At 39.2% G+C, this 60277-nt stretch overlaps 1 protein-coding gene across 1 annotated transcript; it reads right to left on the minus strand.

Moving 5' to 3' along the window:
- Positions 1-7116: 7116 nt before the first annotated feature.
- Positions 7117-46618, minus strand: LOC139120435 (alcohol dehydrogenase [acceptor]-like). The gene is made up of 15 exons (XM_070684838.1): positions 46312-46618; positions 45963-46028; positions 32809-32954; positions 32381-32481; positions 31775-31824; positions 31301-31429; positions 30996-31112; positions 30511-30603; positions 30265-30318; positions 11089-11139; positions 9820-9914; positions 9308-9497; positions 9139-9191; positions 8672-8839; positions 7117-8423 (listed from the first exon to the last, which is right to left on the minus strand). The coding sequence occupies exons 1-15, from the start codon at positions 46513-46515 to the stop codon at positions 8294-8296; spliced, it is 1647 nt and encodes a 548-aa protein (XP_070540939.1). The 5' UTR covers positions 46516-46618; the 3' UTR covers positions 7117-8293.
- Positions 46619-60277: the final 13659 nt, after the last annotated feature.

Raw genomic sequence — 60277 nt, forward strand, 5'->3', positions numbered from 1 at the left:
CTTTGAATGAAGCTATAGGGTGACATGGATCTTTGCGTAGGAATTGGAATGTATCTGTTGTTTTGCATGTGTTCTGGTGTCAAGAATTTGTTTGCTTTATATTTCTGGCTTGAAATTGACGAGATCAAGATATGTAACCTATTGTGTCGAACTTTCATATGAAAATTCCAATGTCGGGTGTAGTTTCAAGTATTGATTTTGGCAATGAATTCGACTAGTTCATGTTGTGTTCCATAAAAGATCATTAAAATATCGTCTTTGATTCTGTACCAGAGAGCTACTTGTGTCTCTTACTGTTGGGTGATTTTCATTTAAATTTAATGTCGGTTACTTCACGGGGTGATCGGGAGCCCATTTAGCATCCGCAGATTGGTGATAGAATTTTTTGTCGAATTCGAATGTGTTCTCTCTTAGTATGAGTGTCAGCAAAGTTAACATATATTTCTTGGATGGCTTTTTGAATTGTAAACGTTTTGTGTTTCATGTAAGACTTTACCGACTAGTTTGATTTTTTCATCATGCATAGTGTTCGTGTACATAGAAACAAGTGTGACGAGCATTGTGTTGTTTGGAACTCGGAAAGTTTCCATTTCCGTATAAAGTCCGTTGAATCTCGTAGGTATGTTTTTTGTTTGGCGATGATCGGTGTAATGCAGTAGTCTATGAATTCAGAGATTTTGTGTGTAGGACTTGAACAACCGCTTAGGATTGGCCTTCCTACATATGTTGCACCGGGCGGAGGAGTTTAGTGTACTTTAGGTAATAGATATACCACTTTTGGGCTCATGTAGTTTTGTTTTTGGGAAAATAAAGGGAAACTGGCTACACATATCAACTACTTGATTGTGCTTTATATAGTCTGTGTTTTGTTTGTTATTGAGTGTTTGGCACGTACGTTTTCTGCATATGTGCCATTTTACATGTTGATTTTTCGCTTGTTTGTGTTATATTTATATAGTGTTTTGGCAGTTAATGTAAGGAATGTGCCGTGGCAAGACGAAGCCGGATCAGTTATGTTTTAGAAAACGTGATCCTTTGACGCTTTCGTTTCGTACCCTGACATGTTCCTTCATCAGTCGCTTGGGTTAATGTGTTTTGTGGTTCGTGTTTGACTGTTATACATTTCTAACAGTTTTGTTAGAATGTCTTTGTTTCAAATTGTTGTTGCTTGTGTTAAAGACGCTGTCATTGCGTCCTTGGTGCTCGTTTGTTTGTTTGTTTGTTTGTTTGTTTGTTTGTTTGTGAAGTCTTGCCTTCACTAATGTATCTTTTATGTTGTTTTTTCTTCTCATTGATTAAGTTTTGTAATCGTAGAATTCGTGTTTTTCATCAAGATATGTTGACCATCAGTCGCCTTACTTATGTGGTCTTAATGTGGTCGTACGCTCATGTAATATTGTTGAGCTCTTCTAACATTGTTGCTACAATGTTCAAAATGTCTTGAAGACGCTGTCACTGCGTCATTGGTGTTGTTTGTGGTTCAGCCTTGTGTGGAAGACGCTGTTATATTGTTAAGCGTCGTTTCCGTTCGGTTGTTTGTCAAGTATTGCCCTCACGAATGTATTTGGGTTTTTTTTGTTTCTTGGTGATATTGGTAAATTCTAGTCGGTTGGAAACCGTATGATTAGAACAGCCAATCGTTTGCTCAGACTATCAAAAGGTGCCAAGCGCATCTTCAATGAAGGCAGTACAGTAAACTGCATAACTAATAAATTGGTTGCAGAACGTCGTTTCAGGCCAGATCGACGGTTTGCAACCCGTAAAGTTCTGTGTGGGCGCAGGGCTGTCATGCCTGGAGCCATTGCCCAAACATGCAAATATCAATTCCATTTAGTTAGCACAAAGACAAGATGCTATAACGTAGAGCTATGACTATATGTACCTTTGCTTCCCAGTCACATGTTGTACATGCTACATTAGTTTGATTTCAATGCAGTTAATCAAAATATCTAAATACGAGCGAGGACTGTGTCATTTACAGTGACTTGTTATCATTATTTGGACTGTGATATTGCTAGATAATTAAAATTTATACTAATTTCCTCGTGTATATTGGTCTTAGCACCGGTTTTGAAAAAAATGTATCTGTTTCCCCTTCATTGTGTCATGACTTTGTCTCATATATATATATATATATATATATATATATATATATATATATATATATATATATATATATATATATATATATATATATATATATATATATATATATATATATATATACATATATTTCGAAGTATACAGATGTCCTCCTATGAAATTACAGTGATCGATGCGGAAAGCAGAGTGTTCTAAACCATGGTTATATAATATATTATATATATATATATATATATATATATATATATATATATATATATATATATATTCTTTTAGTATATTTCAGCGTGTCATTACTTGTTCTTGACTTTGTTCCTCCTACTTCATCAAGAGAAACTTTCGTTGCACAATATATAATATTCTTGTGAAGGATTTTCGGAAAACTGAACCTTTCATTGGAAAGGTTGCAAATTAATGGCAGGTTTGTAAATGTCTTGGTTTCCAATCTTACTGTGTTCCGTGGATATTCTGTTCAACAGTAAGGATGAAAGTCTATTTTACAGGGTAAAAAACTCTGAATTTACTTGTTAAAGAACTCAAAGCATTATAATGGTTTGATGCCCCCGCAATAATCGATAATTTGACTGGAAAATTCATGAAGTCATAATTGTGTCTCCAATGCCCTGCATACTAGTTGCTGCAGTATGGATTGCCTTTGGCAGAGAGAGACTCTATCAAAACACGGGTGCTCATGAAATAACTGCTAAGGCTCTAAAAAGGCAAAAGCATTTCCGATATTTCATGCCATGATCGGTTGTGATGTGATATCATTATTCTATGGGAAAGGAAAATGTCAGCCTGTGATACCTTTCTGGGCTTAACTGATGTATCCCTAATAATAGCAGAGGCTCAAACATTTGTTCAAGGTAAGGGAGTATTCGTTTTTTACTGGGAGGAGGTCGGGTCGGTGGACATTAAGCTACAAATGAAATGCAACAATCTACCCTTAAAATTACATATCTAAATTACCCCATTCATCGATCGTGGAATGTAAACACCCCATCCCCCAATTATTAATCTGATTACATTAATTTACCCTTTGCACCCCAAGCCCTTGGGTGGTGTTAACATTTGGATGTTGCACATGGCATGACGTCTGACTTCTGAAAAAATCAAAGACTGTTCTCAATACCCATACATTTTTTGAATCACCATAAAATACTTATCAAAAAATTATGCCAATTATGGTCATGCGATCTCCTTAAATATTTAAAATGGCCGCCACCATAACAAAATTTATTTTGCCACATGTTTGTAAATTTTCATAAGAGATCATCATTTTTCATTACAATACTACTGATTTCTGACAAATTTGCATAGCCTGACATAAAATTGTAAATGAAAATTGTGAAGATACACTGATGTATATTTGTTTTGACTTATGAAGTGTAATATAAACACAGGCCCTATTTGTGGCATGTACATAAGTATAAACAAAAGTTGGTGTCTTAGAACATAACACGGTCAATATTGATGATGTCGTTGTCTTTTGTCATCGTCAGAGGTAAACAAGTCGTCCCCATACCTTTCTTTTTCCATTTAATAAGTTTCTCTGAAGAAAATAAAACAGAAATGCCTGCAATACATTGGGTTTTATTAAGTACTGTACATAAAATCCGTTTATTTCGGCATATTTTGTTTTCTCGATAGCAAATCACATTAAATAAAGCTCATTCTGTCTTAACGTGCGTTTCTCATTATCAAACAAGTTACTCTGAATAAAAAAAAACAAAAATGTGGGCAGGATATTGTTTCAGGGTATTTTTTGTGAAGCACATATCTTATCTGATACTGATACGCATTCACCAGCAAACCATTGTCCTCCAAATGATGCATTTATAGTTGACAGAAAATAGACTGGCTTAGGCTGCGTTCATAAATAACAATGTGGGGGGGGGGGGGGCTGGAGGAATCGCGATTGAAGTCTTATTTTTTTCAGAGCGCCCCTCAATGCCCTAAAAAAACTTCAAATGCCCCTCTATATGATCAAAATATTTGAAGTCCCCCCAACTATCACAAGCCCGTATATCAGTAAAGGATGTGCGCATAGAAAAAATAAACACGTATCGCGCCGTTTCGCTCGCAGATGTTCAACACTACCTGTTATTAGCAGCTTGTGAAGTCATATTCCTAAGATAAGTTCTTAAATTGATTCATTTTTAAAGGCATCAGTGTGCTTTTTGGATATATCAGTCTATGCCAACTTGAGTCAATCCAACTCTAGCCAGGTCAATTGCTCCTGCCAAATAGCACACAAAATGACGATCATGAGAGAGTGGGCAAATCGTGAATTCTGGCTAATTGTAATATTGTAAAAAAAAACTGAGCACAGTGACCTACCAAAAATTTGTTTCAAAAGGGCAAGACATTATGAATTAGATGCTACTCAAAATTGAAATTACTGAAAGGTTAAAGTATTCCATCAAATTAATGTTTTAATCTCTGAAATTTTGGGTGTATTATTGGCAAAGTGGTTAAAAATAAATAATTCCATTTAGTCACATATTTTTTCAATTAGTCTTTACTCTTCAAAGTTTCCCTTGTATTATTTTATGATGAGAATGTGAAAATTTAGAAAATCAAGTATGGGGGCTTTTTTTTCTTTAATATTTGATTATTCTCATATGCCAGAATTCAAAAATCTCCGATAACTTTTCTAGTCTCCTGGTCTACCACGTGTTACTCTCAGGGTACAAGTCTGTTTCACTGTCATGAGCATCATTTGACCAAAACTCTTCAACTACCATGTAAATCAGAGTCAGAGCTATCTCTATCACAGCTCAGGTATGCAGTGACAGTGACACGTCTGCAGTGCCAGGACGGTACCTGATAGTGACACTGCCCGCAGAGAGTAGCTGTCTTAACTTTGATAATGTTGACAATATTTTTGTTCAGTTTATACATCTGTGTTCTTGTTCTATTTCCTGCAACATGATGAACTGTCCAGTATACAGCTTGCTAACACAGCCTGTGTATGTGTGCTATGCATTTCTATCACTGACAACTGACTGTCAGTCTGGACTCTTATCTAATTAAATTATCACCTAATACATATTTGTATACACAGGCTTTGTCGACAAACTGAATATTGTGTGTTTGAGGATGCTGTAGGGAAACAGCAAGAAACTGTAGTTGATATATTGCACAGAAACACTGCAAAACTCATCAACAGCTGCAGCTTCTGCCCTGCTACTAGGCTAAAGTTTGTCTATTTTACGACAAATCACATGTTTAGATTTTTTCAAGATGTGACAAAATGGTTCTCGATTTTGTTGAACTATTACAAACATTACAACAATTGGATGACATAAAAATAGTAAACATTTTTCACTGAATTACTTACAAAAACGTCGAATTGAAAAATGTAAAAACATAAAAGGAAACCAAAACTTTTTCAAGTCCCCACTACAGGCAGAGAAAAATTTTCAAGTATCCCTCTTCTATCCAAAAAAATTTAGAACCCCTTGAATTCCTCCAGCACTGCTAACCATTTTTTTTATTAACGCAGCCTTACTAACCATCAGTAATAGTGACTCGTCAGAGCCAAGTAGTCAGAAGATGCAGTTTACCTCAGTGAACTAGACAGTCATTTAAAGTGACTCGTCAGAATAAAATATTTAAAAACACTCGTCCCATTGGTGTTCTTATTCATAATTGTTAATTCTTGTTGTTTAAACGTTTGTAATTACAAAGTCCAAGATGTTTGCAAACACTTCACATGACAATATATTTTCAAAAATTGGCGCTATTTTTCCCCAGTATTCAAGGTATTATAAAAGTTACATCGAGAACATTGCCATGACATATTTCTCTTTCACAACTTGAAAATTTTATTTTTCTGAACAAATGTGCTCTTTTCTGCCCGTTATCACCTGTTCATGTAGAATACAGCAATGTTCGTATTCTGTTTTATATACTTTTTGGTCAATTCTGTTGTGTTTTTGCCATAAATTCACACAGATCTTTTTAAAAATGGCACCCAACAACATTGATTGTAAAAATTATATCCTAAAAAATGGTTTTTATAAAAGTCGATCACCGTAAAAAACGAAAGCCCTCTATCTGCATGTCGCCAATTCAGCACTTAGGGGTTCTTTGATATCATAAAAACAGTTGATTGCATAGTGTGTGTATTAAACAAAACCAAGCAGAAAGTAAAGAGCTCTGAAAAATATTCCATCCACAGAAGCCGCTCTAAAACAACTACTGCGATTTTCTTGTTAAGTAGGGCATGTGTGGGGGTAGGTGCGCCAGAAACATTCAAAATTATCTGATCCAATGGATTGGGGTAGATAAATAGAGATGGGTCTAATTGCAAGCCAAAATGGACATCTCTTGGTCAATCTGATACATTGCAACTGCAAAAAAAGAATGCAAAGGTTTATGCAAATGCTACAGGGCAAGTGTTCTGCTCTTCGATACTGTTGGGGAAACTGTCCCTAGGATTGATTTACAACAGCACCTTGTGGCCAATATACATCACTTTCTATGAGATTATGAAACATTTGCATATACAAATGTATCAGAGACAGTCTTCATGGACACACGTATTGTTTGTACAATGACGGTAAATACAACTCATGAAACTTTTGTTCGTAAGTAACATTTAATAATCATGTTGAGCATAAGGTTAAGTTGCATTAGAGTCAATTATACCGTATCTAATGAAAATATAGCAATCAATAGTGCACTTCGCGTGTTACTGAAACTTGATAGAAACGCTCGTTCCTGGTCACCAGAGGGCGCTTCTGATTTCGATCTACATAAAAAAAAATGTAAAGATCTATTCAAACTAGTAATGTGCCAAGTTTCATTATTATAACCCAAAGTGTAGAATTCTTATACAATCAAAAACGTTGAGGCGTTGTATCAGCGATTTCACAACATTAACAGCTGGGCTGGATGTAATCTTGATTACATTTAATCAGCTACATGCTCTCAGTTACACGCCACACCACGGCCACTCCACACACGTCAGACAGAGAAACATAAACAGATCATCACACTGTGCAATGTCAATGCCATGTGCTTCTTCTTTATTTCCGATTAGTTACATTAGCTAGTGTTAGACGTAATAGAGTACTTAGTTAACTATTCATAAAACGTCAATTATTAAATATAAGCAATTACTCAATAAAATATTTCCTGACGTCACATCATTATAATGGAAACACAACCCTAACATGTGACCGTGACCGTTCATTACTAGGGTTCATACTAGTCCATTTTTAGGGTTGTGTTTCCATTATAATATTGTGACTGTCAAGAAAGAATCATATAACCATGACCGGTGGAAAATAGCCAGTAACTCAAAGTCATCAATGATTCAATTCATTTGACCGTTAAAGTTACAATACGTCTTCTTAACCGAAATATACGCATATAGGCATGGATGTGTTCGCTAATCTATTTTGACCCTTCAAAAAGTGAGTTGTTTGGCTACATAGAATACTTAGTTAAATACTCATACAGCGTTAATTATTAAATGTTAGCAATTACTCAATAAATATTTCCTGACAGTCACATCATTATAATAGAAACACAACCCTAACATGTGACCGTGACAGTTCAATACTAGCGTTCATACTAGATAGTAACGGTTGTGTTTCCATTATAATATTGTGACTTACAAGAAAGAATCATATAACCATGACCGATGGAAAATAGCCAGTAACTCAAAGTCATCAATGATTCAATTCATTTGACCGTTAAAGTTACAATACGTCTTCTTAACTGAAATATACGCATATAGGCATGGGTGTGTTCGCTAATCTATTTTGACCCTTCAAAAAGTGAGTTGTTTGGCTACATAGAATACTTAGTTAAATACTCATACAGCGTTAATTATTAAATGTTAGCAATTACTCAATAAAATATTTCCTGACAGTCACATCATTATAATAGAAACACAACCCTAACATGTGACCGTGACAGTTCAATACTAGCGTTCATACTAGATAGTAACGTTTGAGTTTCCATTATAATATTATGACTGACAAGAAAGAATCATATAATCATGACCGGTGGAAAATAGCCAGGAACTCAAAGTCATCAATGATTCAATTCATTTGACCGTTAAAGTTACAAGACGTCTTCTTAACTGAAATATACGCATATAGGCATGGGTGTGTTTGCTAGCCTATTTTGACTCTTCAAAAAGTGGGAATTCCTCGTTTGCAGACCTACAACTTCACATGCCTTGTTTAATCATGTCTGCGGCTTTTTCAGCAATCATGATGGTAGGTGCGTTCGTATTACCGGAAGTGAGATGAGGCATGACAGAGGCGTCAACCACACGAACGTTGTCCAGTCCTCGAACCCTAAAACAAACGATAAGAATGTAGAGCACAAATTAATTATTAAATATGTGACCAATTTCCATACAATTAATTTAATCACTATTCCTTCAAATTTGGTAAATTGTTTAGTAAAGATCGCGATTCAACGATCTATCGATTGAGATATTTATCAGCTACCCGAACAGTTCTGTAGGGCAATTTTTGCTTCATATACAAGGATGTGCAATACTTTAGAACAAAAGTGAAGCGTACTGAAAGAGATACATTACCGTAGGGCCGGGTCAACCACCGCCGTTGGGTCGTCCTTTGCTCCCATCTTACAAGTTCCCACCGGATGATAAATGGTGAGAGTCACGTGACGGATGACGTATTCCCAGTATTCATCCGAGTCCATTTCATGGGGACAGTTTTTGAACCGAAAGAAGGCCGGTGTAATCCTATACGAGTAGAATTTTATTGTAAGGGATTCTTTACTTGGCAATCTCATCAATTAAACTTCATGTCTGCCTCCTATCTCCCTTCTCTCCTAAATCTAGACTTGCCGTTATTACTTTTTAATCCCCCTTAAACAAGATTCGTTTGTTGCCGTACATGTGCTTCTTGTCCCGAAAATTTCAACTTCACCTGCGCTGTAGTCTTACGTAATCGAATTGCATGAGATGATATTACGTTATGTGAACAGCTGAGGGAAATGACCATCTTCCTACGTTATCAAAATTATAAAGAATATACTTACCCAAACTTCTTCATGGCGTCAGAACTCGTCAACTTCTGGACAACACGTACACCCTTGAGAACAAAATGAACATATAAAGTTTACTTTATTTCCCCCTTTTAAAAAATTGTCAAATGCAATAACCGAAGTTGTCATGTTATATTTGGGAAAAAAGCGAAATAATACCAACCCTTATCATTGTTTTTACATCATCCGGGTTTTCCAGGTAGTGAGGATCTATGATTGGATAATCCACGGGATCGCGGCTGTGCAGTCTCAGGTTCCCGACACTTTTTGGATGAAGCAGTCCCACTAAGAAAAGACACCCTTCTCTGGCTTCTATTTCAGCATAGCTGAGGTGTTCAAGGGTTTCACTAAATCTAATAACATGCGATAACAAAGAGGAATGTCAAAGGGATGCAATAGACTGTTTTCGTGACCTCTACATGGCGTGTCGACTTTGAAGTTGTGGTAAGGAGTATTCAAAATTCAACATGTAATGCGAACCTGTACAATAAAAAGACACAGTCAAGTTAAGTGCGGAATTATGTGTATTTGGTTAGCTATTATTTTCCAATGTCACGCAACAAACTTACTAATATAGCCCTGACCCCTCCTCCGGACATATCATCTGTAGACTTTCAAAAGTTTCAAATACATATAATATGTTTTAAGCAATGATCATAGTCAAGAGATACTCACTCGTCGGCAAAGTTACATGCTCTCTTTTCAAAAGGCGTGAAGAAATAATAAAATGGGCTGCACAAGATCTGGATATCTGGCCATGAAAGTCCTTCCTGTGTTTGAATTCATTCAGTAAGAAAATACGATTTATTTTGAGTAGCCATTCCAGATATATAGTAACTTATTGTCCCACTAACAACAATCACACAAATAGAAGAATATTTTGCTGACATAATAAATATCACTAATATAAACAATGTACCTACACATTTCTGCCGAAATGGACATCATGAAAAGTAATCAGAATACAATGCAAGCACCAGTGCTGATGCAAGCAGTAGACCATTTCACGTTAAATTTACAAAGCCTTCATTATCATTGTATGTCAAACTCGCATAATTTCCGTAAAACAGAGTCTCTTCAACAGTGGCGTGAATGACACTATTGTAACATATAATTATGCTCTTCTACACTGCTGGGAAAATCCCCAAGCTTATCATTTATTACATCATAATTTTTTCATCGGATACCTAGACCACTATCAACAGTTCTCATTGGTTTTATGTCTGTTTGTTCGGTAAACGAAAATTTAGATCCCATAATTAAGCCGGCGTCTATAGGGTTCCGTTTATAATAAATAATATCCTGATACTTAACAAACCCAAGCCTCGCTCCAAAGAGAGAGACGGCGAAGGGTTTTGGTGCACCATTGTATTTGCTGCATTGTTAGATATTCTGTGGATTGATATTGATTCGGATAACTAAATCGAGCTGAAACTAAAATGGATCATTTACCATTAAACAAACTTACAGACGTTCGACATTCACTTAACACTTCCTTAATTATGATGAAAAATGTTTCAATAAAATTCGCATTGCAAGAACACACAATTTGCCCATTTCAATATTTCGATTCTATAAGTGAGTTGAAACAAAATCGAGCGACCAACGGTTCAACGTCTCGTCCGTTATTTGTTCCCTGTTTTTTTCCGCAAACAAATGAGCACATTTCAAGGCGACAAAAAGTCAGAGATCACTAACCAAGTAAGTTTAAAATGTCATGCCATATCAGCACTTTATGGCTAACTTGTGGAGATTTTTGCTCCATCCCACTACACATGAATAGCAACAGACATTACTACAAAACATTACTACATCACAGACATTATTACAACCAACATCAAAAATGTATCACTCCAAGTTAATAAAACGTTGTTCTATCATAGATTAATTTCAAGGGGATTACATAGTAGAAAATATACTTTGCATGCTTATTTAAAGCCTTACCTCTGTCTTGAGAAATCCATCTAGGTCAAATCCATTTGTACCCGTAACATCCTGTGTATACACGACCAATAATAATGAAATAATTAACTTATTCTGGCTTTCTATTTGACGATTATAGTTTTTTTCTCGCTACAATTTTACTCTAGCGTAACGGTTACATAATTTCTGAAATTGGGTTTCTCTCGATTTACTTACACATAGTGAGTTGCCTTTGATTTATAAAAAAGCCAATAGGCGAAGACTTCAATGTTAAAGAGACACCATAAACTGGCTTATGCGACAGAAAATACTGATGTATACCTATGCCAGTGTGTATGGAAGGATGAGAAGAGACTGAGCATATTAAAAAGAAATAAAACTAACAACTATTCAAAGTAAGTGATAAAAAAGGATAGAAAAATTACACAAAGGGAAGCAAAAAACAAGTTTGTAGCCCTGTGATCGCCGTTTGTTCAATAAATGCCTTAGATGTCTACGTTACTGATGATATTTATCGCAATACACGAATATTTTATATTTTCTACTCCTTTACTTGTTCAGTTACAAATTTGTATTATATGCAAACGCTGTGATGCGTTTGTAAACAGCTATGCGCAGAGGCCATGTTGTTGCTTAATACCTCCGTACCATACTGTTAATGATCATAAATTAGATCATTTTGTGGAAATAAATTTATTACTTTATCACGTTCGACGGCATCCCTTCCCTTATTGTCTCTTGTCTCTTCTGAATTAGTTGATTGCATTCTATATTTCTCTATCGTTTCTTTTGATCTGTCGTTAGCGAGCTTGTTTTTATGCTTAATTAATTCAGTCTATTTAGTTCATGTATGTATGTATGTATGTATGTATGTATGTATGTATTATATGTGTGATTTCACTCATTTTTATTTAATAGAGAAAAAGTAACTTCCATATGTTGTCAGACAGTTTCTACATGTATGATTGAGTGAATGTGTTTTGTGCACTCAGTACACTTACACGATAATTATAGAATTGTTCAGAGGATACGCGATGTTATATTGCTGGAGATATAGACTCTATGAATCTGCGTACATCTGGATTGAGATGATGAGTTCAACAACTTATTGCTGGGCTTGCGGTAGCCAGCAAACAGAACACTAGCCTAGAAAGTTTGAGCGGCTAAGCGCCAATGATTGGCGGGCTATGACGTACATGTCACATGTCTGGTGACGTAAGAAGAAGCAGCTCGAGGACGGCATGGCATGGGGCCGGACGCGACTTGTGTACAGTCGAATTTCAAACTTTCTGTTCCGACGTTGTGAACGTCGGAACTGACTCAACCATCACACCGTCTAGTACGGGTGAGACTCAGGAACATTTAGAGAACATTCATATGTGGTAAGAGAGACAATTTCTGACAGAACGATCCATCGAGCCCGACCACGTGTGGGCGAGTGACGTAGCTACGAGTGAAAGGACAGACCGGAAGCTTCGGCGCGAGTGGGAACTCACCAGCCTGTAAATGGAACTTCTATGCACCTTCAACGCTACGCCGCGCTACCGGACCGGACGCCAGGAACAGTAACGATCAGGTTTAGTAGATATACACGCATGTAGGACAACAAACTTTTTCTCGTCCTTCGAACCGTGTAAACTTTGCCTACAAATCCGAACTTTCGGCAGAATCGAAATCGTGCTTTAATAATCTCACACACACGAGTGTAAGTCGATTTTGTATGAGTGATTCTTTGCCGCTTGGAGGGACGTTTATAGTTTGGATCGTGGGTGAAATTGGTTCGAAAAGCGGGCGATTGTTATTTCCCTACAAGAAGGCTTAGAATAGTATGAGTGTTTGTACAAGTTGTCTGACACTGAAATACTGTTGTATTAGTTTGATAGAACTACACTTTAGTTTGATAGAACTACAACTAAGTTCAGGTTGACGTTTAGTGTTACTGAATTTTACTGAACTGTTGCATTGTTCGAGTATCAGTTTAGAGTTAAAGCCTCACTGCTATAGGCTACTTTTATTTTCTGTACACTTGTAAAATTACTACAGTGTGTTCAAACTTTGAGATAACTTTTATTTGTCATAGTGACCGGAAATACTGTAGAGTTGTCACTATTAGACTGCTGAGTTTGTTTTGAGTGCACACCATATGAACAGAGAACTGGTGTATTTCTATGTGTTGTGAGTACAGCCAGTTCAAAGACATTAAGGCTTACTAGCACATAGCTATCATGTTTTCAGTGTTATTCAAGTAAATTGTGACGTCACGGAAACAATTTCTTTGATGTGTTACTGTCAATCTTTGCTATACTTGTTAGCGAGTTGTCAATCATTGTACAATACGGGGGTATCTGCGAATACCCGCTGTTGTTGTTGATTTATTCTTGGGTAATAAATATTGTTGTTGGCGGAACTGTTGTGCCAACTGATATGATTGTGAGATCGCTTTGTATTGTACATTTAGAAGTAAATACCACCTATCTGAGCGAACTATCGCGACCAGGTTAAGAGGTCTCAGTGGAACGAAAGTGAGGAACATTTTAATTGTCAGTTTAGGCACAGACTTTCATGCCGTTTGACAATATACTTTTCTTATAGTCACGCCTAGCACAACTCAAACAAATTTTTGTCAACTCTCAGGTGTGACATATAAATGGCGCCCAACGTGGGGCATTAACTAACAAAAAGGTTGTGCCCAGTACCCAGATCAGGTGGTAAACAGTTGATAAAAGAATTATTTAACCAGCTTTGTCTGATGTTAAGGATATTAACATTTCATAGCCTTATCAAGTGTATAGTGTTACATAAGTTTCAAAGTGATTTACTGTAAGTTGCGTGCTCTGTATGTCGCTGTGTGTGTGGCTTGTATTCGCAACTGTGATTTGCACGACGACTAGAATGGCATCGGATGAAACAACTGCTCTTTCGTTGGGCATGGCTGGCCGGGGAGTGAGACGTTTGCGAGGAGTGTCATCAGCAGACTCAGCAGTTGGTAGGAGAGCTGGTGAGCCACAAGACTTTACCCAAACAAATATAGAGAGAGAGATTTCACTCAGGCTAGAGCAAGAGAAACAAAGATGGAGAGCTGAAGAGAGTGAACGGTTAAACCAAGCAAAGGAGCAATGGTTGTCGGATGAAAGACAAGCAAGAGAGGCTTGGAAGACAGCCATACAGGGAGAAGTAGAAGAGAGGTATAGAAAACAGGAAATTGAACGGCGTGATTGGGAGCATAGAGAACAGTACAGGTGTGCGAAGGAAACGGGGATGCTGATGATGGAGTCGGTGGTGCGGTAGGAGGAGCTAGTGAGGCACAGAGTACGCCTGCGCGACCAGACCGATCCAGATCACCCAATTTCACGCCTGCTACAGGGGAGACTCTGCGCTCCAGATCAACAAGGCCGAGTACAGGAGAGTACTACATACCCACCTCTTCACGTCAAGACTTGTTTGAAGACGAAATCGCTCGTCTGGACAGTGCATTAGAGAAAGAAAATACGACCACGGGCCTGTATGGTAAAAAGTGGCAAACTTCTGATGCTACACCTACGACTTACAGAGACAGTGATGGTAATTATACAGCAGTGTACTTGGGAGACAAACACAAGTTAAGTACATTTTCTGGTGATGTAAACCGCAAGTCTGATGTAGACTTCCAGACATGGGAGGGGGAAGTCATGACGTACATACTGTTATGTAGGTCATTTCCCCCACACTCATCATGACCTGAGTTCAATTAGTCTAGAACATTCTCAAGGTCACTGCCCTTAATGACCTCACAACCTTGAATTCAATAGTCATGTTTGGAATGTTCTGGAAAGTTGATTAGTTGTGTAAGAGAGATAATTTTAGAACAGTAATTAGCATGTCAATAAAAGTTCTAGATTGTTCTTATATGCCTTTATAAAAGGGACGTGCTCAGCTTCCAGTCGGACTTTTGGGATCGTGTCTCTTGTGTGTTACTAAACTCCAGCAGTAGTCATTCTCAAGACTTTTCAAGACCTTCACTGCCAACGCTGGATTTATACTGTGGACTTTGTGCAGCTTCAAGCCCGCAAGGACTGTTCATTCATCCAACTGACTGTTACAACTCTGAGACTGGAGCTTTGCCGTCCCAGCTGAGATAAGTAGTCTGTACACTTTTAAAGCTTGTACTCTATCCCTAACTTAGCAATTAGTTTTATTTTTGTAATAAATTTTGTTTAAACGTTAACTGCTGAGTTCACCCTTTTGTTCGTTTTCTCTGCACGTAACAAATTGGGGGCTTGTCCGGGATACGAATATTTTGAGCCGTTTGACACATTTTGACAGCCTTTTCAAACTACTTTACATTGTGAACTCAGCGAAATTTAATCATGGCGGAATTCAAGCCAGACGAATTTATGGAGGACCTTGATCAGGACACATTTAATTCCCTCAGAAAAGACAACCTCATAGCACTGGCAAATTTCCTTAATGTAGAAGTCAAAAGATCTATGCGCAAGCGAGAGATACAGTTCAAGATTGCAAAACATTTAGTTAATTCAGGCCATTTTGAGGAGTCTGCCCTAAAGATTATGAACCTGAGTCTTCCTTTGAACTCAGAAAATTAGAGTTAGAAATACAGGCAGATTTGGCACGTGAAAAGTTAGCAATGGAAGAAAGACAGAAAGAAAAGAATTACAAATGAAAGAAAAAGAATTACAAATGAAAGAAAAAGAAAGGCAGGAAAGATTAGAAATGGAAGAAGACAGAGAGAAAAAGAATTGCGATTAGAAGAACAACGATTGCAGGTAGAAATAAAACGTTTAGAGCTTGGACAGTCAGGAAAATTCTTCCCTTCAGACAAGTTTGACATCACTAAGCATTTCAGGTTAGTTCCCCCTTTCCAAGAAAAGGATGTTGATAAATATTTCCTTCATTTTGAGAAAATTGCTCAGAGTCTGAATTGGCCTAAGGAGTCCTGGTCTATGCTTTTGCAGAGTGCTTTGGTGGGTAAAGCCAGAGAAATTTACATTCAGTTGTCAGTAGAGCAGGCTTCAGATTATGATTCTGTGAAGGAATTAATTCTCAAGGGTTATGAGTTGGTGCCTGAAGCGTACCGTCAGAAATTTAGGGATTGTGAGAAGGCGAAAGATCAAACTTATGTTGAATTTGCTCGAACAAAAGAACAACTGTTTGATCGTTGGTGTTCTTCTGAAAAGGTCAGTCAGAATTATGACAAATTACGACAGCTTGTTTTGATTGAGGAATTTAAAAGGTGCATTCGGAGTGACATCAAGACGTTTATCAATGAACAAAAGGCAGATACATTGGAGGTTGCTGCACGTTTGGCCGATGATTACTCATTGACTCACAAATCTTCATTTCTCAGCAAACCATCCCAGTCCTTTTCCTACAGAAACAATGCAGGTAAATTTAACTCCTCCTTTTCATCCAAGAATTTCGCAAAGGACAGTAGAAAATCAAATGACAACAGTTCACAAAATTCAAGTAACACTCCCACATCATCAGATCCCAAGTCTCAATCTCCTTCTGACAAACAGTTTGGTACACTTTCTTGTAATTATTGTAAGAAAGACGGCCATTTAATGTCAGAGTGTTTCAAATTGAAAAGAAAACGTGAAGGTCAAAGTGGTCAAAGTGGATCTAAGCCCACCGGCTTTATTTCTTCATCAACTCAATTAGAGTCTAATAATGTGTGCAACACATTTTCTGAGGTTAAACCCCTCTTATCCCCAATTAATGAGGTCAAGGTCAATTCTTCTCAAGATAGCATTATGGGTATTTTCGAGCCATTTATTCATAATGGTTTTATATCACTTTCTAGTGATTTCTCTTCCGCTACCCCTGTCAAAATTTTAAGAGATACCGGGGCTTCCCAGTCTCTTTTGTTGGCAGATACCCTGCCGTTTTCTGAAAAGTCATTTTCAGGTTCTAAAGTTCTTATTAAGGGGGTAGATTGTAATGACTACATTCCTGTTCCTCTCCATAATGTCTATTTGTCTTCGGACTTTGTTTCTGGACCTGTGACTTTAGGTATTAGGCCTTTTTTGCCTTTCGAAGGGATTCACCTTCTTCTTGGAAACGACCTTGCTGGGGACAAGGTCATTACTAATCCACTTGTGACTGATAATCCTAGTTTAGATCAAAATCCAGAGCCAATAGAGGAAGACATTCCCGCCTTTTCTCCATCATGTGCCATTACTCGAGCCATGTCAAGAAAACTTCCGAGAATCAAAATACTCTCAAAAATAATGTCACAGATGTTGACTTAATGACACCTTTCTCAGTCAGGTGTTTGACACGGATCATTCCGTTATCCCTCGTGGATTTGAAACTTCCAGTAAAACTTCTGCTGACCAAAGTCAGACATTTTCTAGATCAAATCTCATTGCAGAACAACACAAAGACCCAGATATTTTGTCTTTGTTTGACAGGGTAGATGATGAAGGTAAAACTTCAGATAGCTCTGTTTCCTATTATACAAAATCTGGTATTCTCATGCGTAAATGGAGACCTCCAGATGTTTTGGTTGATGACGATTGGGCTATAAAACATCAAATTGTGGTTCCAAAGCCCTATCGTGCTGAAATATTGCGCCTGGCCCATGAAACCCCCTGGGCTGGTCACTTAGGAGTCAGGAAAACTTATCATAAAATTCTCAGTCACTTTTATTGGCCTAATCTCAGGCAGGAGTAGCACATTTCTGTAAAACTTGTCACACATGTCAAATGGTAGGAAAGCCAAATCAGACCATTCCAAAGGCCCCTTTACAGCCAATTCCTGCATTTCAAGAACCATTTAGTAGGATACTAATAGACTGTGTTGGGCCCCTACCAAAAACAAGATCAGGAAATGAGTACATGCTGACAATAATGTGTACATCAACTCGGTTCCCCGAAGCCATACCACTGAGAAATATAAAGACAAAGACTATAGTGAGAGCTTTAGTCAAATTTTTCACTTTATTTGGCCTCCCTAAATGTGTCCAGTCCGATCAAGGCTCCAACTTTATGTCTGGTATTTTTCAACAAGTAATGGATCAGCTAGGCATTAAACAGTATAGGTCATCCGCCTATCATCCAGAAAGTCAGGGTGCTCTTGAGCGATTTCATCAAACTTTGAAAACATGATTAGGACCTACTGTTTTGACACAGAGAAGCAGTGGGATGAAGGAATTCATTTTCTGCTCTTTGCTGTTAGAGAGTCAATTCAGGAGTCTCTTGGTTTTAGCCCATTTGAGCTTGTATTTGGACATACAGTCCGTGGCCCACTTAAGCTCGTTAAAGAGAAATTCCTATCAGACGATGATGATTGTCTGAATATTTTGCAATATGTGTCAGATTTTCGTACAAAACTCTCTAAAGCATGTGAATTAGCCAGAGAAAATCTTGAGTCATCTCAGCAGTCAATGAAAACCAAATATGATAAAACACCTCAAAACGGAAGTTTGAACCAGGTCAAAAAGTTCTTGTTCTACTTCCGGTTCCTTCCTGGCAAACCACTCCATGCTCGTTACTTTGGGCCATACCTAATTGATAAGAAATTGAGTGATTTAAATTACATCATAATAACACCTGACAGGCGAAAACAAAAACAGCTATGTCACATAAATATGCTTAAGCCATATTGGATAGGGATAATCCTACTATAACTCAGCCTGTCAGTGCAGTCAGTTCAAACCATTATGAAGATAGTGATACTGAAACTGACTTGAGTGAAAATACTCTAAACTCAAAGCTGGGCTCGGTCAAGCTTCAGAACTCAGAAATCCTGGAGAAGCTGGAGTCTACAAAGTTGGCACACCTCCAGCCAGAACAACAACAACAGGTGAAAGAACTGCTCCACGAATATAAACACCTATTTCAAGATGTTCCAACGAGGACAAACGTCATCTATCACGACGTTGATGTTGGGGACAGTAAGCCTGTAAAACAACATCCATACAGACTGAATCCAACAAAAGCGAAATATCTCCAGGAAGAAGTCAAATACCTGCTGGACAATGACTTTATTGAACCCAGTAAAAGTAACTGGAGTTCGCCGTGCATACTTGTTCCCAAATCAGATCACAGTTATCGTATGTGCACGGACTTTAGGAAGGTCAACACTTTAACAAAGACAGACACTTTCCCAATCCCGAGGATTGATGACTGCATCGACCGAGTGGGAAAAGCCAAGTATGTGACAAAATTTGACCTACTGAAGGGATTTTGGCAAGTCCCTCTGACGGATCGTGCTCGTGAAATATCCGCCTTTGTTACACCAGACGGATTGTTCCAGTACAAGGTGATGCCATTCGGAATGAAGAACTCTCCGGCAACGTTCCAACGGATGATCAACGACGTCATATCCGGGCTAGACGGGTGTGCAGCCTACGTTGACGACGTCGTCCTGTATAGTGACACCTGGGAGGAACACATCAAGCTCATGCGGAAGTTCTTTGAGAGACTGAGCAAAGCAATGTTGACTGTCAACCTTGCCAAATCTGAGTTTGGTTGGGCAAGGGTAACTTACCTCGGACATACTGTAGGACAGGGTGAGGTAAAACCTGTTGATGCCAAAATCAGTGCCATTTCAAGTTTTCCCATACCAAACTGCAAACGACAACTGATGCGCTTTCTCGGTATGGCTGGTTACTACAGAAATTCTGTCCAAATTTCTCCACAATTACTGAGCCTTTGACTAACTTACTTAAAAAGAAAGTAAAGTTTGTTTGGTCAGAGCAATGCCAACAGGCATTTGATACACTTAAAGCCATACTGCAAAGTGCTCCAGTGTTGTCTGCACCAGATTTCACTTTGCCATTCAAATTAGCTGTGGATGCTAGTGATACGGCTGCTGGTGCTGTTTTATTGCAAGAGGATAGTCATGGGGTAGATCATCCTGTTTGCTATTTTTCACGCAAATTTAACAAATCCCAGAGAAACTACTCTACAATTGAAAAAGAGTGTTTATCTTTGATATTAGCTTTACAGCATTTTGAAGTTTATGTTACTTCTTCAAATCAGCCAATAGTGGTTTATATTGATCACAACCCTCTTGTTTTTCTGCAGAAATTTAAAGGCAAAAATCAGAGATTGCTAAGATGGAGTTTAATGTTACAGGAGTTTAATCTTGACATTAGACATATCCAAGGCAGAGACAATTTAATTGCAGACTGTCTCTCTCGTATTTAGAGTTTATTGTTGTTCACTTTCAAGAAGTTTTACTTTAGAGTAAGAAAAAAAAATTGAGTACTTAAATCTTTTTCAAGATTACATTTGCAAAAGAAAGATTTTTCTTTGAAAAATTTTCTTTTTTTGAAGAGGGGGTGTGTTATGTAGGTCATTTCCCCCACACTCATCATGACCTGAGTTCAATTAGTCTAGAACATTCTCAAGGTCACTGCCCTTGATGACCTCACAACCTTGAATTCAATTAGTCATGTTTGGAATGTTCTGGAAAGTTGATTAGTTGTGTAAGAGAGATAATTTTAGAACAGTAATTAGCATGTCAATAAAAGTTCTAGATTGTTCTTATATGCCTTTATAAAAGGGACGTGCTCAGCTTCCAGTCGGACTTTTGGGATCGTGTCTCTTGTGTGTTACTAAACTCCAGCAGTAGTCATTCTCAAGACTTTTCAAGACCTTCACTGCCAACGCTGGATTTATACTGTGGACTTTGTGCAGCTTCAAGCCCGCAAGGACTGTTCATTCATCCAACTGACTGTTACAACTCTGAGACTGGAGCTTTGCCGTCCCAGCTGAGATAAGTAGTCTGTACACTTTTAAAGCTTGTACTCTATCCCTAACTTAGCAATTAGTTTTATTTTTGTAATAAATTTTGTTTAAACGTTAACTGCTGAGTTCACCCTTTTGTTCGTTTTCTCTGCACGTAACAATACATGGAAATAAAGAGTCTGCCATGTCGATGCTACGAACTATTAGGGCGTCGTTGAAAGGCGGTGCGGTCCGACTAGTTGATGGAATGGGACCGGCAGTCACGTTTGACCAAATGTTGAGGAAATTACGCAAACGCTATGGTAATGTGCAATCAGCAGAAACCCTGCTGGCGAACTTTTATAGTAAGGGTCTTCAAAGAGACAATGAGTGTATAGCTGTTTTCGCTAACCGCTTGGAGGAGGAATTGAATAAAGTACAGCGAAAGGGTGGTATACCCAAGTCAGCGATGGATGAACGGCTGAGAAGCACATTCTGGAGAGGTTTACGAGACGAAGGTGTTAGAGACAGTATTCGTCATCGCGTAAGCCAAGTTGATGATTTTGACGAGATGGTAGGGCTTGCACGAGAGGCTGAGGAAGAAGTCTGCGAGCGAAGACAGCCCCGTCCTTCGACATCGCGTTCGAGATCAGCTGCTGCCCACCAAATGATTGCCGATGAAGACGAGGAGATAGCAGACAACTCAAAGAGGACACTGCTTTCTGAAGAGGACATCATAGATGGTACAGCTAGAGAGGTTGCCCGACAACTTGAACCATCTCTGAATTCGGTTATGCAACGCTTGGACATGTTAGAGACGAAAGTTAGTTCTACTTCGGGGTATGGCACACAGGGTCCAAGCTCCGCTAGCAACGCCAACCAACACAGACTTAAACAACAAACAGATAGACAGTATGCGTCTAGCCCCAGGGCACCTCGACGCTGTTTCGGATGTGGCAATGTTGGCCACCTGGTGCGAGACTGTCCAAACCCCAAGCAACAGAGCTCAACATGCTACCGCTGTGGAGAGGGAGGACACTTCTCCAGGGACTATCCTCAAAACAAAGATGACTCTAAACAAACATTGTCGGTGTCTGGTAAGTCAAATAACAAGGCCCGTAAGTCAACCAAAAACATTCGACCAGAACGTGACCCACCTGCTAGGTATCAGCGCAGGCGGTTACAACCTAGAAAACTGTATCATGCGTCAAACAGAGATGACAGCACGACACCACTGGATGAAGACACAACCGGCCAAACCCTGCGGATGATGCAGACGGATATACGCCGCAGAGTGGTTGGACCAGCATATGAAGAGACGATTGTAGTGGATGGCCATGACGCTCGCTGCCTTATGGACACAGGTTCGCAAGTTACTACTTTGAGCAAGTGGTTTTATGACAAACACTTTTCGGACCGCCCATTGGAAGCATCAGCTGATGATTTGCGTATACTTGGAGCCGGTGACCAGGCAGTTCCAGTATTAGGGATCCTGGAAGTACAGGTGAGACTGCCGTCAGCGATATATGGCGTAGAACAGACGATGGACGCCCTGGTGATAGTTGTCCCCGACACCGAGTATGGAGACCGGATACCCATAACACTTGGCACGAATGTGTTAGAACCATGTATGCGAGCTGCGGCAGTCATCAGAAAATCAAATCTCAATAAAGTCGACAAGATGTCCGTCCCAGGAAGGCAAGCGTATGACAGAATTCAGTCAAGGTACTGTTGTCGCTGGCAAGGATGGCCATGTGGGGTCGGCACGCGCTCTTCTGAAGAGACCAGTTACGATTCGCCCGGAAAGTAGCGTCATCGTGACCGGCAAATTGTCAGGCGCAACTGCAAATGATGAATACATAGTCAGCGTTGAACCAGCATTGTCACCCAGCTGTGCAGCAACGGCCAGTCCAGTTGTTACAGCGATGCGTTGCCAAGTGGATCAGTCTACAGTTCCTGTCAGGTTATACAACGGCAACAACCACAACATAACAATCAGACCCGGCAGTGTTATCGCTGAAATCAATGCAGTGACAACTGTAGAGAGTGTCCCTATGAGTAAACTGGATGCAACCGTAAACAGTATCCAGGCCGATACCAACAGTGACTCATGTGATGACATTAAAGGCACTACTATAAAGGGTGTCAAATTTGACCTAGACCCAGCATTGTTGTCCAAAGAACGTCTTGGAGTGGTGCGTGATTTGTTTTATCAGAATTGGGGTACATTTTTCACTGGAGACACAGACCTTGGGAAATTTGACCTAGTATAACAACACATTAGACACGGATAACATATCTACACGAGAAAGGCATCGTCGACTGCCTCCAGCAAAGTATGTTGAGCTGTACCAATTGATACAAGACATGATGGATTGTGGCGTCATAAGGGAGTTCAACTGACCATATGCAGCGCCGATTGTCTTAGTTGGGAAGAGAGACGGGACAACCCGGCTATGTATTGATTATAGACGTCTGAACAGCAAGACAATCCGGGACGCCTACGCGCTTCCAAGGATCGAGGAAAGTATGGAATGCTTGAAGGGAGCCGACTGGTTTTCCACAGTTGACCTCAAGTCGTCCTACTGGCAACTATTGATGCACGAAGATGATATCGAGAAAACAGCCTTCGTGACTCCGGTTGGGCATTACGAGTGTCTCCGTTTACCCATGGGGCTGTGTAACAGCGCTAGCAGTTTCCAACGTGCAATGGAGAAGTGCCTCGGAGACTTGGTTAATCGCACGTGTATAGTCTACCTTGATGATATTGTGATATTTGCTTCAACGTTTGAGGAGCACTGCCAGCGTCTTGAGGAGGTACTCAAGCGGTTGAAGAAGCACGGGTTGAAAGTGAAGGCTTCTAAGTGCCAGTTTTTCCGGCGAGAGGTCAACTTCTTGGGACACATTGTGTCACATGAGGGGTGAAGACCGACCCAGCGAAGACTGAAGCAATTAAGACCTGGCCTGTACCCCACAGTGCTAAAGAAGTCAAAGTTTTCCTGGGAGTATGTGGCTATTACCGCAGATTCGTAGAAGGTTTCTCCAAATCGCGAAACCCCTGAATGACTTGACCACAGGACTCTACGTAAAACAAAGGACGAAGGGCGGGAAGATGGTACGACAGAAGCCACCAATATTTGTGTGGACAGAGAAGTGTCAGGTGGCATTCGACACCTTAGTTGAGCATCTCACAAACCCACCTGTCCTCGCATATCCTGATTACTCACTGCCGTTTGAGCTGCACACTGACGCAAGTCTACTTGGGCTTTGAGCAGCACTATACCAAGTACACGGGGAAAATGTAAAGAGAGTAGTGGCATATGCCAGGTGTGGGCTCTCAAAAAGTGAGAGGAAATACCCAGCCCACAAGCTGGAGTTTTCAGTGCTAAAGTGGGCTGTGAGGATAAGTTCTCTGACATGCTGCTAAGCCGCCATTTCCTGGTATTGACTGACAATAATTCCCTAGTGTATGTTGCCACCAGTGCCAAGCTAGATGCTCCCGGACATCGTTGGATGGCAAGGTTGGCAGATTACGACTTTTGGATTGAATACGAGCGTGGAGTACTCAACAGAGACGCAGATGCTCTCTCTAGGAAACCACAGTCAGGATACTCATCAGATGCAGAAGGACGTCCTCATTGGGTCCCTCCAACCACTCAAGAAACAACAGTAATGAGCAGCCAGATGGTCGTGGCAATTCTTGAAAGTAAACTTGTTCCCATGGTACCAGCCATGGAAATTATCGGCAAAATTCCAAGATGTAATGTCCAGACGTTGGCTGACATGGTGCCAGAAGGTACTACGACATTACCCACCATTAGTCGTGCTGAGTGGAAGGATCTACAACTGGCAGATCCGACAATCGGTGCGATATACAACTATGTCCAAAGAGGTGAACCACCTGACCGTCAGCAACGTGCGTCAGAAACTCGCCAAGTATCTGCAGCATTGCGAGAATGGAAGAAGTATAGGTTGTGTAATGGTGTGCTGTACAGGCAAAGAACAGAAAAGAGAGGTAGGACAGTATACCAGCTATACTTACCACCCAGCCATAGAGAGACTGCCATGGATGCATTACACGACGAGATGGGTCATCTAGGCCAGGAACGTAGTATAGAACTGATGAGGTCACGATTTTACTGGCCGGGTATGACAGATGACATCATCAACAGAATCCGTCGATGTGAGAGGTGCACACGCCGGAAGATTGCAGCTGGAGGTCGTGTAGTTGCTCCCTTGGTGCCGATATTGACAACGATGCCCTTAGAGTTACTGTGCATAGACTTCCTCTCCCTTGAGCGATCAAAAGGAGGATACCAGGATATCTTGGTCATGACGGACCATTTTACTAAATATGCCATAGCAGTGCCGACTAGAAACCAAACTGCCAAGACAACTGCGAAAGTCTTGATGGACACATTCTTGCAGGAAGTCGGCATCCCAACCAGGATCCACTCCGATCAAGGGAGGAATTTCGAGAGTCGGTTGATTGCTCACCTTTGCACATTGTTGGGCGTGAAGAAGTCGCATTCGTCCCCATACCACCCACAAGGTGCGGGAATTGTGGAACGCTTTAACCAGACTTTACTGGGCATGTTAGGTACGTTGCAGCCAGAACAGAAACAGAATTGGGCTCAACAAGTCAAAATGCTGACTCATGCATACAACTGCACAACGCATGAGGTCACAGGTTATTCCCCCTGGTATCTGATGCATGGACAACACCCAAAATTGCCGATAGACTTATACCTTGGGTTAGAGCCTACTGATGAAGCAGAGGGGACATATGACCAGTATGTGGAGAAGCTGCGAAAAGACTTGCAAATGGCCTACAGGATAGCAGGCAGCAGAATGGCTAGTAAGGCGCAGAAGAATAAGTACCTGTATGACAAGAAGGCAAAAGAAGCTGAATTGGAACCAGGTGATCGTGTGTTGGTGCGCAATGTGTCTATCAGAGGCAAACAGAAGCTTGCTGACAAGTGGGAACACAGTCCTTATCTAGTCGTGAAAAGGGTGAACCCTGACATCCCAGTCTACGTACTGAAGCCAGAGTTTGGAGGGAAGCGTAAGACAGTCCATCGTAATCTACTGATGCCCTGCTACGCACTACCAGCAATTCCTCCAGACCGCCCTATGCGCATACCAAGGAGACAACCCTCTAGACCAAATACCCGCATACAAACTCCGACTAGACATACAAATAGAGCAGCTGCAGAACCAAGTGACACAGAAAGTGAAAGTTCTTCCAGTGATGGAGATTGGGCTCAGAGAATAAGAGTACGACGAAGTAGTCCAACAAGGCCCTCAGAAGTACAGATGCCAGAAGTCAATTCACCCGCACAAGAGTCGCATTCTGATGGTGAAATAGAAGGCATCAGTCCACCTCACGATCAGCAACAGAACCAGTCAACACAGATGGATGGAGCATCGTCAGACAACAACCTGAACAGCAAAGTGATGCTACCTACTCCCCCCGGTGATAATGTGGGAATGGCAGTTACAGACGTTCAACCAGACAGTGCAGCTGTGATGTCGTGTGGTACTGACAACGACAAGAGTGCTGAGTCTACAGATATGCCAGACACCCAAATCAGCAATCCAACTGTGAATACGACTGCCCAGAGTGATGCAGTGAGTTCCGTGCATTGTGAAGAAGATGTGGTGAATGTTACCAGTCAGGCGCCAGAACCAAGTCAACATGGTGAGGATGTAACTGATTCCCCTAGCGTCAAGGTTGGAACGGAAGTAGCAGATGACACAGCTACAGAACGACGGTATCCAACGAGAAATCGACAGAAACCACAGTATTATGGCTACAGTAATACGAGATATGTCGATCACAGGTTAAATGCAGAAGCACCAGCGTTCATGCCGAACAATGAATTAGTGGGATGCGAACCACTTCAGATGCCTCGCTACCCTGTGATCCAGGGGACTAGAATGAGAATAGAGTTACCTGGTCTGAGAAACAGAGAAGTGTACAGTCATCAGCTTTTGCGAGAAAGCTGGCTGCCATGAGAAATTCTGAGAGAAAGCCAAGTTATGTTGGAGTCTGCAAGAGGGATGAGATTCGTCGCATGCCGACTTCACAGCCGAAGCCACCTATTTTGGGAAACAACCCATATCTATCAGACTGGCGATATATACCATTACCGACAGTCAGCCATGGACGACTATAGAGTTATGTTACCAACAATTTTAAGTTATGCATTGACCGCTTCCACTTACCGATTCATGTACAGGTGTGTGTGTGTCATGTAGCTACTATGCAAGGAGGAGCCCGTTTGATGGAGTATTTCAAAGGGTCCTGCCACCAGGTGTGTTAGATGGAATTCTCGCCCTGCTGCATTGTTCCCGTACACGCTATCGTGTAGCGTAATTGCAAGATTTCGAGTTGACATTTATCCTTCTCATATGGCTTCGCAAGTTGGGGGACAGTGTGACATGCGGCGGAGAGATAGTTGGCCATGGTACAAGTCGGCGACAGAGTACCAGAGATGTGTTGGTACGGGTTGGATGTGGAGGCGTGTTGGAGATTGGTCAAACAAATATGCGCAGCATAAATATAAAGACGGCGGCAACCTGTCAAGTCGCTAGCCTGCGTGTTTGCCAAAGTCTATGATTTGTTTTGTTCTTTTATGTTAACAGAATTTCTTACAGTATTTATTTTAGGTGCAGTCAGCACTGACATTTTGCAGCAGAGGAGCCAGTCATTCATTACCCTATATGGCTTCAGTCTCTTTTGCTTGCAGGGTTAGCAGTGTAATGTTGTAGAGTCACCCCAACAGTGCCCACCTGGATTGTCCTTGGATGACCCTTGGTCATATCTGTGAACATTCGTATTATGTAACTGTTCTACTGCATGTATTTACACCTCACCCCTGAGAGGGCTTACCTGGTATACCTTATATACTAGGGTGGTTACTTGTAGGTAGGACTTCTAGATTGTCAAGGAAGAGCAAACGCATTCTTATTAGACTGCGATGTAATAGGTCTGTATTAAGATGAAGTTTAGCTATTGTAGTCAAAGCCACTGTAAAGAGTTGTGTGGTACATATTTCCAAGTAGGGGCAGTTCCAGGGAGGGTTGTTGGCATGTCTCCCCTTACACTCCCAGTCGGCCGATTATAGACCGATGGTGGAAATGGAGGATAAGGGATGACATGCTTTGGGGAGGGAGGGTATCACATGTGTGATTTCACTCATTTTTATTTAATAGAGAAAAAGTAACTTTCATATGTTGTCAGACAGTTTCTACATGTATGATTGAGTGAATGTGTTTTGTGCACTCAGTACACTTACACGATAATTATAGGATTGTTCAGAGGATACGCAATGTAATATTGCCGGAGATATAGACTCTATTAATCTGCGTACATCTGGATTGAGATGATGAGTTCAACAACTTATTGCTGGGCTTGCGGTAGCCAGCAAACAGAACACTAGCCTAGAAAGTTTGAGCGGCTAAGCGCCAATGATTGGCGGGCTATGACGTACATGTCACATGTCTGGTGACGTAAGAAGAAGCAGCTCGAAGACGGCATGGCATGGGGCCGGACGCAACTTGTGTACAGTCGAATTTCAAACTTTCTGTTCCGACGTTGTGAACGTCGGAACTGACTCAACCATCACACCGTCTAGTACGGGTGAGACTCAGAACATTTAGAGAACATTCATATGTGGTAAGAGAGACAATTTCTGACAGAACGGCGACAGTGGGCGAGTGACGTAGCTACGAGTGAAAGGACAGACCGGAAGCTTGGGCGCGAGTGGGAACTCACCAGCCTGTAAATGGAACTTCTATGCACCTTCAACGCTACGCCGCGCTACCGGACCGGACGCCAGGAACAGTAACAATCAGGTTTAGTAGATATACACGCTTGTAGGACAACAAAGATTCTCGTCCTTCGAACTGTCTAAACTTTCCCTACAAATCCGAGCTTTCGGCAGAATCGAAATCGTGCTTTAATAATCTCACACACACGAGTGTAAGTCGATTTTGTATGAGTGATTCTTTGCCGCTTGGAGGGACGTTTATAGTTTGGATCGTGGGTGAAATTGGTTCGAAAAGCGGGCGATTGTTATTTCCCTACAAGAAGGCTTAGAATAGTATGAGTGTTTGTACAAGTTGTCTGACACTGAAATACTGTTGTATTAGTTTGATAGAACTACAACTTTAGTTTGATAGAACTACAACTAAGTTCAGGTTGACGTTTAGTGTTTACTGAATTTTACTGAACTGTTGCATTGTTCGAGTATCAGTTTAGAGTTAAAGCCTCACTGCTATAGGCTACTTTTATTTTCTGTACACTTGTAAAATTACTACAGTGTGTTCAAACTTTGAGATAACTTTTATTTGTCATAGTGACCGGAAATACTGTAGAGTTGTCACTATTAGACTGCTGAGTTTGTTTTGAGTGCACACCATATGAACAGAGAACTGGTGTATTTCTATGTGTTGTGAGTACAGCCAGTTCAAAGACATTAAGGCTTACTAGCACATAGCTATCATGTTTTCAGTGTTATTCAAGTAAATTGTGACGTCACGGAAACAATTTCTTTGATGTGTTACTGTCAATCTTTGCTATACTTGTTAGCGAGTTGTCAATCATTGTACAATACGGGGGTATCTGCGAATACCCGCTGTTGTTGTTGATTTATTCTTGGGTAATAAATATTGTTGTTGGCGGAACTGTTGTGCCAACTGATATGATTGTGAGATCGCTTTGTATTGTACATTTAGAAGTAAATACCACCTATCTGAGCGAACTATCGCGACCAGGTTAAGAGGTCTCAGTGGAACGAGAGTGAGGAACATTTTAATTGTCAGTTTAGGCACAGACTTTCATGCCGTTTGACAATATACTTTTCTTATAGTCACGCCTAGCACAACTCAAACAAATTTTTGTCAACTCTCAGGTGTGACATATGTATGTATGTATGTATGTATGTATGTATGTATGTATGTATGTATGTATGTATGTATGTATGTATGTATGTACGTACATACATACATAGGTACGTATGTATGTATGTATGCACGTATGTATGTACATACGTACATATATACGTACGTACGTATGTACGTACATACATACATACATAGATACATACATACATACATACATACATACATAGATACATACATAGATACATACATAGATACATACATACATACATACATACATACATACATACACATACACACATATATACATAGATACATACACACATACACACATACACACACACATACATACATACATACATACATACATACATACATACATACATACATACATACATACATACATACATACATACATAACTGTGGGTACATGTAGACATAACTATATATGTGAATGTTAAGTATTGACTGTCTTAAATGAATCTGCTGCTTAGACTATTTTTAGAATGGTGTATGTAAAAGTACGCGTTCCTATTCTCTGTGGGCATTGTAGGATAATTAATATGGTTACCTCTTTGTCATTACAAATTTCCTCAAAAAAGAATCATGGCCGTACCTTAGGAAGGCCTCCGCCACTAGCATTGCATCTCATTATCGTCATGATATGATCCTGTAACAAAATATAGGTGATAATTCTTAGCTTATTTGGTAATCGAACGTGTGATATCTAGATTATTCTAATCGTCGATTATTATCCAGCATTTAATGTGATTGTAAAGTGATTCATTTAAAATATCGTCTTTTCATAAACACTATAGACTCGTACTTCTTTGAATTTGTTTTATATAGGTAACATCACTACCTGCAGATTTTCTCCGACTGGAAGATCACATATCATCGGTATTTTCAGCGCTCCAAGGTGATCCCTTGGTCCTATCCCTGATAACATCAGAATCTGTGATATAGATTCAAGTTTTATTAATGTATAGAAAAGGTAAAGTTGGGGATTTTTCAAAGTAGATCGGAGGATAAATCAGAACACGTAAAATTATATTTAATAGATTACACGCTCAAAAACAAACTGGAAATGTAAACGAATCTTGTTCCGTTATATTTGCCTCCCCAAAAGAAATTAACCCATCCCTCCTCTGTGAAACTTGAGATTATCTTTCGTTTACTGGCACTCACATTGTCTTCGAAAAGGTAGGAATCCCCGATGAGAATTAAATGTTAATCGGGAATTTTGATAAATGCGTATTAATCACAATGACTTTTAAAAGAACTGTATTTTTGTTCAATGCCATAGAGTAAATCTTTCTTTCGCTGAAGTAAGTTAGTCTACCATACTTGAGGTGATCCGATAGCTCCGGCTGACAAAATGACTTCCTTGTTCACGTTGACTTTGGTCTTCTCGCCATTTTTCAGAAGTTCAACGGACTTTGCTTTTTTGTCCTCGAACACAATCTGCGAAGGCGAAAAGACAAACACAATCGATGAAATGTTTAAGATTATTCATGCAGTGGATTAAGTCAGGGCCTTCATGATAATCAGAAACTTGACTACCAACAATACACATAGATCAATGCCTCGTACACGACAAGTCTATCAAAACTTGTCCGCAAATCAATGATGACGGTTGGCAAGTTGCTTACTTGAGTTACGAGAGCATCAGTCCAGATTTTCAAATTTGATCTCCCTCTAGCGTCAGGATTGAGAAAAGCAGCAGCAGTACTACAGCGTCGTCCGTCCTTCACTGTCGCTTGGCAGTGCCCAAAACCGATCTACATAATATAAAGGCAATAAAAATTGACTTAACACCTGTTATAGCAACAATATTATAGTGTCGTCAGTATTTCCCTCCAGTTTTATTTCTCATGACGATTTCGAAAATCTCAAAGTCACGTAATGTATCATGACTAAATGGTGTAAAAAGGAATTAGATAGTACTGTAAAATGAAATGAAATGAAACTGACAAACAGACAGACAGACAGATGCGCATTTCAGGATTCTCTGTGTCCTTTACCTCTGATGAAAAGATAATAAAGCAAAGTAGCTTATGTATAGAATCGACAGAAATATTTAACATTGAAAATTACTCTTTACATGCATCTCCCTACTCTCTTACCGGATCAACACAGTTGTTGACATCTTGTATCTTGAATCCTATTTCCTCAGCTGAAAATGATACAGAGAAAGAAGATATTCGTCAATCCGTCTCATATATATACACAAAGGGGAGTCCGATATGTAGAAATTGATAGGTCGACGAACATGATTATGACTGTACTAATTAGATGTAGATATCCAAACGTTCACTATAGTTAGTATTTTTGTCAAACGAAAAAAACTTAGATATATTGGTCCTTCGTTTGCTACAGTCCAGTTAAACATCTCATACAGAAGACACATGTTGGTATCCATTGACCACAAATGACACTCGCATAATGTTGACTGATTTGTACCATCGCACAAATGTAGATAAGCTTTCTTCAGGTGTGACGTCACTGATAAGCGGTTACTATTGTGCCCTTCTAAAGAACCATTAATCAGTATGTTACGCAATTCCACACAAAACATATCCAGTCAGTTTATAATTACTGCACGGTAAAATAACATTTATGAGGCGAGACTGAAATTTCCCATATCTTCATTTTGCATCATACACCTGCGACGCCATCAACGAATCACCTCAACTAAGCATTACTATAGATCTACATATTCTGTGTATTACCTGCTTCGAGTATGACATCGTGGTATTTGCTGACGGGCGAGTGGTTAGAAACTGTAAGCAATCCTCCTTTAGCATGATAATCATTTTCTACGCTCTTCTCGCTGTAAATTTATCAAAAGTTAACATCAATAAAGTTTGCCTTGATTACTCCACCCTTTAAGGCAAGGAAAGGCAGCAGAGCTATCATTGAAACAACAACAGCCGATAATATATTACGTTCTCAAAAAGGGCGCAAAAAGATGAAACCCCCGAATACAGATTCAATGTAAGACTTGGCAAGAGTTTTGCCGTCATCAAGTTTCCTTTTTCTACTTATCTTTACAAAGGTATACACTTTCCAAACTTTGTCGTGTTTTAAATAAACAAATCACTTTGTTTGTCTTCATTATTGATGTCGTCACTGCTTCCTTCGTTCTGTTGATACTCACCACGTGTTGTTTTCTGATTTCAGAAAATACGGCAACACTTTGTCATAGCTCCATCCTTCAGCTCCAAGTCGTTCCCAGGAATCAAAATCCTCTTTGGCACCTCTTACATACTGCATAGCATTAATGCTGCTTGATCCTCCCAGGACCTTGAAGAGAAATGTATTCGTCGTGATTAATTATAAAAAAGATTATAGCGATACAGATGTAAATTCTATGACTTTAGTAGAGGGATTGTGTTTGCAAAAGTCTTTCTTAGACGCCCGGGAAAAATCATAGAAATAATCAACAAATAAGTTGTAAATATCTGAGAATTTTTCAGGCAGTCCCTAATGATAGATGACGGATGCGGGGTCAGGATTAAACTTATAAAATATGTTATTCAGCCATCAAAATTAAAGAAAGTTATTGTCCACGTCGATGTTAAGTAAACATAATTTGGAGCTGAAATTTCCTTGCAGTTGTCAAGCTTTTTGAAACTAAGATAGTTACTGAGACTCATAAAAATTAATACAGTTGGTCAAACACTTCTTTTAAATCTGGTTATATCCGTCATCAAAGTCTCCTGTAGACTTGTCCGTCGAGAAAATTTGTGTTTGCATTAATTATTACGTGACTGTTCCGATTACAAACCATGCATAATCTACATTTTGCATTTGTACACACCTTCTGAAATAGAGAAAATGTTCTCAACGTGTGGCTGGGCACATTTAAAAGCAGGTTCTTGAATATAAAATGTATTGCGAGGGAAGTATGGTGAAGAGAGTGAGAACTGTCTCTTGTTTGTTGTGTAACAATTAACTAACTTTATTGCGTGAAAAGACGTGAAAGTCATCATTAAATGTCAATCAACTATGATCTCAACAATTTGCAACATTGTGTCTAAACTGTAATAGTCTCAGGCATTTTACAGCGGAAACAGAGTCAGCGTAGACTCTCTCTTGTGCCGCGTGACAAAATAAATGCAGCCACTGACGTTTTTTACAAACAAAACACACAGACAATGTAGCAAATGTCATAAAATCTGTTTCTATCGAAAAGGCGTGCTGGTGTTACCAGGACTTACTTTTTTGAACGTATTGATTTCGTAATGGATGTGTAAGACAAATATATCCATGTCTTGAACAGAAAATTGAAAAAATCTCAATTTCAATATTATCGACGATTTTATTCAACTCACAATCTGAAGCCGGGGTTTTCCGTCTTTATAGGAGGAATAACTGACGCTAAAAACGGATAGCGTCTATGGAAAAACACATTACGGACCCTAGTAGTACGGATAGTTGCTGGTGGTGATAGGGGTGGTAGAGAAGTCGGTCAAAAAGCCGACGGTGTGCTCGCTGTAGTCGGAATTTCATCTGGACATTATAATAGACGTACAGTGATGAAGGTTGCATCGAATAATATAGATAAGGTGTTTTCAACTGGCATTTCGATGGCAGCAATCTATATTGAGCTGCTTGATGCAGGTGTTTGTTCGGTTGATGCTGTCCCAGTTTCGCTGACGCTACCACCTCGATTGACCAAGGAAGTTTGTGTTGATGCAGACGCAGGAAACGTGATACCGCGTCGTTTAAGCTCTTTCTGTACATAATTTACCGTTTTTTTGGTTTTATTCAATTCTCAACTGGTCATAAGGAACTTCTTGTGACAATAAGAATAAACACAGAAATTGCGTTTACCGTGCGCGTGTTTTAATTGTCCACGGCCCCTTAGTGTCAGGAATTTTTAAGTCCCGACATTTCTTCGGGCGCAATATAATAAAGTAAAACTAAATTACCATGAACACTCTATAGTTGTCTCGACAACGGCACCAGTGAAAGTTGAAATGTGGATAAACATACTTTCTATGACTTAAAGTTGTCATCGATTTTCTAACCAAACTCTGATCATCATAATGTGACATGTAACTAACTAGATGAGGATAAAATGATCACAGGTGTTGTAAGTCCAGTAAATAACCATAACGACCAGAAACGAGCAGTTAGAGCAATAACGACCCAGAACTAGACATAACGAGCCAAAAACCAGCCATAACGAGCCCAAAAATATGATCTGTCCATATCTTTTAGACACTTTCAGATTTTTATTTTTTTCTCACTTGAAGAAGTCCCAAACCCCAGTAAAGTGTATATCTTCTGAAATTCCTAATATAATATATATAACGCGCGCAGTATTCAGTCATTATTTGAATAATCGGTTTTCCTCCCTTTAGTGAACACGCTGCAAGATTTCCGGTTGAAATTTAGTCATTGATAAGCCTTGACAATATCCTTCAAATTCGTGTCTGCAATTTTTTTTGGCGTCTTCATTCAAATTATATGCCGTGACAATTACAATTCCATGAAAAGCACCTTAGTATAACACCTTCAAGAGCGCATATCAAGAAAACAAAGGCATGTAAAGGTAATCCCAGACACAGATTTTGGGCTCATTATGTTTCCAATGAACAGAGTAAATTTCAAGCAGCTGGTGACTGCAAATTGACGAGGTGCTAAAGAAGGCTACCTCATGCACACATCGGATTCGAGAAAAACGCAAAAAACCTGTTTTGTTACTTCGACGCCACTGCATTTGATAACTAAACGTACATTAGCCTAAACACGGACAAACTTTGTTACCTGGTAATTATATCGACTGGGCATTACAGTTGTTAAAAGAAAACGCCCGAGGAAAATGTAATAAATCGCGTACTTATAGAAATTAGGTCAAAGGTTACGTCCTAAAAGGGGCGATAAATTATTTTAGGGTAAGAAGAGTGAGGAATGGGGCATTTGAAACTTAGAGGGATTGAAAAGAAGGGTCCTGATTTTCACTGTGCCCTCTAATTGTACTATCCTAACTCTATCTATGTCTTCTTTAGCTATCTTGACACCTATGTGGAAGAAACAGTCGATCGTAAAACAGGGAGAGAAAGCGTTATTTATTAGTTGGTCTACTTTTTTTAACAACAACTAATGCAACTGCCGCTGGTCGAACCCAGCACCTTCAGCATGTCAAACACTACCTATAACCTGTACTCCACGAGAACAAGATGCAGGAAGAGTATGTAATGTTTAATATAAACATTAGTATGATAATGCTGTATAGGAACTGGTTAATTTATAATGTTGACTTTTAATGAATTGAAATTCATTTACGTATTTTACTTTTTTATTGAATCCATGGTAGTGCATTCATGGCTTTATTGTTTGTCTTGACGTTTTGGCATGTTCGTGTTTGTTGTGCACATAGTTTTTTTTCATATCATTTGGTGTATTTGCATAGTTACTGAAAAACTCTACCTTCTTTAGGATGATTTATTTATTGAAACTTTTGTGTTTTATATTTATTGTTGAATGTTGCTTTTTCTTGCCTTGAACATGAGAGATATTTGTTCAAATGCCGAGAGAGTTTGACCGGTTGACCTCGCTGTTAATTTTATGCAGGAAATTACAATAACAATGCTTGGTCGAATGACGCAGTGCCTTGAGGGTGGGATCGCCAGTGGTATATGGGGAGAGTACCTTCCCGATGGTGATAAGTGGTGCAGATTACCGTCGCCTAGGTGACTGGCGTATACGCGTGCCAAAAGACACCTATGGTTGATTTCCTGTTGACCAGTCGGATGGCAGAGTTGCAAATACCTGGACTGAACCATTTGGTTTTTTGTGGGTGTCGGTGGTACTTTGACAATATAAGTAAAAATGCACATATATTGAGTTTATTGTCTTGTTTATGAGCGGCCAGTATTTCCAACAGCATAAATTATGTGCATTTGCCCTTGAAGGAATAAATAATTTTCGAATAAAACATCGCGAATGTAACTACATTCCTTAAGCTCGACGTACACTTAAGTGCCCAAAGAACCATGAAATCGCCCGACTTTCGATTGAAGAGATGAGTTTTGCCAAACCGCGTATACAGAAAAAGTGGCAGATGACTTTATTTTAGAATCATAGACAGTATAGCGAGATGTAAAAAATGTGAAACAGGCTCCCCACCTAACTATCCTAAAGTTTTTGTGTCGAGTTTGTGTTTGATTCGTTTCGAAAATGTGTTCCTACATTCTTATCCGATTGTTTGTGTTAATGAAATGTTTGTTTCGCTTTGGATATTTGTAGAGAAGTTTGGATTAGTGTGTACGGTAATGTTTTGTTTGTGTGGGGAAAGCTTATGGCGAGACGCAGCCGGACCTATGTTGTTACAAAAGTTGATAGAGTCGCCCTTTGACGCTTGCGTTTCGAAACCCGAGTGTGGTTTCTCATCAGTCGCAGTGTAGATTCTTTCCTTAGTTTGTGTTTGTGAAAATTTATTTTAATGCATTTTAGTGGTCTTGCTTTCCGATTAGCGAGGCAAGTATATTAATTTTGGTCACGTTGTGAGTCCTTTTGGTGGTTCGGTTTGTTTGTTCTATATTTCTTTACTTCGGTAAATTTTGTTTTGACTGGTGTGTCTTTTAGATTTTTGCGGAGGTTTGTGAATTTTTAGGCAATAAGTACCACTGCGGGGTACGGATTTTATGTTTATTGGATCAAGATACTTACAAGTATCCTGGTTGATGTGCTTGTTCTCGTACATTTTAATTAATAGTTCATTTACTTTGTTTACTGTTTGTTCTGGCTTGTTGTGTATAATACTGAGTGTTACGTAATTGCCTTTCGCATTCGAGTACGTAATCGTTTGTGTTGACAATAACGAAAAACCGACCCTTGTCGAAGGGTTATTTTCCCAAAATTTGTCCAATGTTTGCAAGCTGGTTTATCGCGATTCTTTTGGCACGCGACATGTTTTGTTTCCTTGTTTGAAAGGGTATCTCTAGAAGTGCGAGTTTAGAAGCTTCAGATAGCTTTCAAGTTTTTGTTTTTTTGTTGTTCGTGGAGTCCAATTTGACTTTTCTTTGAATTGGTGTTGTTGCGATTGTTTGTGTCTCACGATGTAGCGTAGTCACATTATACGACTTTATTTGTTGAAATCCTGAGGTGGTTTTATTCTGTTTGGTTTTGTTGGTGTCCGAATGAATTTTAAGGCTTTTGCCTAGTACTATTTTTCGGAGTTTCATAGTTTGAGCGATGATAGGTTGTTGTTGAACTTCATGTTGTTGTCGGCTTTTCTTTGGAAATAGCTGATTTATTTCCACGGCCATGTTTTCTGTTACGTTACTGTGATTGTTTATTTTGTATTTAATGTTGTGTTTCAGTTGTTTGTTATGTGTACGATTTTTGTTATTTCTTTTAAGTGTTTGTGTGTTCTATGTCATCTTATCGTATTTTTTGGTAGTTCCCTTAGTTTTTGGAGTATTTGGTGGCCCTGAAAAGGGCCGCTTGGTATGGGTTTTTGTTAGCGCTTGGCGCGTTTGTTTTGGCGATAAGCCTAGCTTTTTATGCTTCTTTTCGCCGATTCGATGTGCTTGGTGAGTAGGTGTTTGCCGCCTTCTTGTCACTGTGTGTGCTTACATGGACAGTCTGCATAGCCCTTGAATGTGGTCTCGATTTTGATCAAACTTACAATTTAGGAGTATATATCAAAACTGATAAATGATTTATGTGATTACTGTAGCTATAGATAGGCTACATTCAGGACGGGCAGCGACGGGCAGTAATTAGTAGGCAAAATAGGTGGTTTTCACCGTGGGCAGAACTCGGTGCAATGATACTGAACATTAATAGTAAGCCTGTCACCTTGAAGGTAATGCTGTAGGTGAAACACACGATGGTACAAACAACACCACAAGTGAAACGTACACATAGAAATACACGCGTTCCTACGTTGTGCCCACCCGGGCCACGCGATTAAAATATGACTGATACTGCTGGATAGTGTTAATTGGGTCGGTAAACAGTCAATTAATAGTTTAATTGACTACCTGGGTGATTGGCAGGTCGTGTCCAACGACGCATATGCAAAGCAGGCCAAAAGACAAAAGCCCCCAAAGTTATTGACAGCTGGCCAGGGGTCACCATGAATACGTAATGAAGCTTCACTACGCAGAAACTGCGTAGTCAAGCCCTTCTTAACCGGTCAAACTCTCTCGGCATTTTCCGGCATGTATAAAAGATATTTGTTCAATTTCTGACATAATATACTTTATATAAAAGATGTTCATCACTAAGCATGTATATTACCATCGTGGATGAAAACGTTAAGAATAATTCGTGAAATATGCTACGACAATTACATCATACAAATTCCACCAAATGACGAAGTGAATTCAGTACAGAAGAGGAAAAAATCGGCTGTCAATGTCACGATGTACGGTCCATACTGTCACTATCAGGGGCTTATTACTTCGGTTTTCTACCAATTGACAAAGTGCACTGAAGTACAGAAGCAGAAAATCCGCGACCACAGGAACTAACTAACCCTAACCCTAAAACGTTTGAGTTGGTCTTCCTTTGCTTGATTTTGTGCCCGGGAGGGGGGGGGGGTAACTCCCATAGATGGCTATACGGGGAGGGTCCGCGCGAAGGGGGTCGTTTTTATGCACTGTTTGGTATCAGAAAGGGTATACTTTTCACGAGGTGTTGGTATGAGAAAGGGTCCGGTTTTAAACACAAACTGACATTTGTTAAAAAATCATGCTGTCAACACTGGCCCAGGCCTATCTACATCCCAGATCTACCATCAAAATTTCCGATCTGTCGGTTTAACTGTTGGTACCCTTGGTACGTATACGCAAGGCGAGTGAGTCGTATCTGTATACGTATGGTATTGTATGGTATCAGATAGCTGTGGAAACGCAGCTATCTGTTGGCGGGGTAGCATGAGTTGCTATGCGGGTCAAAGGTCAACCCCGCCACCCGCATAGCAACTCACGTTACCCCGCCAACAGATAGCTGCGTTTCCACATCTAGGTATCAGAAAGGGTAGGTTTTTTGCTCAAAACTGGTATCACAACAGTTTGGGTTTCCATGTTCGTGAGGACCCCCCCCCCGTACTATTAGCCATGGAGTTACCCCCCGGGATTTTGTGTCGGGTGAAGCACAGTGGGAGCCCTGAATTGGGGTTAGCCATGGAGATAGTCCTACTACTACCTCCATAGGTTATCTGACCAAATTGTCGGAACGGAGCGAGCCAAACGAGCTCCGTTCCGACAATTGGTCGGCTAACCCCGATTCCAGGCCCCACTATGGTTCACCCGACTCAAAACTAAGCACTCGGAAATAGTGACAGTGATTTGAAGAAGTGCAAATTTATATTATTTTAATCTTATTAGTTAGTCAGTGCCGTAATTACGGGGTGTCTGTGTTTTGTGTACGGCGATGTTGACGTCATCAGTTTGTGGCTATACCACTTAAACGGTGCCAAACTTCCAGTGTTTGGAGCCTTCGTTTCGGCACGTCGTCACAGCGAATGGCTTCATCGGGCGAAAACAATGACGTCAGCAGTCATTACTGATACCAGGCGTGTCTTAAATTCATATGTGAATAAGCTTCCCTACGTTCCCTAGATAAACACTGCAACGCGACATAGACTTGATACTATCGGACTTGTTTATTGCTCATAAGTTGTCAGAAGTAATCTAATAAATGACGCAAAGAGACGTCAAGCTCCGCAAAACCGCGAGTGTAACCTCCGACCAACCATACTATAAAAGTGAAAAAACGTCGACATTTTGACAAAAGTGGTGATGATCGAAATGCAGAAAGTCGGGAAAGATTATACTTGCACTCGTAACTTATGGATATACATGTACAATTAGGGGTTATCATACGAACTTTGGTCGGTATTGACTGCTGTTTCCGTATTTTGACGAGTAGCGCAGCAACTTTATCGTGCCCTCAACAAACAGCTCATTATAAATCGCCATTAACATGGCAGGGCTCGAAATTAGCGGTAATTCCGCGTCCACAGACAACCAGCCTTTGCCTGGGACTACCAAAATCCATGAAATGGTAGCCCACACGGACTACCAAAGACAGGGACATAACTTCAGTCAGTACTTGGCGCGCCATGTCGGGTCCATCACTTTGGAACGAGCTAAATTGCAGTCAAATCCAGTTGGACACAGTGACACGAGTAAGGTCAGACTATGACTTTGTTATACAGCTTATAAAGACAAACGTGCAGTGAAACTTTGCAACCAAGTTTCAATATCTCAACATGTATTTTGATGACAGGCACAGGAAATGATGGCCAATGAAAACGCATTTTCATTGCATTTCGATCATAATGTATCCATCACAGACAATATGCCTCCTCCCTACAGAAAGCCCGGGCATGGTCTATTTTAACCCTTGCTACAGTATGTCCAGTCGTGCTGAGAAGGTCGTGATCGTTGTCATGACGACTATCGAAATTTGCGTACAACTCTGAGTGAAACGTGTTGTCAAAAGATCACCAAACTTTTCAGTGTCACTGTTGTCCATTAAGCCAAAAAAGATCGTTTCTGGTCACCGCCTATGTCATTTGAGAACCTGCGCGTCATGGCTTTTCTTGGGGTACATACTCATCAGTACAGCTATCCTTCCAGTGACAAAAAACAATAACTGTTGCATCATAGTGACAAACCAGCATAGTTAAAAATTAAAAAAAAAGAAAAAAAAACAATACTGCGTCGCCGCATCACTTTTGCTGAATGTCAAGGACCAGAAACAATTTTTGGGGGCTTTATACGTGTTTCCCTTGGGTATTAGGTGTGCAAATATCCACATCAAATGACTAGAAAATTCACTTCATGGACAGAATCTTGGAAAATTGCCTTTTCTTGTCTGGTTAATGAAAAAAATAACCCTAAACTAGAATATGCATGGGCTACCAGCCATTGCCACTGGGCTACCAACTTCAGAAAATGGTAGCTCAAGTGGACTACCAGGGAAAAAAGTTAATTTCGAGCCCTGACAAGTACATTTAAATTTGTGTAGCGATAACTTTCCCAGACATACTCCGGGATCTATGGTTACACTGAGGACTAATTGTTTAGCCAATGTAATTTCCAGGCTGTAGACTGGCCAACAATTTATCGCACTAGAGGTGTCATTTATTTATGCATGTAAATCTACGCACCTTCGCATCAGAGGAAAACTTGTGACCTACTTTGTTGAAGGGTCACATCTCCGAACATTTCAAACGATAACACAGAAAAATTATTGAAAAATCAACCTCAGATAAATGTCAACTCATGTAATGGTTCATGAACTGCTTCAAATATTTTGACTTCGAGTCTATTGTTGGGTAGAAAATCGTTCACTTTCGTAGTAATTCAGCCCAACGTCTAATCTTGTTTCGGGGTATTAGGGCAGCGTGTCTAATTGAACGTCTGCCAGTAGATGCGGACTCAGTCGTGACCTGGTTTCCAGGGTCGGAATCACAAGTAGACATCACAAGTATAGTAGTCTAGTCGTTACAAGTAATTTCAAGGGAGTGCGATTTGGTCGGTGGTCGTGCATGGCTTCTACCCCAATAATCGGGACAAACTAGCGGTTGAATCTTTACATGCAGTACAACTAACACAATTCCTCTGGTTTAATGCAGACACACTTTGGCCTCATAGTATGTCTCGACCTCTTTGAGCTTGCAGAACAGTTTTCCGGATGTAGATACTATCGGTGGCCACCAGGACGGCCTCCTTGGGTTCAAACCTCGAAAGCATGGAGTGGAGGTTGTTGTGGGCATATGTCAGCATAGACGCCTTTTAATAGGTAGGGGCACCGGGCATGTTCGCCATCATAGTACACAAAGATGTGGCCCAGGGGGCATCTCAATGCGTGCTCTAACCAGGCTGCAGCATTTGCGGGTGCCGAGCCTCTGTTTGTCACCAGCAGTTTAATAGGTCAGTATTTTTCCACCGACCTTGGGGACTGGTCAGTTTATTTGACCTAGGAGGCGGTGGATTCATGGGGGGGGGGGTGTCACCCTGTTTTTGACTTGGGTGATTGCGGAGTGACCAAGTTTTTGAAATGCCCAATAGGGGGTCAGTGTGTTTTTGAATGCATCCGTACCAGCCCCAAATTTCATCATTCAGTTGCACTTTTCGGCACGCCTTTCGGGCGCGTATCTTTAATAATCAGACTTATTTTTGTTTCGCCCTTCAGACTCGTGACTTTATTATATCAGACATATGTATCAGAGATATTTGTATGTTTAAACTTTTTCAGGGCGCGCCCTTCGGGCATGTTACTTTAAAATATCTGAAATATTTTATAGCAAGCCTTTCATCCGCATGACTTTCATAAATCTGACATATATCCGAGCTATCTAGATGTTTAATATTTTTCGGCGTGCCCTTCGGTCACGGTACTTTATATATCAGAGATGTATGTCAGGAATATCTTTATGTCTGCAAATTCAAAGTCTATTTTGCAAAGTGTACTAATCTAATCAAGTACATCAATATCAATAGTCAAGAGTACTTAACTACACAGATTTACCTAGTTTTATATATGAAAAAAATATTCATACTTTCCTCATAGACTTCTATGTATAGTGAATTAACATTTCGATGAAATTCAATATCCAATTTCTTGCACACACATCCACATGTAACCACCCAAGTCTAACGAGTACACCACTATTAATAATCAAGGGTATTTAAATACACAGATTTACCCAGTTTAAATTATTAATAGTTTCCTGATAGACTGCCATGTATAGTACTAATCAACATTTTCGGTGAAATTCAAAAATCCAATTTCTGTTACACACATGCACATTTTACTTCCAACTTCAAGCAAAGTACATTAACATAATATCAAACATATATAAATTTACAGATGTAGCTTGTCAATATTTTGTATGATAGACTCCTATGTATTATAATTTGATATTGTCGGGTGAAGCACTATATCAGACATATCTTGCCTTCTTTTAGTTGCGAAAATATGGTGACCTCCCGCAAATGTATGACCCTTCAAAAAATCTTGCCTGATAAATTGCGACCCTCCCTCCCAAAACGCCAGCCCTCCTGTAATTTCTGTCCGTAACTTACATAACAACCAATTATAATATAAATTAGCTGGTACTGGTTCAGTTATTCGTGGGGAAATTACTGCAGTGAATAGGGAGATGGTTAAGTTTTAGAATGTCGGACACGGGGGGTGTCACATTTTAGACAACAAGATGGGGTAGGGTCACATTTTACAGTACAGGTGCGCACAGAATTCGCCCGGCCCACCCCCTGTAATTACTGAAGGTTACCTAAATGCCAAAGTATCATCCTCGCGAGCCGGAGCATAATTCCCGCTCCGCTGACCTACGCAAAAATCAACTACATAATCAACCACGGCCTGTTAACGGGCATCGCTAAGCTGCTGCCGTAAACAGGCGTGTGGTTTACGACGATGCAAAGTATATACTCTCCGAAAATCTCCTCAAGCTCATTCATAAGGTCATCCACAACTGACATGATGTTTGTTGTTTACCTAGAGAATATATAGCTACCGCTAGAATATCTCTTAATTATCTCAAAATGAACATTTGAAAACTAATGGGATGGCCGTTTCCCGGACCGGGGCCGGGCAGCAACAACGCGCTCATCGGGTAAACAAGATTTTTGGAGGGGGATTGGGATCCTTCATTTGCCGAATCATGTGGTCCATTCGCCATCGCTGCAGCTGTTGTCAGTTTATCGAAGGTCACGATATATTTCAATTGTCACCAGTGCAACGAGTAAATTATCTCTGAAAGATGTAATGATTATTTTCACATTGACTGCTGTTTACAAGTATGGACATCAGCCAAAGGTTTATTTGAATTCATTCATGACCGCGCACAGAAGCTCACTCAAAAGGTCACCCGGGTATGTGATAGTACACTTTATCAATGCAATGCCAATCAGTACACCAGACTTTATGCCCTAAGAGATAACCATATGGCCTAAATGCTTCTTCCTCTCAGCACAGACCGGTTCAAATTTGTCTTCAACAGACCAGTTGCCCTGGTTAACCTTGCCCTCCCTACTGCTGTTGTCAGTTCATCAAAGGTCACGATATATCTCAATGTCACCAGTGCAACGCCTAAATTATCTCTGAAAGGTGTAAAGGTTATCTTCACATTGTCTGTTGTTTACAAGTATCGACATCGACCAAAGGTTTATTTGAGTTCATTATGACCTTGCACACAAGTTAAGTCCAAGGTCATCCGCGTGTATGTCATGATATGGGTCTGACACTTTTACAGCGAAAACGGAGTCAGTGTTGATTCTCTCTTGTGCCGCGCGACAAAATACAATGTAAACGCAGCCACTGAAGTTTTTTAGAGACAAAACATACAGACAGTTTAGCAAATATCATGAAATCTTTTCTATTGAAAAGGTGTGCGCGTGCTGGCGTTACCAGGACCTACTTTTTTGAACGTGTTGATTTCGTAATGGATGTGTAAAACAAATATATCCATGCCTTGAACCAAAAACATTGAAAAAATCTAAATTTCAATGTTATCGATGATTTTATCTGACTCACATAGGAAGAACAACTGACGCTAAACTTTAAGCGCATAATGTTAATGGAAAACACACTATGGACCCGACCCCAGTATGGATAGTCGCTAGTGGGGGTGAGGGGAGGTAGAGATGTCGGTCAAACAGTCGACGGTGTGCTCGGAATTTCATCTGGACGTTCATAATAGACGTACGATGGCATCGAATAATATAGATAAGGTGTATAATACTGCCATTTCGATGGCAGCAATCTATATTGAGCTGCTTAATGCGGTGTTTGTTCAGCTGATGCTGTCTCAGTCTCGCTGAAGCTACATGTACCACCTCGATTGACCAAGGAAGTTTGTGTAGATGCAGACGCAGGAAACGTGATACGGTGCCGTTCAAGTTCTTTCTGTACATAATTTACCGTATTTTAGGTTTTATCCTCAACTCGTCATGAGGAACTTTTTGTAACAATAAGAATACAAATTGAATCTTTTGTTTGATTTGTGAGAATTGATTGAATAGGCGATGTGTGTTTGATGACGTTAAGTTTGGGTGTTCTGTCTGAGAAAACAACGTCTGTTGCTGCGTTTACATGTATTTTGTGGCGCCCCACAAGAGAGAGTCCACGCTGACTCCGTTTAAAGTTTCAGAATAAACAAGGACCATGTTTGACGAAATTCTAAAAAAATGAATTTAAGATTGGCAAAAATATATTTCTTAGTGTGTACAAACAAGTTTAACCAATCCCCTTCTAAAATATTAATACGACACTTATTTCATTGTTCACTTCAATAGACGAAAATTGGATTCTTACCTTTCCTCGGTTCCAATTGGAGCGTCGATCTTTCATAGCAAGGCAAGCCTCCTTCTGTGGAACAGTCTGCAAATTAGCAAGGCCAAATAAGATTCACTGTGTAAAGATGAAATTGTGCCGTGCATCACATAGTTAGAAGTAAATTACTGAAAAGTATTCTGGGATGTTGGAGAGGTGCAAATGCAAGTAAAAATGACTGTTTTGACAGATAGAATGAGTGACCCGATTAAATTATCAATAGTGCAAAATACATTAACTGCATGCCTTCAAAACTACGGTTCTTTTTTGGTTAAATACCCAGGGGCAATTCGTTATGCTTAGGTCACGGCATTCCAAAGACATATCTGACCTGGTATAACCAATCGACTTCTGAGTTAACAAGATGTGCACTCTTAGCTGGTTCGTGGATTTCCGGCTTGGTATCATCAGGGCCAGCCTCCAACAGTAGAACACTGATGTTCTTGTCTTCTGACAGCCGGTTCGCGAGAACACAACCCGCACTGCCAGCACCAATAATAACATAATCATACGCGGCGCTTTCCTTGCTAGCCATATTGAATAAATTGGATAATTTGTTGAGAGTATATAGGGCTCTCGCATTCGGGCCAGGCACTGAAATTGGATGACCTGAATGAACACGCTGATCTCTGCCTATGGAAAATTACTTTAAACCTTACAACCGAGCCTCGTTTTCACTTCCGACCAATAAACGGCCTACACAAAACACGAAAATCTGCATGTTTGCTTTAGGGAGAGCCATTTGATTTGGGGAGGGTGGATGAAATGTATATAGCTGCTATTGCGGCAGAAAATATATTTTTTTCTATTATTTATCCTGCATCAATACAATGCAATTACCAGTTTCTATTCTATTCTGAACTGAAGATGAGATAGGGAATCTGCATTTTGTTGTCGAAAAGACCGCTACAATGACCTAGCAAAGGACACTATTATTCTGTGCTATAGACACGAACACTGCCACTCAGTACAATAAATATGAAAATTATCTTTTTTGTTTTTACTTGTATTTTCATTCTAAGGAAAAACTTGTTTATTTATTTCTTCATTTACTAAATAATAATAATATTGCCACGAGTGTCCTCGAGTGACACGCCCTTGCCACGAATCAGATGTTTTGTGTACGGTGATATCCCCGTGACTTTCTGCGTTTCCCGAATGGTACAAGGCTGAGAAAGTTCTTAATATGAACTTGCTATTGTTGTGTATTTAACACTATTGAATTCAGTTGCAATCCTTGACAATTAAAGACGCTACATAGCATCGGACAATCCTGAGAACGTAGAGTGATATATTGTTTTCATATATATAATCACCAACTTCGCCAACAAGCTCTGCCTTTTCAGAAAGTTTAATACCGTTTAATACCGTCTGCTATCATCATTTGTTTTCTCAAGACATTTACGGGTCATTTTTCCTTCTTCTTTGTCTGTCGACAATTGTTTTCCAAATCCTCAAGGCCCCCCCCGAAATAAAATGGTTCTCCCCTTAATGGAGGTGTAAACTTTCAATTTTAAGTGACAGGCTTCTTTTTCCATCAATTATCGTTTGAATGGGTGCTATCCTACGCTCATTTTGAAATCCTGCATCGCATACTGACGACGTGGCTGTTTCTCAATCGTACGATACCGATGTCATCATTAACAATGTTCACGTTTGAGAAACGGTACAGAGGTTAGGGGTCTTTAGCAGAGGCTTAAATAAGGTTTGCAGCTCGGCTTTCCGTATAAGCTGTATCAGCTATGATACAGCTTATACGGAAAGCCGTATATGCAATAGTGTTAAATACACAACATATGTAGCTACATAAAATACGTATAGGACTTCAGTGGGGTAATTCTGATTGAGGTAACAAGGAAACGTGACGGATCAAATCACAGTCACTCCTGCCTTTTCACTTAATGTTACATTGCAGATGAATTAGGAGACAATCAAGATTCGATACCAGAGTAGATTTTGACAATGGATAATTGTGTATTTTAGAGGTCCAACCGGAGAAGTAGGTCACTGCATAGGCAGTGCGTACACATTACAGTATGCATAATGGTGACTGTGAGGTCAATTTGACAATAAAGCCATCGTGTACCATGCACGTACCATAAACTACACTAGTTCAGATGTCATCTGATAGCAAATAGTTGGTAATTTGTCAATTTAAAAAAAAATAGTCGGTCCTTTTTTGTTTTTGCTTTTTATGTTTTGCAATTTAAGAATTTTTATATTTTTCAATCAATAAAATCAAAGTTATTCTCATCATATTACAGACCTGTCTTATAATTCTGAATTTCTTTTTCTAAATTCTATATCTAAAGCATCATTGTAATTATCTACATCATTTTCATGTTCATTTGTTGCACATTGTTGTAATCTTTTTTTGCTGCGAGTATAAATAAACGCTTTTCGATGACGTTATGACATCAGGGACCTTTGCACCCCGGCGCTATCTAATCAAAGGCAGCAGTCTGTAATTAAGAGTGCATTCGAATCTGCTGACCCAGAATTTGGGTTTCAAAGAGATTCATTCGAAATAATTCTTAAACATATTTTACCAACCGTGAAAGTGAGTGGTGGTAATATTATGAAACAGGAGCCTGTAAAGATGTAGAGCTAATTTAACTATCATTAAGAAACCTTCTGTCAAGTTTTAGAGGAATGACGCCTTAAACCCACCTTAATTATTTTAATCGTGATATGGTTCGTTGTCAATGAAACATTATTTCGTTGTCGCCAAGATGGGATGACGACTGATGCCCCTCAGTAGACCGTACGCTTACAGGTCCGAATTCAAGCCCCTGCTCGTGTATAAGGATTTTTGAAATTGCTGTAAATCTGTGTGTAAGCCCCAACCGTAGTTTGACTCAAACTTTAAAAGATTAGGAGAGTATAATCGATCGTTAGAATTGGTAAAATTTCTTTTCAGACCAAATAAACTATTACAAGATGCTAAAACAATGGAACATTGAAGTTCCCATGAAAGCACCGCAAGGAAAATGGCACGTTTTACAGTACGTGTATGATTCTTCGACCCTCAGTACGCGTCCCCTATTACCTAAATAGAATAGACTCTCTCCGAAGTAAAGTAATATTCATTCTCATGTCAACTGAATACAAATTATGGCGAAGGAAACACTGCCAGCATGTTTTACAAAATTTCACTTGAGAAAAAAAGACGGAAAAATAGTTGCTCTAGGCACTAATCGAGTTCAGCTTCATACTGAGACATACATCGATTTACAGTCAGTATTTAAAAGGCGACTATTGCATGATATCACCAATAAATGAAATTACACAAGATCGATTCAGCAAGCAAGATAGTACAGAATTCCATACGGTTCACAAATAGTAAGAAGGTACATAACAGGAACATACCAAGAAATGTCTGATACATATCGCTATAAAGTACTTCATATTTACAGTCAAATGCTACAGAATTAAAAATCTAACAAATGATTTTTCAATTCTTTTTTAAATCTATGCCCCATTGAAATATTTTTATGTGTTCTGAGATATTGTTCCAGGGCTCGAAATTAGCGGTAGTCCCGCGTCCACAGACTACCAACTTTTCCCTGGGGCCATGAGAGAAAATGCCGAGAGAGTTTGACCGGTTGACCTCGCTGTTAATTTTATGCAGGAAATTACAATAACAATGCTTGGTCGAATGACGCAGTGCCTTGAGGGTGGGATCACCAGTGGTATATGGGGAGGAGTACCTTCCCGATGGTGATAAGTGGTGCAGATTACCGTCGCCTAGGTGACTGGCGTATACGCGTGCCAAAAGACACCTATGGTTGATTTCCTGTTGACCAGTCGGATGGCAGAGTTGCAAATACCTGGACTGAACCATTTGGTTTTTTGTGGGTGTCGGGTGGTACTTTGACAATATAAGTAAAAATGCACATATATTGAGTTTATTGTCTTGTTTATGAGCGGCCAGTATTTCCAACAGCATAAATTATGTGCATTTGCCCTTGAAGGAATAAATAATTTTCGAATAAAACATCGCGAATGTAACTACATTCCTTAAGCTCGACGTACACTTAAGTGCCCCAAAGAACCATGAAATCGCCCGACTTTCGATTGAAGAGATGAGTTTTGCCAAACCGCGTATACAGAAAAAGTGGCAGATGACTTTATTTTTAGAATCATAGACAGTATAGCGAGATGTAAAAAATGTGAAACAGGCTCCCCACCTAACTATCCTAAATGTTTTTGTGTCGAGTTTGTGTTTGATTCGTTTCGAAAATGTGTTCCTACATTCTTATCCGATTGTTTGTGTTAATGAAATGTTTGTTTCGCTTTGGATATTTGTAGAGAAGTTTGGATTAGTGTGTACGGTAATGTTTTGTTTGTGTGGGGAAAGCTTATGGCGAGACGCAGCCGCGACCTATGTTGTTACAAAAGTTGATAGAGTCGCCCTTTGACGCTTGCGTTTCGAAACCCGAGTGTGGTTTCTCATCAGTCGCAGTGTAGATTCTTTCCTTAGTTTGTGTTTGTGAAAATTTATTTTAATGCATTTTAGTGGTCTTGCTTTCCGATTAGCGAGGCAAGTATATTAATTTTGGTCACGTTGTGAGTCCGTTTGGTGGTTCGGTTTGTTTGTTCTATATTTCTTTACTTCGGTAAATTTGTTTTGACTGGTGTGTCTTTTAGATTTTTGCGGAGGTTTGTGAATTTTTAGGCAATAAGTACCACTGCGGGGTACGGATTTTATGTTTATTGGATCAAGATACTTACAAGTATCCTGGTTGATGTGCTTGTTCTCGTACATTTTAATTACTAGTTCATTTACTTTGTTTACTGTTTGTTCTGGCTTGTTGTGTATAATACTGAGTGTTACGTAATTGCCTTCGCATTCGAGAACGTAATCGTTTGTGTTGACAATAACGAAAAACCGACCCTTGTCGAAGGGTTATTTTCCCAAAATTGTCCAATGTTTGCAAGCTGGTTTATCGCGATTCTTTTGGCACGCGACATGTTTTGTTTCCTTGTTTGAAAGGGTATCTCTAGAAGTGCGAGTTTAGAAGCTTCAGATAGCTTTCAAGTTTTTGTTTTTTTGTTGTTCGTGGAGTCCAATTTGACTTTTCTTTGAATTGGTGTTGTTGCGATTGTTTGTGTCTCACGATGTAGCGTAGTCACATTATACGACTTTATTTGTTGAAATCCTGAGGTGGTTTTATTCTGTTTGGTTTTGTTGGTGTCCGAATGAATTTTAAGGCTTTTGCCTAGTACTATTTTTCGGAGTTTCATAGTTTGAGCGATGATAGGTTGTTGTTGAATTTCATGTTGTTGTCGGCTTTTCTTTGGAAATAGCTGATTTATTTCCACGGCCATGTTTTCTGTTACGTTACTGTGATTGTTTATTTTGTATTTAATGTTGTGTTTCAGTTGTTTGTTATGTGTACGATTTTTGTATTTCTTTTAAGTGTTTGTGTGTTCTATGTCATCTTATCGTATTTTTGGTAGTTCCCTTAGTTTTGGAGTATTTGGTGGCCCTGAAAAGGGCCGCTTGGTATGGTTTTTGTTAGCGCTTGGCGCGTTTGTTTTGGCGATAAGCCTAGCTTTTTATGCTTCTTTTCGCCGATTCGATGTGCTTGGTGAGTAGGTGTTTGCCGCCTTCTTGTCACTGTGTGTGCTTACATGGACAGTCTGCATAGCCCTTGAATGTGGTCTCGATTTTGATCAAACTTACAATTTAGGAGTATATATCAAAACTGATAAATGATTTATGTGATTACTGTAGCTATAGATAGGCTACATTCAGGACGGGCAGCGACGGGCAGTAATTAGTAGGCAAAACAGGTGGTTTTCACCGTGGGCAGAACTCGGTGCTATGATACTGAACATTAATAGTAAGCCTGTCACCTTGAAGGTAATGCTGTAGGTGAAACAAGGACACACGATGGTACAAACAACACCACAAGTGAAACGTACACACAGAAATACACGCGTTCCTACGTTGTGCCCACCGGGCCACGCGATTAAAATATGACTGATACTGCTGGATAGTGTTAATTGGGTCGGTAAACAGTCAATTAATAGTTTAATTGACTACCTGGGTGATTGGCAGGTCGTGTGCAACGACGCATATGCAAAGCAGGCCAAAAGACAAAAGCCCCCAAAGTTATTGACAGCTGGCCAGGGGTCACCATGAATACGTAATGAAGCTTCACTACGCAGAAACTGCGTAGTCAAGCCCTTCTTAACCGGTCAAACTCTCTCGGCATTTTCCGGCATGGCTACCAAAGCCATGAAATGGTAGCCCACATGGACTACCAAAGCCTGGGACATGAAATTACTTAGTGGGCGACATTATGTTGACCGCTGTGAGAAGACCGACGCTCATACAGTCAACCCATCAGCTTGACACAGAAAGGCAATACTATGACTTTGTTATACAAATTAAAATGCGACAGTGCAGTCGAATTTGTTGCGACTAACTTTCAATAAAATATTGTTATCTGAACTTATGGACAACAGGCTCGGACAATGATGGCCAATGAAAATTCATGTTCATAGTTATTTAATCACAGTATATCAATCACAATTGAACACGAAATTACAAACTGCAAAAAAAAGCTGTCGGGCCATCCACCAATTACGCTTTCCGAAGTGTACGAGATCATCCATGATAGTGTACTATGGTGGAGAAATATAGCGAAAACTGCCACGAAGTAATTGGAACACGACTGCACCAAGTTGTCATCCTAAAATCCATAGCCAATCTATTTTTAGCCATGTTACTTATATGTTTACACGTGCTGAGCGAAAAGTCGTCATGGTGAACATCAAAATTTGCATAGAGGTTCTGCGTATGTGTGAATAGGTCGTCAAACTTTGAGGCGTCACCGTTGTCCACTTCACATGCTATAACGTTCTCCTATGAAAGGCTATGATCTGCAGGTATTGATGTCAAATGACTAGAAAATTCACTTCCTGGATAGAATCATGAAAAATAAACCTTTCATTGTCTACATATAATAAAAATATCCTTTAAAAAACTCTTCATTCATGCATGGGCTACCAGACCTTGTCACTGGGCTACCAACTTCAGAAAATGGTAGCCCAATGGGACTACCAGGGAAAAAAGTTAATTTCGAGCCCTGCTGTTCCATATCGAAGTACCAATAAATTTAACACAGATTGTCCTAAACAGGTTCTACATTTCGGTAGATAGAGATCATTTTGAGATCACTATATGTGTGATCAAATAAAAAAAATGATCATTTGAAGTGCATGTCAATGAAATATCATGAAGTACATCATACACAAAAATGGCAACCTGAAGCTTAAATTATTTATACACACCAAAAGGTTTCTTAAATAAAGAGTCACAATGAGCATCATAATTACTTCCTGATATAATACGCACTATTCTTTTTCCAATGACAAAAATATCTGAAAGATATGATTTAAACGTACTACCCATACCTCGATACCAAAAGATATGTGAGGTAAAATGAAGGCATTATACAGCATAAATAAAAATGTTTGCAGGGTTATATACCTCAATTTATAAATTATACCACTAAACCTACAACTCTTTTTTCACGTCCACAACAAGCTGTTTCCAACGCAATTAATTGTCCATTGTTACCCTACAAAAGATGTAAATTTGTCACAGTCACATCACTTCACAACCTTCTGAAATCCTAATTTACATTGATTCACTAAGAGGAATGGTATCTGAACTGTTTTGGATCGAATGGAACAGATTACAATCATCTGCATGAAGTCTTAAGTTGTAAAAGACCGAAGAGTTTGGTGTGTCGTTAATGTAAATTAAGAAAAGTGTAGGGCCAGGTATTTAGCCCTGTGGAATACCACACTTAATCTCTTTCTTCTGCGATTTAATGTTGCCAATGCTGATGACTAACTGGCTTCTTTGATAGATTTTAAATCACTATAATGGTAACCCTCAAACTTCATAATGTTCTTAGATAATAAAGTGTCATGGTTCACAGTATCCAATGCTTTAGAAGAATCTATAAACATACCGAGAGATGGGTTACCGTTATCAATATCGTCTAGCAAACTCTGGATGGGACTTAGTGGTAAGATTTGACAACTGCAGTTCTCCCTAAAACAATATTGATGCTTATACAGACTGTTGTGCTTGTTTAAATAATTCACGATGCGTGGATTTACAGTTTTTCTAAGGGTTTACTCAAAAACTGTAAACCAGATTAAGACTTTCTGCTGATTTCTCCAGCTCCTCTATGCGAGTTTTCAGATGATCTTTTGTTTTCTTTAGTTCTCGGTTTCCATGCTTAATTAAGGAACAACCCCCGCCGCACGAGGGTATACCGAAGATTTTGGTACAATGCGCGACTTATAGCACTCGCCTATCGGCTCGTGCTATATGGAGCGAATTGTACTAAAATCTCGTGTATACCCGACTGCGGCGGGAGTTATTGCTATTATATTATATCAACTTGTGTGTCTTTTTTGTCTTACTTGTTTATTTTCGACACTTTAAGCCAAAAATGCAGAAAACGGACGTATGAGAGATCGAACGACGGAAATTTAGCGCACGAGACCGAGCATTTTTATAAGTTTGAATTACTTTGACATGACAACAGACGCACACAGCATCCTACGATAACATACGAACACTAACTTACGACCTGCTGCAGACACAGAAAATGGGTCAAGAGTTCAAATCACAAGAAAAAGTAACAATTTTCCGTGAATTTACATAAGAAGAATAGTCCTGGCTGTTTTGGCATACTAAAATACATTTGTCTTATTTTGTACTGATGCGTCGATCATCGCGCAACATTCAGTCTCGGTACAGTGAGGTTACACGTGCTATTTTTGAATGGTGGATAATTTGGACGTTCTTGTACAAGTAAACAAGCAGTTTTGAAATAATCCGGACTTGGGATGACAGCGACTGTGATCAACAGTTTTGCAGAGTGTGTTGCCCGATTCAGCGAGAGTTGGACGCTGACACTGCTTGTTGCATTTGGTGTCAACTTTCGTCGCAGTCACCAGGAGTAATCCCATTGTTCTTTTGAACCCTGTGCTGCGGCATTTTGTAATACTGACGTGTTTTGTAATAACTTACGCAAAATGTAATAAGGGGTATCAGCATTTTGTAATAACGTCTGCAGTATTTTGTAATAAACCAGTCTACGCGTTTTGTAACAAGGGTATCAGCATTTTGTAATAAAAAATTGTCTACGCAAAATGTAACAAAGGTATCAGCATTTTGTAATAATTCGCACTTTGTAATAACAGTTAACGCATTTTGTAATAATTTTAGAAAACTTTTCCAGTTTTAAAGCATTAACAGATATTTTATTGACTTTGGAATTTTATTACAAAGTGTGTGTTACTCGTTAAGTAAGTACAAAAAATGATCGCTCCCTTACTTCCATTTCAAATTAGAAAGACTTTATTTTAGAAAGCTGTCAATCAGTATTTTACCAAATGATCATCTGAGGCAGGTAACTACTAGACTTTGACTAGTTTATTATCATATATCTGAGAGAATCATTGGTATACACAGTCAGTTGATTTATTAAATAGAGGATAACGACATTCTTTCTGATGTATTGCAGACAACCAGCGATCTACAGGTAGATACTCAGATAAAATAAAATATAATAACTTAAAATAAATATTATACGTCTGCCTTCGCAAACAATAGAATCGAGCTTCCGTAAAAACGGGCACGTAACGGGCATGCAATAACCCCTTTACTTTCATATTGATGATAAACATTGCATCATTGAATGGCTCCATACTGAAACTCCATACTGTCCTTTGAAAAGAACTTCTGAGAAAAGAGACAGAAGTAACTGTATTGCGACTGTTTGAAGGTGAAAAATATTATGAGGTAATAACGAAAGTTCACCAAGACGGCACTGTACAAATATGGCACGACATCGCTGCTCGGCTCGCACATCGAATGTTGGATGAGCGCGTGATGTAAACAAAGATGGCGCTTAACCTTAACCCGCTCGCAGTTAAGAAAGCGATGCAGAATATGTCTCTAAAGTGTATGGAATAATGCATCTATCTGTCTGTCTGTCTGTCTGTCTGTCTGTCTGTCTGTCTGTCTGTCTGTTTGTCTGTCTTTCTATGGCTGTTATAATTTAATGATAATTGCAGATATTTGGCATGTATAACCACTAGAAAAGCGAATCAAATTTAGCTTAATCATAGTATTGCTGGGCAGCTTATCTTAGCCCGTTGGCTAGACAAATTTTACCATTGGGCGATAGCGTAGATTCAAAGGAGGAACACAACGGGAAAGAAATAATTCTGAGAAAACAAAACCATGGCTCAGTAGATATGAATTGTCACCTTTTACATAGAAGGAAAAGTGGCTGGTCTGTCGATAGAGCTTTATTTTGTCCTTGTCTATGTGATGATTAAAATAAATTATCATTCAGTATTTTAATTGACTGCTTCACGTCAGTGTTTATTTCAGTATATTTTGATGAATATCAGCTGTCAGCATTGACATATTAACATGCCCCTCCCATCTTATTACCGTAAATTATCGACAATCAACTTTAGAGAAACACATATCATACGTATAGAAGTTACTTAGAATACTGCAACCTTTCGTACGTTATTTCCCACTTTAACCCTTTGCACCCAAGGCCCTAGGGTGGAGTTGACATTTGGAAGTACCATCTATCTAACATGACGTCTGACTTCTTAAATTAACAAAGACTGTCCCCCATACCATTATATTTTTGGAAACACCATAAAATACTTGTCCCAAAATATGCAAATTATGGTCATGTGACCTCATTAAGTATTCAAAATGGCCGCCAATATATAAAATATTGTATTTTTTCAACATATTTCTTTATTTTCATAGGAATTCCTCATTAATTCATCATTTTTCATCACCAAACCTGTTTTCTATCACGTCAGCATGGACTGAAATGAAATTGTGACAGAAAGTTTTGAAAAAACACTGATATTTTGTATCATTTTGACCTGCTAAGTGTAATGTAAACAAAGGCTCTGTATAAGTGTTAGGTCGGTCAAAGCATAATGTAACATAACATCCAGCACCTAATATTATGAAATATTTCCCACAGTAAGTATGTATATTTTGAATGACAATGACACACTTGTCCCAAAAATATGCTTAAACTGGTCATGTGACCTAATTAGGTATTTAAATGGCCGCCAACAATATAAATTTATCATTATTTTACATGTTTTCCAATTTTCCAGTAAAAAATAATGGATATTGTGTCATATCCAAATGCTAAATCACATTTTAAAGTTAACTTCATATAAAATGATAAACTTTACACAGATCTGATAAAACTTACACAGATTTTCTTCACTTCACTCATAAGTGAAGAATTACACACAGCGCCCTTCAATATGGGTCAGACAGGTCAAGGTATCCTATTTTATAACATCTGACTATTGAATTAATCAAAATTTGTCCACAATTACAAGATATTTTTGGAATTGTAGTATTACAATTGCCCCCAAAATATGCCAATACTGATCACATGACCTCATTAAATATTGAAAATGGCCACCAGTATTCTAAATTTACAATGATTTTCACGTATTGCTTCTCTTTCTGACGACATTCTGAAGAATTTCTCACTCACCATTTTGCAATTATGTCTAAATGTATAGTAGATTCTGTTGTCTACAACTGATGGTTCCAAGAAAATGTTTGTAACATCATTTTTATGAACCCAATAAAAGCTTCGTTCAAATCACAGTGTACACTAACATTACAATCATTTTGCAAAACTCAGAATTTGATTATTCGAGTTTTGCAAACTTCATCCAATATATGTGCAAAACCATAAGAATACACAATTTTCTTGTAACCAAAACAATATTTATTGTTTTTCTTTAGTAAAAAAAGTAATGTAGCAACGCCCTAAAAATCAGACCGAAACCCTCAAAATGTCATAAGGGAATCATTTCTGGATAAGGTTGGTTTTGTGGTATGTACATCATTAGTATAATAAAATTAAGTCTTAGAACACACACACTGTCAATATTGATGATGTCGCTGTCTTTCATAATATTCTGATCTCTGCATGTCATCTCCAAGCCTTCATCTTTTCATCCACCAACAGTAACATTGAAGAGAAAAAAATGCAGAAAGGTCTGCAGTATATTGTCTTTTCAAGTACAGTACTGTATGTAAAAGTACAGTACTGTATAAACCTACTAAAACTTTCTCAGTTAAAATCGCATACAATAAATCTCATTCTGTCTTCAATTGCATTTTGATTGTCAACTCAGACCCCCTTATATGGCGTCAATATGATAACCTAGCACTGGTAGAGAGATATAATCCCGATATCATTATATGCTACTACATTTTTACGTATTCAGAAACCACAAATCATTTTGAAATACATACAATATCAGCGGATGTCTATAATTCTTACAAAATGCGTTAACTAATGTTACAAAACGCGTTTTATTACAAAACGCTGATACCCTTATTACAAATCGCGTAAACAATATTTTATTACAAAATGCTGATACCTTTATTACAAAATGCGTAGACCATTTTATTACAAAATGCTGATACCCTTATTACATTTTGCGTAAGTTGTTACAAAATGCGTCATATTATAAAATGCCGCAGTACAACCCCTTTGTCTACATTGTTAGAACATCCTCGTCTGTTACAGCCCAAACTTTGGCAAAGAATATCTGACATACCGTTACTGTGAGGAAGTGTCAATTTATTTGTGTATGAACGAATACTAGCTTCATTTTAAAGAGCTGTATGTCCAGCGTCTCGTCTCCCGCTGAACAACAACAACAACAACAACAAAAACAACAAAAACAACAACAACAAAAACAAATTTATTGAGTCCAAATATATTTTCTTTTTCTTTATCTTTGATATATCTAATAATAATAATCATCATCATCATCGTTAGCGTCATCATCATCATCATATAATCATCATTACCATTGGAGATCGAGGTCCCAATGTCTATGTGCCGACGGAAGCGTTCGTATATCCGCCGCCATTGTGGATCTGCCTCGAAAAGCATGCTGGTATACTATGACAATTTTCCGCCACCGCCAAATTGTGATTGTTCTCTTTTTGAAATTGTTTTCCTTGTTACACGACGGCCGAGGGTTGTGATTCGACTGCGTGTAACTCTATGGGGACCGAAAAGATAGTGGTCTACTATAACAACTGTCGATCATGTTGGAATATATTTGATTTCGTTATCGTTTTACTTTGAATTTACTTTTATCTTCATTTTAGTTTGAATTTTTATTTTCAAAGTTTCTTTGATTTTTCATTTAATTTAATTTTTATTTCACTTGAAATGTTTTCAATTTTAATTTCACTTTATTATATTTTCATTTCAATTATGATTTAATTTTTTGTTTCTTAAAGAAAGTTTTTTTTATTTGTTTCGATATTACTTTATTTAATACGAATTCTTTTGTCAAAAGATCACGTTTAAAATAACATTCAACATAAAACAAAACACACTAATAATTTTGATATATTTTTGTCGTTGACAACTCCAGGCCACCATAGATTATGTATCAGGTTCAGTTTTCAGACACCACTAACAGGTTCTATTTCCAGACATCACTTGAAAATGAAATGTAATCATATTTGAATCTTAATAACTATAATAGCACTGAATCTCAATATCTTTGAGAGTGCATAATGAGTTGCATCTTACTGACTTTGACCTAGCATAATGAGGTTAAACTTGAACAAGGCTCTGTGTTGTAGAGGGAAAAACGCCAACTCACATTCACATTTGCCGTGAAACACGGTAACTTTTTTCCAGAGATTCCGGTTCAGTTACGTGCACTCCAGTCTTTTAGACAACATATACATCAACATGTGATCATCTGGTTGTATTTGTTGAGAGAGGAAAATCATGGAGACGATGTCACAATATCTTACTATCAGGAACAGCGCCCTCTACCTGATTTTTATTCACATCCACGATGTTGGGTTGCATCCTCCAAACATGCTATTTCACTTGTTTGAAGCAATTATATTTTCGTCTAGGGAGATTTTTAACCGGACGGGGTGACTATTATAATTTTCACTGCTATGTTGTTGTTATGATGATCAGAAGATGGTGACTGTTTGATAATGGAAAATTGAGTTGCTTTTACGTGCAGCCAATGCTCGCCCGTTCACAGTACACACCATGTTGTTGAATAGCTGCATACATGACGTCGTTGTTTCAAGTTTACCTTCCAGTTCAATATATGATTCAAGTTGAAATTTCACCAAATTTTCACTTCTGTATCCGGGAATTGTGTATTTAGTTTGATTTGAAACAGCGATA

Source organism: Ptychodera flava, chromosome 20 (genome assembly GCF_041260155.1).
Source record: "Ptychodera flava strain L36383 chromosome 20, AS_Pfla_20210202, whole genome shotgun sequence".
Lineage (NCBI taxonomy): Eukaryota > Metazoa > Hemichordata > Enteropneusta > Ptychoderidae > Ptychodera > Ptychodera flava.

Bases quoted from the DNA above. Each gene is read 5' to 3' on its own strand.
- LOC139120435 (XM_070684838.1), bottom strand. From the start codon at position 46,515: ATGGCTAGCAAGGAAAGCGCCGCGTATGATTATGTTATTATTGGTGCT. The intron at 11,140-30,264 runs GTACGGCCATGA...GTGTATACACAG, and splicing joins GTGGCGGAGGCCTTCCTAAG to GATGTTACGGGTACAAATGG. The intron at 8,424-8,671 runs GTAATGTATCTC...CGTTTGTTTTAG, and splicing joins GTGGTTGACCCGGCCCTACG to GGTTCGAGGACTGGACAACG.